Source organism: Protopterus annectens, chromosome 2.part2 (genome assembly GCF_019279795.1).
Source record: "Protopterus annectens isolate FY-2018-M chromosome 2.part2, PAN1.0, whole genome shotgun sequence".
NCBI classification, from domain to species: domain Eukaryota; kingdom Metazoa; phylum Chordata; order Ceratodontiformes; family Protopteridae; genus Protopterus; species Protopterus annectens.
In genome coordinates this window covers 56,249,503-56,321,591 of record NC_056730.1, presented here as the reverse complement: position 1 = coordinate 56,321,591, position 72,089 = coordinate 56,249,503, and positions in this window count along the sequence as shown.

Below are 72,089 nucleotides of genomic sequence, written 5' to 3'. Positions count from 1 at the left end.
CTGGTGTAATTGGGTGTGTATGTGCAATTCCAGCTGGAGGGTATCTTAATTATGGGTTTTACAGCAGGTAGTGCTATTGTGGGGCCTTTGCTGTTCACGTACGCTTGGCTGCCATGATTCATCTATTGCCCTTTACTTCACTTTTCAACCTGATTCCCCTCCCATTGTCAGGCATGCATCCAGCTGCCTGCTTTCTTGTTTTGTACTTTTCCAACCCAGGATTGTGTTCGAAATGTGTTATGTAGCTGATCTACTGCAAGTTTGCTTTGTTCTGCTGTGACAGTTCTCTTTTCTTTGCAGTACGGCACCTCCCCTTTCCTGTTCTGCAGGTAGCTGCTAGCAGCCTTGTTAGCTGTTGTCAATGGCCCACTGTGAGTTTCTAGGTGTTAATTACTCATTTGTACTCCAATTGTCATGCTGCAGCATTTCCTTATTGTCTTCCCATATCCTTCCTGTTTCAGCTATGATGCGCACTACGCACAGCCATTTACTGGGTTTTGAGCACGTTTTCATCCACGTTCACATGCACTTCCGGTTACCTTGTGTGCTCTCAGCTAAGCAAAGCTATGGCTAATTCCACACCTCTATCCTGTGGCTTTGCTTAGCAACAGGTAACTTGGATTAACAATGGTCCAATGTGCTTACAGCTAAGGTGGTGTTTATCTCCAGGCCTCACCTCTGTGTTGTACCGCTACACTGTGTGGTACATCCTAACGTAGGCAGGGATTTTGCGATTCAGTATTACTTTACTCATTTGCATGCCATTGATTACTAATTCCTAGTTACCACACAGAACACTGTCACAGACCCTTAGCAATTCTTGTGCCATGGTTGTGGTGTAGCATGCGTGCCATTGACTATTAAGGGGAACTCATGAATTGCGTTCCATAGCAGTTTTATGACATATAAATATATTTTCATTGTGATCCCTTTTGTGCACCGATGCACTGCAATTCTACTTTGCATTAGTGTGGCCATGACATTAAATGTTATTTTGTATGTGTTGTGCATGTATTTTTATGCCATTGGCTGTATATTTAGCCATTGGCATATATTAACATTATAATACATAAGTTTGGTCCACTTTCATGGCTCCGATTTTATGTTTGAAAAAACGTAAACCATATTTTTTTTTGGTTTACATTTCTGCATGCTTAAGCTATGCCTGTACCAATTCATGAATCTCTATATACCTTTATTTGCATGCTACACTGCTGCACATGGGGGTAATTAGCATACCTGCACTAGGAGCGGCGCAGATCTGGTGTACGCTGGTAGTGCACGTGGAAACAGCTCATACATGAATCGCTCGGCGGCCATATTTGGTGTTAGATCGCTGATGCTACGCCTGCACCTGGCGCAAGCTTCATGAATCCCGGGATGTATTTTTTAATTGTCTCTGGCTTCCCACTCACATGCAACACCCATTACTGCACTGTAAAAGTTGTTTTTTCACCTGTTTCTACTGTCTTCCTGAAAAAAAAATCTTGCTATTTTCCCTCCTTACTAAGCTATAAAAGTCCAATTTCAGATATCTGCTGATACCTGGACTGTGTTTAAGTTTCTGTGTTGGCCATACCTTACTTGGGCAAAAAGGAAGCTTCTTTGCTCATCAGTGAGAGTGGGGAGCTCTGAACAGCCTACCTGTCCTTGGGGGCGTAGTTTCTGCCCAGAAACTGTAGTTGTATTGGCCATTTTGGGCTAATTTCTACCTCTTTAATCTTTCTGATATAAAAACCACATTTGTGCAGTTTTTGCATCCATATAAGCTCAGCAGATCCTGCTCAGGTGTCCTGCAGAGACCTACAATGCCAGAGAGACAAAAGGAAAGACTTTGGAGTGTTTATGTACCATTTATGTTTTTTCTTGATTGCTTATTGCTATTATTGCTATTACTGCCTAAACGCTCATTTTCTGGCATTTATTTCTTCTCAAAACACTCATTTTATACTGAAAATTGCATTTATTTGGGCCTGCACTTTTATTAAGTTGTTTTTGCTGTAAATTGTATTTTTAATTGTCTCTGGCTTCCCACTTGTGCGACAGCCATTACTGCACTGAAAAAAGTTGTTTTTTCACCTCTTTCTACTGTCTTCCTGAAAAAAAAAATCTTGCTATTTTCCCCTCCTTACTAAGCTAGAAAAGTCCAGTTTCAGATACCTGCTGGTACCTGAACTGTGTTTAAGTTCTTGTGTTGGCCATACCTTACTTGGGCAAAAAGGAAGTTTCTTTGTTCATCAGTGAGAGTGAGGAGCTCTGAACAGCCTACCTGTCCTTGGGGGAGTGGTTTTTGCCCAGAAACTGTAATTTTATTGGCTATTTTCAGCTAATTTCTATCTCTTTAATCTTTCTGATATAAAAAAACACATTTGTGCATTTTTTGCATCTGTATAAGCTCAGCAGATCCTGCCCAGGTGTCCTGCAGAGACCTACAATGCCAGAGAGACAAAAAGAGAGACTTTGGAGTGTTTAAGTACCATTTTTGGTTTTTCTTGATTGCTTATTGCTATTTCCACTTAAACACTCATTTTCTGGCATTTATTGCTTCTCAAAATGCTCATATTATACTGAAAATTGCATTTATTTGTGCCTGCACTTTTATTAAGTCGTTTTTGCTGTAAATTGTATTTTTTAATTGTCTCTGGCTTTGCACTCACGTGCAACAGCCATTACTGCACTGTAACAGTTGTTTTTTCACCTGTTTCTACTGTCTTGCTGAAAAAAAAAACTCCCCAAGAAAATCTTGCTATTTTTCCACCTTACTAAGCTAGAAAAGTCCAGTTTCAGATACTTGCTGGTACCTGAACTGTGTTTAAGCTTCTGTGTTGACCATACCTTACTTGGGCATAAAGGAAGTTTTTTTGTTCTCCAGTGAGAGTGGAGAGCTTTAAACAGCCTACCTGTCCTTGGAGGAGTGGTTTCTGCCCAGAAACTATAGTTTGTTGGCCATTTATTGCTAATTTCTCTCTCTTTAATCTTTCTGATATGAAAACTGCATTTGAGCATGTTTTGCATCTGTATAAGCTCAGCAGATCCTGCCCTGGTGTCCTGCAGAGACCTACAATGCCAGAGAGACAAAAGGAGAGACTTTGGAGTGTTTAAGTACCATTTTTGTTTTTTCTTGATTGCTTATTGCTATTATTGCTATTACTGTCTAAACACTCATTTTCTGGCATTTATTTCTTCTCAAAACACTCATTTTATACTGAAAATTGCATTTATTTGTGCCTGCACTTTTATTAAGTTGTTTTTGCTGTAAATTGTATTTTTAATTGTCTCTGGCTTCCCACTCATGTGAAAGCCATTACTGCACTGAAAAAGTTGTTTTTCACCTCTTTCTACTGTCTTCCTGAAAAAAAAAATCTTGCTATTTTCCCCTCCTTACTAAGCTAGAAAAGTCCAGTTTCAGATACCTGCTGATACCTGAACTGTGTTTAAGTTTCTGTGTTGGCCATACCTTACTTGGGCAAAAAGGAAGTTTCTTTGTTCATCAGTGAGAGTGGAGAGCTTTGAACAGCCTACCTGTCCTTGGAGGAGTGGTTTCTGCCCAGAAACTATAGTTTGTTGGCCATTTTGGTTCATTTCTTTCTCTTTAATCTTTCTGATATGAAAACTGCATTTGAGCATTTTTTGTGTCTGTATAAGCTCAGCAGATCCTGTCCTGGTGTCCTGCAGAGACCTACAATGCCAGAGAGACAAAAGGAGAGACTTTGGAGTGTTTAAGTACCATTTTTAGTTTTCCTTGATTGTTTATTGCTATTTCCACCTAAATGCTCATTTTCTGGCATTTATTGTTTCTCAAAACTCTCATTTTATACTGAAAATTGCATTTATTTGTGCCTGCACTTTTAATAAGTCGTTTTTGCTTTAAATTGTATTTTTTAATTGTCTTTGGCTTCCCACTCACATGCAACAGCCATTACTGCACTGTAAACATTTTTTCACCTGTTTCTACTGTCTTCCTGAAAGAAACAAAAAAAAAGCCAAAAAAACTTGCTATTTTCCCACCTTACTAAGCTATAAAAGTTCAGTTTCAGATACCTGCTGAAACCTGGACTGTGTTTAAGCTTCTGTGTTGGCCATACCTTACTTGGGCAAAAAGGAAGTTTCTTTGTTTACTAGTGAGAGTGGGGAGCTCTGAACAGCTTACCTATGCATGGAGGAGTGGTTTCTGCCCAGAAACTGTAGTTTTCTTGGCTATTTTGGGCTAATTTCTATCTCTTTAATCTTTCTGATATAAAAAAACGCATTTGAGTGGTTTTGCACATAGAGCAGTGGCAGTTAGCTAGGGTTAAACTATCCCCGGCACCACTGAGTCTGTCCTTCAATTTTTCCCTTAGTACTAGCCAGTTCTTCCAGATTTAGCACTCATATCAGAGCTTTCAGACTAGCACTTGCCCCAAAAAGAGACAGAAGCACTAACAAACTATAGTACTCGATCCCCCTTGATCCCCAACAGTTGTTTGTAGGGAACAGTCAAATTACTCTCCCCATCTGGTAAATAAGAATAACCCATTCAGGCAGTGTATCTTCCTGTGCACCTGATGAATTTAGGCATCCTGAGGCAATGTAACAACTGCCTCATGTACACGGACAACCCTCTACTCCGACCACAAGACACCACGATCTGTGAGAGATGCACTTACATAGGTAAACTTGAGGCAAAGCTCTCTCCATTCATGACTGGAACTGACAATCAAGAGGAGAAGGTACCAACCTGCAGCACACCACTTTCTACACATAGACCCACCATACATGCAACTGCTAACCCCACACATTGATACAAAAAGACATATTCGGAGGCTCTAAATAAAAATCTGCAGAAACAACAGAGACCTCCATAGCAGACACGCAAACAACCTACATCCACAAACACACCACAATCATCACATAAGCACAAATACCAGTGTGCTGCACAACCACAGCCCCTAAGGCAAAACAACATACCTAACACACTTGTGTCAGGCATACTAATGTCCCTCTCACCAGGCTGGATAAAGAGAAAGTCACTGTTAGTTGCTTATCGGGCACCAGAGTCTGCCACATTACCCACGCACTCAGTTCACTCCACAACAAATACAAATACAACTCTGTCATTGTCCATGTTGGTGTGAAAGACCTGAGATGTACCTCCCTGGACTACATGAAAAGGGACATAGAAGAGCTCTCTGATTATGTAATCAAGGCAGGTATGACCTAGCCCTGAGTAGCATCTTACCCTCACCAAGTATGATATCACAGTACAAGGAAAAAATTATAAATTTCAACAATTGGCTAAGTTTTTGGTGTCATTCAAAGGGGATCCAGTATCTGTCTGCCTGGGATGACATGCTTGACAAGCCTCGATGCTTCACCAGAGATGGCTTGCACCTGTCTCCCCTTGAATTCAGTATACTGGCAAAGGTTCTTGCCACTCCCATAGTGCCTTTTTAGGCAAGGCTCAAAAAACAAATCCACCACCGTAACAAGTACTAACGATACTAAAGTGAGGGTCATGCTGTTAAATGCTAGGAGTTTAAACCTCAAAATGCACTCTCTTGAGGCACTCCTCAACATGGAGGACATCAATATTTGTGCAGTAACTGAGACCTGGTTCAAGGCACAAAACAGCACCCCAGCGATTCCAGGCTATAACTCATACCACACATTTCAGCCGCAAAACCTGGACTGAAATACAAAGGGAGGAGGTGTATGCATATTCATCAAGGATAACCACACCTCCAGACTAGTTGCAAAGTATGATGTCTCGGAGATTATCCAGGTGCAACTGACAATGGGCAAAACTGCAATACAGATTGTAGCTTGCTATAGATCACCTTCCCTGCCCCAGGACACTCACTCCGCTTTCCTGGAGGCATTGGAAAACATGAGAATCCAGCCAAACACCCTTATACTAGGTGATTTCAATTACCCAAACATCAATTGGGAAAACTACAAAAGTACTAATACCTTTGCTCAGTGCTTCCTGGAATACATTAACTCCAATGCTCTGGACCAGCTTGTAAACACTCCCACAAGAGCTAAAAATATACCTGACCTGGTCATCACCAACATGGGGGATAAATGCTACACACCTGCGGTAAATTCCTCATTGGTCAGATCTGACCATAAACTCATCACTCTAGATATCCACATACCACCTCCATCCCAAAAGAAACCATGGTGAAAACTTCTCCAAAGCGAACTTTATACTAATCAAGACAGAGGTGGCAAAATTTGTTACTCCCACGCAGAATGTCAACATGACTGAATCTGCTATATCCTACACAAAAGCACTCTACAAACACCTACATGAGTGCATGGACCATGCTATCCCAAGCAAGACTAAGACCCACTCCTCCAAAAAGAGGAAACCAGTCTGGTGGACCCCAGCCATAAACAAGCTCTATAATAGAAGGAAGAAATTACTGCAAAAAAAAAAAAAGTAAAAACCCAGGAATGGAGGGGCTCCCTGGCCAACCTTAGCAAAATACTAAGAACCCTCATAAAAAACTCTAAGGTGAGCTTTGAAAGAAAAATCGCAACAGACACCAAAGACAATTACAAAGCATTTTTTAGCTATGTCAAAAACCTTAATAGCAACTCTCAGATCTGTTCCGAGCTACAGCATAATGGTTTAAAAATTCACGGAACCAACTGATATTGCTAATATATTGGCAAATAGGTTCAATGCAAACTTCACCCCACCCTTTCCCCCCAAAGGGCTCATATCCATATCAGAAGATTGTGTTGCCCCTAAAATCACAGACACCCAGGTGAAAACAGCACTCTCCAAGGCAAGAAACACAGCATCCATGTGACCAGACAGCATCCCAGGCTGCGTGCTACATGAGATCCAGAATAAATTAACCCCTCACCTTAATACCATGTTTAACCATAGCCTCACCTCAGGCTATGTGCCCACAGAGTGGCATATGGAAACACTCATCCCACTCCATAAAGGAGGTGCAACCACTGGCCCCGGGAATTACCGCCCCATCAGCCTGATGAATCTTGTTTAAAAGGCCATGGAGTGCATCATCATGGAACTCATAAACAATGACATTGGTAGCCTACAAACCCTAGACCCCACCCAGTTTGGGTTCGTAAAGGGAAGGTCATATCTCCTAAATCTGGTTGACTTCTTTGAAATGGTTACTAAAGCAATAGATGAGGGAAAGGTGGTTCAAACAGCATACCTTGATCTTGCAAAGGCCTTCGATACCATTCCCCACTCGGGAATTATAGACAAACTCACCAACCTAAATAGAAGCCCCTACATTACAATATGGGTCTCTAACTGGCTCATGGATAGAACCCATTCAGTGAGAATAGGAAATGCTAGATCAGACTCCAAACCTGTGACTAGTGATGTACCACAGGGGTCAGTCTTGGGACCCCTCCTGTTTGATATCTATTTCTCTGAGGCACAAGCAAACAAGGAGGGACTATGGCTCACAAAGTTCGCAGACGACTGCAAACTGGGTGCCATAATTGAGACTCCTACTGACATAGACATCCTTCAAAAGGATCTTACAGATACAGATATGTGGTGCCAAAACCATGGCCTCAAACTAAATGCCAAAAAGTTCATTGTTATCCCCTTTAGGAAAAACCAAGAACCTATGAACTACAACATAGTTGGCAGCTCACTTATCACAGAGAGTGTGATAAGAGACCTAGGGACTCAGGTAGATAGTAACTGCTCCTTCGACAACCACATTGCCAAAGTGGTTAAAAAATCCTTTTACATGGCCCACCTTATCACAAAGGGGTTTGCATTTAGGAATAAGGAATTTATTGTCCCCCTTTACTCATCACTCTTTAGACCCATTATTGAATATAATGCCCTGTTCATGATGTACCTAACAGGACATCTGCAACAACTTGATGGGCCACAAAAGTACCTCACAAAAAGGATAACGGGCATTAAACAGATGCCCTATGCCATGAGGTTAAAAAAACTCAGACTGTACTCGGTCGTGTACCGGCTACTCAGAGGTGATCTCTGCCTGACATGCAAGGCTATGTCAAACCCCGAATTGCTAGAAATGCTCCACCTACCCAATCCACCAGAGCTACACACTCAGGGGACATAAACCTGACATCATCAATAAACAGGTCATATTGAAGGGACAGATTCGTGTCCAGGAGACTCCCCTTGCTCTGGAATAAGATCCCCATATATGTCAGGCAGAGCTCCTCGTCGGCACTCTTCAAGAGAAATCTTGATGAGTGGATGGGAAACAGGAAATTCACCCCGGGAATCACTTCTGTGGCCCTGCTTGACAGGGGCACAGGTAACTAAACCATTTGGGAGGGAGGCGATAGCACAACATTTTTGGCTAGGCTTAATTATGCCCTAGGGCCAATAGCCTAGTACCTACCTATGGACCCATGAACCTATAATTGCTGGAGTATATAGATTACCAAAGTTATATGCTGATGACCTAAAGGAATTCCTACATTTCTTGCATGAAACACAGGAGGGAAACATAATAGTGGCTATGTACTTATTTAAAAGAAACAGACTAGAACAAAATTATTCAACTACATTAGTAAGGAAATTATTTACAATGTAGGCTCAGGAACAACAATTGCTGCAGGCTGTAAATAAAACTATCAAAATAGAACATAGTGGACATCGTGTTCCTAAGAAAATGACTGTTACGTGATGTCTAGTTTTATTAACTTTGATGTACAGTGATGATGGGGCTATAAAAGTTAAATTACTGTTAGGTAATTCAGTCAAATTCTGCCAAACTAAAATCTAAACCAATGCAATGAAGATTAATAACAGACTACATGGAAGCAAAACATCTATTATATGAAAATAATTGCAGTTGTGCATTCAGTGGAAAACTAAATGTGTTAAATTATAAAAGGGAAATTGAATACAAAAAAATAAATAAATAAAAATGCTTAACATCTAGATATAGGCAAATAACGTCAGGAGGATGTGATTCCATAAGAACAAGACACTTAAGATGAGAGATACGAATATAACAAATGGAAACATATTTGAAAATAGATCAATGAACATGTGTATCATAATGTTCTATAATAATTTAATAACACCTAAAGATGAAAACTTGTGCTGTAGACAACATTAACCTTTGATAGGGTCTTATACAAAACACTGATCAATAAATTAGGACAATAGGTGCTGATGTCATCTTGATAAATGGATAGCTGCATGTCTTACAAATTGAGCTTGACAAGAACATCATACAGTAAATGCACAGGCAACATTCTAGATTATAGTCTGAGTGTCCCACAGTACTCATGTTTAGATTGTATCTTTCAGTTCCATATGTTTTCATCTGTAGTGTTCTACATTCTGAACTTGAGTAAATTGAACATTTAAGCACAGGAGAATAATATTCTGATAAGCTCATCAGAAACTAAACATATGAGATTTTGGAGTTATAGACTGAAGAGGGAATATTTAATACAGCAAGAGTGATTGAAACTGCAAATTCATTCAAGGTTATACAGGTAGATCCATTTTTGAGTTTTTCAAATCATATCAACCAATTGGTTAATAAAGGCTGTATAAAAAGAATTTTTAAGTCTAGGAACTCAAAAATAATAAAATCACTGTTTGTAAATTACATCAGATTACATCCAGCATCCACCCAAATACCATACTCATGGGTGATTTTAACTACCCCTCCATTAATTGGTAGGCATACATAACCCTTCACATACATACTCTCCACCACTCTGTAGCCAATTATCATCAAACAACATGTTGCCACTTCACACTCGAAGGATAAAAATACGGCTTCAGTGAGGCCTGACAATATTCCAGGTTGCCTTGTAAGCAGCTTTAAATAGGACTTATCAGGCCCGTTAGAATCTGTATTCAATCTCAACCTCGGGACTGGTTTTGTCCCGATAAAGTGGAGGACAGCAACAGTCATCCTTCTGCATAAAGTGTGACTATCTACATACCCAGGAAATTACAAATCCATAAGTTTGACCAGTCTTATATGTAAGAACATGGAAAGAATAATCATGGGCCTGATAAATAATGACATAGGAGACCTGCAAACAATGGAGCCAACCCAATTCGACTTTATCAAGGACATGTCATGTCTATTAAATCTGGTGGGATATGTTTGAGAAAGTCACTAAGGCCATGGATGAGGGTAAAGCAGTAAAAAACACCTATCTTTTCCTGTCCAAGACATTTGACATAATTCATTACTAAGCTATTATAAATAAACTCAGAAAACTGGCATAAATCTCTATGTCACCAGATGGATAGCTAATTGGCTCACCGACAAGACATGTGTGGTTAAAGTGGGTGAATCCAGATCCAGCAAGAGGCCAATTACTAGTGGTGTGCTACAGTAGTCAGTACTGGGACCACTGCTGTTTAGAATATACTTCTCTGAAGTCACGGCAAATGTGAAAGGCCTCTGGGTGACACAGTTTGCCAATGACTGCAAGCTGGAGGCAATCACTGAATCCTCTAGTGATGTAGATATTCTTGAGGAAGGTCTAGATCAGACAAATGATTGGTGCCAGAACCATTGCCTAAAATTAAATGTAAAAATGGATTATCATACCCTTTGGAAAGTTAAATACCCCTGCAAATTACAACATTAGTAGCACACCCCTTAGAGGACACTCAGATATGAGAAATCAAGGCACACAGATAGATAGTAGCTTCATCTTTGACTGCGATGTGTTCACTGTGGTAAGGAAATCCTTTTGTGTGTCATCATTTATAAGTAAAGATATGGCATTCAGATCCAAGGAAATTATAATCCTACTGTACTCATCCCTCATTAAACCAATAATTGAGTAAAGTGAACCACTTGTCATGTATTTGACTAGGCACTTACAGGAGCTGGATTGACCTCAGAGTTTCCTCACAAAGAAAATACAGGGTGTAAACAACATGAACTATGTGGATACACTAAAAGCACTATCCCTTTACTTTGTCTCCTACCAACTATTAAGGGGTAACCTGTGTCTGTCCTACAAGGCACTCACAAATTCAGCCTAGATGGAGCTGCTACACATCTGCAAGTCAAACAACACAAGTATAACCTGATCTAGGGATCTAAACTTAGTCAGTGACTCAAATAAAACATGCTGGAGGAGAGACAGACATGTGTCTCAGATATTGTGCCTCCTTTGGAACAAGCTTCCTATTCACATTAAGCAAAGCCCTTCCCTGGTCCTCTTCGAAAGCAGTTTGGATCAATGGATGGGGAATCACAAATTCAGACCTTATGGACAGGGGCAATCTGTAAGATACCCAATGCACAGGCACAAATCCATGCCATCCTCTTGCCCCTGAGGGTCATATATTGGGTAAAACTGGGTTGTATTGGCTAGGCTTGTAAGGGCCCTTAAGCCATTAGGCTAGTAATCTCCTATGAACCTATGAATTGTTGAGCAATATAACATGCTTAAGCAATAACATTACTTACCAGAAAATAATGTGGCCATTAATAAATCTAGAATATTAAAAACAGAACTATACCAATAAGGCATACATTGATGTAAACACATAAGCTATTTTGAAAGGATACAATATCTTAATATGGTGTCTTATATAGATATTTAAGAGGTGATCCTACTCAGAAATATATATTATTTAAAGAAGAAAACTACCTCTGGGAATGTTTGGTGTTATCAAAAAGTGATAGAGATTCATTAGACAACCTATGCAGAGGATTATATAGGAAAACAATGTGTTCTAATTGGTTCTCAGAGGATTATATAGGAAAAAGATGTGTTCTAATTGGTTCTCAGAGATAGTAGCAGATGGATGGAATAGACTACCAAATTATATTAAAACAAGAACTAGTTTAGATATTTTGAAACATAGCTTGGACTCTTAGTATGGGAATGACTGTTTTGGTATATTGGAAGGCTAGAAGGGCATAATTGTCCATGCCTAAAATATCTGTGTAAATTATCCCAATTAACTAAGTTTGCTGATGACTTTGTACTGTCAGCTCACACACTGAAAACAAACAGCTCCAGCTTTGGTTGGAAAATGCACTTATCTACACAGTACTAAAATGATCTCAAGATAAATATAGAAAGCTGCAGCATAATATCCTTTGTCAAAAAAGCTGACCCAACCTCATAAGTTTAAACGATACTCCTCTTCTGACCGATTCTGTCATAAGAGACAAGGGTAGTTATGTGTACGACACTCTCTCAATAAATCATCATGTTTCTGTCAGAGGTAGGAAATCCTTCTGTCAGGCATAGTTAGTTGTTTTCCCAAGAAAATATCTTTAAGATCCAAATAATTCCCCCTCCTACCACCGCACCCTTCGTTTATCAGACCCATAATGTAATATAAAGTCACCTTTGGTATGTAGTCCTGTCACTCAAGGTCCCAAAGATGTCTAACCAAGAAAGTTAAAGTGCTTATAACTATCAAATATTGCTCTACAAAAACATACTTCCCCTTTTACACAGTAGCCTTCTGGCTGCTCCAACGTGATCTGTATCTTGCTTTCAAAGCAAAGAAACTCCAGTACTCTTTGACCTCCTACTCCTTCAGAAAAAAACATTCAGTCTAGAAACATCTGCATTAGGGAATTAAATCTATACCAACAAATAAACTGGAGTGATAGTTCCTAACTCAAAAGTATGAAATAACTGACAAATGCTTATCAAAAAAATACTTCTTCAACTACCTTTAAGTCTAGTCGTGATGGTTTAATGGGTAGACGAAAAGTTATCCCAGAGTTGCAACATACAATACTGTCCAGTTTGGGATGTTAGCACCATTAAGTAGTGCCTGAAAAGGGTTGCACCAATGTTTATGGGTGTTTATTTATAATTGAATTTGGTAAGTAATCTTATGATCCCTGTGGTGTCTTGCCTGTTTTTCACTCCTATCCATCTATGCTGCATATCTGAAAAGGAAATACAAAACAAGGATTAAGGAACAATTGGAAATTGCAGTGTGCATTCATTCAGACTATATTATAAAAATTAAAAGACTTCAAAGATGTGAAGAGAGCTTTCTAAAATAAGTGAAAATGTAAAGGGATCAGGCAACTACAAAAGAAAAAGAGATGACTATTCTAGGATGGGCAAATCTTAATTTAAAACCACTAATAATTGTAATGAACTTGGGGAAAACATTTTCAGAATGTATGACCCAGAAGAAAAAAGAAGGTAATTTGCTGGACTATAAAGGCTCAATTACAGTTATGAAGACAACAAACTCTACTATATATATTAAACAATGCCATTCTAAGTTTACATGTCTTCAGAGCCATCTCTGCATAAAATATTCATTAAGCAAACGGTAATGTAAATGTGAAGTAGGCATGTAGAATGGCCTTATACCTTTAAGAGCAGTAAGCTAATTAAAATGTCAACTTCCAGTCAGTATAATGATATATTTGGGAAATATTTTTAGCTGATGTTATTTTATCAGATACTATTTATAGAGAAACCTTGACTTTTACATGTACTCTTGCAAAATTAGAAAAAACTCCATCTATATGCCAAAACCACTGATCCCATGATATCTAGTTAATGGGACTGAAGCAATACATGGCAGGGATGGTATTGCATCTATATTTTTACAACACATATACTTAGACAAATCCCACATCAACAGTCAGCAGTCAGCAACAAAAACTGAGCTTAACCCCTCCTTTGTCATTCCAGACCACATCATATAGGTCATTATTCTTAGCAGAATCATTTAACTCGGCAGGGGGCCAATTAACTTTTAATGGTTTTACGTAAATTGAAACACTATAAAATTTCTCTCACAGTAAATTAGAATATAAACAATGACCCCTGACAGCTCACATCATCCCTGAATGTCTGAACTACTGAATTGAAAAGAGACAAGTTTCCAAGAGTAAGACTGGTCTTTTTTCTCTTCTACTTCTGATACACCATTCAAATGTATGTGGTGTGAATGAGCAGTCTGGACAATGTGCTGAATATTATATCTGTAATTGCATGCTTGCTAACAGTAGTCAGTGAAGGAAGGTCTGGTAATTGATATGGGACCAGCCTAATTTGCTCAGACTTTGTATCAGAAAACTGGACTGCTTTCTGGGGAATCAAATAATATTTTTTTCAAACTTGAGGGTCCTAATGACTTACCCCATGTTTGTTGCCATCAAGCAGACTAATTCAAGAAAAAAACTTCAGGTTCTTCATATTGAACCATGCCATAACAGCGGAAGGGTGATTGGAATTCTGCCCACAAACCCTATCACAATGAGGACAGTGACCCGGAAATACTTGAGTGAAGTGACTAAAAGAAGCCGAGCACATATGAGGAAACTAAAATGACAAACTCTAGGTAAAAGATCTCAAGTTATGGAACTGTCAGATTAAACCAATGAATTATATTTATGCTAAACAAACTTTTTATTCTGCCTCATTTATGAAATCATTCATTAAGACAGAACACACAAGAAAGAGAAAAAGGAGAAGAAAAGAAAAAAAAGAAATAATCTGTAAAGGAACATTAGAAATTATTGCTCGTCCATATAGTCATAGTATTAGCCAGACACTCATTTAATATTAATGTTTGGATTTATTTTTTATGGTACATGATAAATGGCCTAAATTATTAACAAAACACCTTCCAACCTCATGCAATACAAACAACTTCGCAATCAGGCTAAATGCTTGCTTGTCAAAAACAAAAAAGAATACTTCCAATCTATTCAAGACCAGCATAAACACAGTCCCAAGAAATTCTGGGGAGCAATCAACTCCCTACTCCACCCAGGAACTAATAACACCCAATGCCCAAACCTCGAAAAAACTCCCACAGCGCTAGCCTCACTCTTCAATAATTACTTTATTGACACCATGGCCAAACTTACTAATACCTTCGCAACCATCAGCCCCGACCCACTAGTAACATAATCAGCACCTACCCCATCAAATTATCTACCCACCTTTTCACTATCAGCCATTCCAACATCTCAAATTTCTGTCCTATCATCATTATTTCCCCATCTCTAAAATACCAGAGAAGTGTATTCACACACAGCTCATAAGTCATCTGGTAAAACACCAAATGCTTTCCACCACTCAACATGGCTTTAGGCCCAGACATAGCACTAAAACTGCCCTCAGTTTCTTCTTAGACAGTAAACAGAGCTCTCGATGCTTGTTCCTTAGTCTCTGCACTCTTTCCTGATTTATCAAAGGCATTTGACACCATCTCCTACTCCCTACTGCTTATTAAACTCTCCAACTTTGGCCTATCTCCCCCCACTCTACATTGGTTTACTAACTACCTCAGTAATAGGCAGCAATCTACCATATGGCAGCATTCTTCCTCCCCTTTCATTACTACTAATACAGGTGTTCCCCCAAGGTTCAGTTCTGGGTCCCCTCTTTTTCAGTATATTTGTCAATAACTTTCATAATAGTCTTACCCACAGAAGTGTCATCCAATATGCAGATGACTCAACCCATCATCTGCTCTTATAAATCTGTCACTACATTACATTGTCTTACCCAAGAAGCATTTACCTCTACTGAGCACTAGATGCCATAGAACCACCTCGCCCTTAACCCCAATAAAACAAAGCTCTTACTATTTACACCCACAAAATCCAGCCCCATGGACAAGTCTTTATTTACTGTTTGTTTCCATAACAACACTGTCATTGAAGTTGTTCCTAGTACCAAATTACTAGGTGTCATCATTGATGACAAATTAACTTTTGACTTTCATATCCACAGCAACATAAAAAAAAACATCAAAAGCTAGGTGCCCTTTATAGGCACAACTATTTCCTTTTGCCTCTGTGCTAAAAAGGCCTTAGCCTCTTCCTTCCTGCTTCCAACTCTTCTATATGGTGCCCCCATCCTTACCAACCTACAATCCTCCTTAAAAAATTAACTTAGACTCATTATAATAAAGTCACTAAATTTGTTACAAATGCAAAATTTTATATCCACCACTGTTCCCCTCTACGTCAACTAATCTGGCTAGAATCTCCCCACCATCTTACTATCTACAGTTATTTACAGCCCACAAGATAATCTACCAACCTATAACATGCCCTTCCTTCTCACCCATTTTGACCATGTATCACCCTAATCACAAACCTCAGGTCTGAAAACAAAATGCTGTTGTCTGTCGAGAAACCTAAACTCTGAGCTGGCAAAATGCTGTACTCTCATGCGGTCCCAAGTTATGTAATAATCTTCCTCCTTCACTCAGGAAAATCAGTAATCCTGCTTCCTTTAAAAAATCCCTCAAATCACATCTATCCCCTCACTGGCTATGATCCTGTACCCCTACAAACAACCCCATCACCTGACTTCCCAATCTGGAGTCTCAACCTTTACCAGTCATTTACAAATATTCCCCTCCTCTTCTCTGTACCATTCTGACCTCTCGCTGTCACCTTAACTGAACTCTTTCTCCTTCAGCCTCTCTGTCACCTCCTTTCTACCCTGAGCTCAGCTAAGAACTCTACAGCCATATTTATACCTCCTTTCTACCTTGAGCTCAACGAAGAACTCTACAAACCTGAATGGCCAATGGTACACCTGAATGGCCAATGGTACAGTGGTAAAGGTGTATGCCTTTCAAGCACAAGATGCAGGGTTTGATTCTAGGGTTGGGAGGGTGGCCTAATGGTTGGCCTAATGGTTAAGGTGTTTGCTGTACAAACACGAGGTGCAGGGTTTGAGTCTCACAAGAGATAATTGGCTAGGCTTAAAATGGCTCACAAAGGCAGTTAGCTTAGTACTAACCTATAAACAAATATACTCGTGTTATTCTCGAATACATGGTATCATTACCTGACTGTAAAGCATTTCCTGTTTTTATGAGACACTGCTGCTCAAAATACCTCATTCTATGTATCAACCGGTCTCAATCTTGCATGTAATCAGGGATCACTTGTGGTTAATTGATGAAATGTTAGTACTGCTCAAACTTGTTTCACTCTTGTATGTAATCAAGGATCACTTGTATGTAATTAATTAAATGTAAGTACTGCTAATAATCTCCTATGTATTACATTTTTTCTTTTTTATATAATTAATGTGGAGCTTTTCTACCTGGGCCTCCACTGAAAACGGGCTCTTCCTAGGCCCAGTGGACTTTCCCGGTTAACAAATGCAATAAATAAATAAATAATTGTGCAGCTGTCACCATTTCTTGTATTCTTTTAAAGTGCTGTAGTGTGAATTGGATTCTGTCTGAGATACAAGTTCAGAGGCTATGATAGCAAAGTATTACAGCCCTCTTTTTTGCAATATTAGAACCAGACTGGGTAAAACCTTTAGTCTTGAATGATGTGAATTTAGCACCACTGACTACCAAAAATATCTTGAAGTCAGATGGTCTGAAAACTGTCAGTGTTATATACTTAATAGGATCATCATCATCATCAATCCCCTTCCTCCCATTTTCTACATGGGGACGGGTGTTTTGTCAGATGTTGCCATCTTTCTCCATTCAGTTCCCCTCTCCATATACTTAATAGTATATCTATTATCATTTTGATATTATAGAGTAAAGATGGCAGATGAAAATAATTCTTCTGTTTTTTTTTTTTCAGAAGACTGTGTGGTAGAGAGCATTGTCTTAAATACTGTTTTGTTTTTACAAACATTATTTTTATTTTTCTTCTTCTTCTTCTTAGTAGTAGTGTTGCAGATTTTACATTTAATCTGCTTCTTGATTTCAGGATTCTTCCTTACTGGACTGCCTGTTGGTTGAAATTCCCATAAACAGGAAGAAGTCACATCAGCAGAACTTGTCACACATGAAGTTTTATGTTAATTTGGAAAACAGTGTTATCATTTAACTTGCAAAAATTCTGCTCACTCATTTCATGGTCCTTTGCGAGATGTAATTAACTCCTACAAAGTTATCCTTATTTAGTATGGTAGTGTCCCTTGACTGTCAACTTTGAAAAGGCAGTAAAATGCACAGCAGCCATATCAGCTGGGACTGCAATATCGCATAATGATTCTGGCAGAAGATAACTTCAGAACTTAAAAATTGTAAATTAAATTACCTAAAATTGCAGTGATCCCTTCATTCTAAATGGCAGCTTTCCTTGTGAGAATAAAATAAAACTGATTCTATTCTTGGCCATGCTCATGAAATAAGATGTAACTTGCAAATGAGACATTAGATATTCTACCTAATGGGCAGGGGCAGCCGGTGAATCCTTGATACATATGTCATATCATAACCATAAAATAATTCCTTGTCATATTGACAAATATCAGAAATATTTTGCTAGATTTGGAAGTAAGCTTGGCTAGGCTTAAAATGTCTCTTAATATGATAACCTAGTAGCCACTTAAGAATTTATGTACTTAAGAAAGAAGGGCACTGTGCAATTAACCTTCTAATATCCCCTAAAATTCCAACACAGATAGACAAAAATAGTTTTTTTCATATAATAGCATAGAGAACATCTGGACCTAGAAGCAGTAGGTGCAAACAATATCAATTTATTTTGATAGAAAAGCTATTAAAAATGTTCAAGTCCCACAGCTCTGCAGCATAGAGGAATAAATCTTTGACAATGTCCAAAATAACCTGAGTTACAACAGCAGCTCTAATATTGGAATAGGCATTTAGGAGATCATGGGATGGACTAGCCAATTCTGACTTGCCTATCCTGTTTAATGTTCCATCACAGGAGGAAGAAGATGTAGCTTCTGGAGAGCCCTCATCCCCCCTCAACAGTGGCTTGTGCAGCACCAAGAGAGTGACAGTTACCCTCATCATGTGCATGAAAGCAGACCCATGCTTGTGGTAAGAAAAAGATGTCCCATGGTGACATGATGGTTTCTGTCAGTGAAGTGGAGATAAGGACCTAGGCGAAATGTCCTTACCTCCACCTCACTAACAGGAGTCAGTGCACCACATGACACACTTCTCCTTCATGCATGTGGAAGTAGAAGGATAACCCATGGTGATGTGGTGGCTCCGGTCAGTGAGGCGGAGCTACGGACCTAGGAGAAATGTCCTTACCTCCACCTCACTAAGAGGAGTCAGTGCACCACAACATGACATACTTCTTCTTCATGCATGTGGAAGTAGAAGGATAACCCATGGTGATGTGGTGGCTTCGGTCAGTGAGACGGAGCTAAGGACCTAGGAGAAATGTCCACATTGCAAGGATGTCAATGAGGACACAATCCTCATCCATGGCTACTTGAATGATGTGAGGTTGACTCTCACATCCTCATCCATGGCTACTTGAATGATGTGAGGTTGACTCTCACAGCACTGTTGAGGATACCCAATTCAGAGCAATGAATTGGATCAAGACAAATAGAGTAAAAATTAATAATCAACATGCAGACAGGTAAAAACTACAAAGGAACTGGTATGAGCAGCTTATGCTTAACATTTAAATCCAGCTTCTTTAAGCAAGTTCTGTATAGTCCTGATTCTGACCTTCATTTGGTATCCAGCAAAAACAAACATCTGACATTTTTTCTGGTAGTTTCCATTACATTCATGTTATTTTTTTAAAGAGATCCGTATACCTTTATTTCTTATTCTTTCTGGGAGATGACTTTTATTCTGAAGGTAAGAGAATGTGGTTGACCGATCGAAAAAGGCAATTCTGACAGCAGTCTTTTTTTTTTCTTAAGAAGATCTCCATAAAGTCAAGTTGTGGCTATTGAATTTCTGATGTTTATATTATTTGTCTTGTACATAATTTCAGTATTTGCCTTTTATGGTAAAAAGCTTGGGCTTGCAGAGCCTTAGGTGTGTTCATGGAGTGAGAGGCAGCATCAAAGCCCTCGAATTATGTTTTGATGACATCAGATTTTGCCTTTGTTCAATTTATTTTTCCATACATTTAACAGTTATTCTTCAGCAGGTAAATAAGAATTATCAGTAATTATCCATTTAGATTGCTATTTTGGCAGCTTTTCTCTCGGACAGAGCAGCTGTTATCTAATCTGTTGTTTTAGGTTTGTTTGTTACACTGGAAGATTGCAATAAAAGTGTTTCATTCTTTATAATTTGTGGATTGTACCTGACAGCATTAAACTGCTGCTACATATTTCAGTGGTCCTTGATGGGATGCAGCCATGAATATCACAAAAAACATGGAGTTTTTTTCTGCTGTGTTATGGTTATTTTCTGTACTGAAAGTCATAGAAAGAAAAGCAAATAGAGAGGTCCACTGAAACTCAAGGGGTTCACTATGCACCCAATGTAATCGCTATAGTAATGTTTGACAAAGTAGCTCAGGTACTTATGTTCTCTCTATATCTACTGCTAGGGATCCTTTGCCTCTCAAGCTGTCAGTCAGCTGGATTATAATACAAGTTACACATGAAGCATCATGGAACCCTGAGCTTTCTCTTATAACAAGTATGGTCACATTTCTGAGAGAGGGCGTGTATGGATTCTATGTCAATATATGCAATTGAATAACTACACAAGTCGTCTATGTAAGTCTAGTGTGCATTGCTAAAGTAAAGTCTGGAGCAAGAATAAATTGGTAGAACGTGTGAAAAGACAGGTGTGACCTGATCTATCCCTCACAAAACATGCATTCTATTACAATGGAACAAATACCAAGACAACCCACCTCCTGAGAGGCTCTTTCTTAATTGATATAATTTATATACATATATACTATGGTTTGTATGGTTGTTCCTGTAATTCTAGTGACAATGTTATATAGTTAAGCATTTTAAATAGCAGATACCTCTGGGTGGTTAAGATAATTTAATGCTTTTATTGGTTAATTTTTTTATTTTCACCTGCCTTTCTAATACACTGTCCATAACAAAATAGACTGACCTGGTTTCTCTCCAGAATATGTGGTTTGCTTTGTACTTTAGTAGCATTATTTGACTTGCCTTTCTGTAGGCAGAGGAATTCTTGCTGGTAGTCCATTTTTTACATTGGCTATTGACCTGTGTAATTTTATCATAGTTAGTATCACTGTACCTTGGTCATCTCATATGGAATGACATCATGTTTTACCATGCATCCATAGTCACCTTCTCAGCTGAACCTGCTTTTTTATCTGGTCACTCATCCCACCATAGTTACCCTTATTACTCCACCATTAGTCTTCCTAAAATATTCTAATTAAACCTAATCAAAAAACCTCCCAAACAAGATCTCCTTCTGCATTAACCTATAAAACATCTATCTCCATCCCATCTTAGTCTATATCATATAAACACATCTACCATGCTCTCTGTAAAACTCACCATCTCTCTAACACTTTTGTCAGCTCTACTCACCATCTCTCTAACACTTTTGTCAGCTCTACTTTCCTTTGCCTTGTACTCTTCCTCATACCATACCTACCTTCTCACATATTATCCTTCTCCAACTCTTCCCATTTTACCAAAACATTATCAAAGTAAGACTCCTTTACAGATCTCCCCACATCTATTTGTCCCTTCTCCAACTCTACTTTACTCCTTTAAGTACTTTCACACATACAGTACTGTATCTGTACACATACAGTAGATTACTTTCCAAGCTAAAATTTCTTATCCTGCACTCACGTACCCACATCAGACTACTATCTGATATCCATCCTAACCCAGGACCTACAATCTCTTCTCACTATAACCCAACCCCCCCCACTATCTACAAATAGTAACTTCCAATCTACACCCACACTACCTCTAAAAAATCCAATTCAGACCTTCTTATTATCCATTTCAACCTTAAAAGCCTCCTTAATAAAATCCAGGAATTTCATGCAGCCATTGCCCTCTACTCCGCAAACATAGCCATTATAACCGAAACCTGGCTTAAACCCCATATAAAATCTGAAGAAATACTCCATAAAGGATATAAAATTATCAGAAAAGATAGATTATGTAAACATGGTGGTGGGGGGGGCACTGCTATCATGTTCTAAGATAACCTCAAGGTAGTTCAGCTTAACTCCAACCCTCCCAATCTACCTAATGCAAAAATTATAACTGCTAGACTGGGCATAAACAAACACAAATCTATTATCATTATAGATTTATACCCCCCCCCCCCCGCTAATAACCTCCAAAAATACTGAAAACATCCTTGAATGGACCTCCTCTAACTTCAATCATGAAACAATAATACTTGGTAACTTTAACCTTGACTAGCTCACTTGCTCCTCTCATTCTCCAACAAACTTTATAAACCTATATAACTTTCATCAAAACATACTCCACCTGACACACATTGACAAGCACATATAACTTTCATCAAAACATACTCCACCTGACACACATTGACAAGCACATATAACTTTCATCAAAACATACTCCACCTGACACACATTGACAAGCACATATAACTTTCATCAAAACATACTCCACCTGACACACATTGACAAGCACATATAACTTTCATCAAAACATACTCCACCTGACACACATTGACAAGCACATATAACTTTCATCAAAACATACTCCACCTGACACACATTGACAAGCACATATAACTTTCATCAAAACATACTCCACCTGACACACATTGACAAGCACATATAACTTTCATCAAAACATACTCCACCTGACACACATTGACAAGCACATATAACTTTCATCAAAACATACTCCACCTGACACACATTGACAAGCACATATAACTTTCATCAAAACATACTCCCCTGACACACATTGACAAGCACATATAACTTTCATCAAAACATACTCCACCTGACACACATTGACAAGCACATATAACTTTCATCAAAACATACTCCACCTGACACACATTGACAAGCACATATAACTTTCATCAAAACATACTCCACCTGACACACATTGACAAGCACATATAACTTTCATCAAGACATACTCCACCTGACACACATTGACAAGCACATATAACTTTCATCAAGACATACTCCACCTGACACACATTGACAAGCACATATAACTTTCATCAAGACATACTCCACCTGACACACATTGACAAGCACATATAACTTTCATCAAGACATACTCCACCTGACACACATTGACAAGCAGATATAACTTTCATCAAAACATACTCCACCTGACACACATTGACAAGCACATATAACTTTCATCAAAACATACTCCACCTGACACACATTGACAAGCACATATAACTTTCATCAAAACATACTCCACCTGACACACATTGACAAGCACATATAACTTTCATCAAAACATACTCCACCTGACACACATTGACAAGCACATATAACTTTCATCAAAACATACTCCACCTGACACACATTGACAAGCACATATAACTTTCATCAAAACATACTCCACCTGACACACATTGACAAGCACATATAACTTTCATCAAAACATACTCCACCTGACACACATTGACAAGCACATATAACTTTCATCAAAACAATGCTCCATACCTATGGTCACCCCCTCGTTAGTCAGGTCTGACCATAAGCTAATCACCCTTAACATTCACATCCCACCCCCACCCCCCAGTAAAGAAACCACCATAAAAAACTTCTCCAAAGCCAACTTCATGCTACTCAAGTCAGAAGTGACAAACTTCATGACACCCATGCAGACGGGAACTGAAAGTTCAACTGCTGAATCCTACACTAAGGCACTGTATGAGCACATCCACTCATGCATGAATCGTGCCATCCCAAATAGAACCAAAATGCTCTCATCCAAAAAGGAAGCCAATCTGGTGGTCCCCTGCCATAAACAAACTTTACAACAAAGGAAGAAACTTTTGCAGAAAAGAGGAAAATCCCAGGATGCAAAAAACTCCCTTACTAGCCTCAGTAAGAAACTGAGATGCCTCATAAAATCCTCCAAAGCTAGTTACGAAAATAAAATTGCCAAAGATTCCAAAGACAACCACAAAGCATTCTATAACTATGTCAAGAATCTAAATGGCAATGCTCAGATCTGCTCTGAGCTAAAACAGAATGGCATTAAATATACTGATCCGAAGGATATTGCCAATATCCTGGCAGATCGATTCAGTGCCAACTTCACCCCCCTCTCACCCCCTAAATGGCCCATCTCAATACAGGAAGATTGCCAAATTCCAGTAATAATGGCCACACAGGTACAAAACGCACTCTCTAAAGCCAAGAATACAGCATCCTTGGGACCAGATGACATCCCGGGCTGTGTACTACATGAACTACAATATGTACTGGCACCTCACCTAAGTGTCATGTTTAATCATAGCCTCACCTCAGGTTTCGTGCCCACTGAGTGGCGCAGAGCTGCAGTTATCCCAATCCACAAGGGGGGATCCACCTTGGATCCCGGAAACTACCGTCCCATCAGTCTGACAAGTCTTATCTGCAAGGCCATAGAGCGTATTATCATGGAACTTATAAACAAAGACATTGGCAACCTTCAAACACTGGACCCCACCCAATTTGGGTTTGTGAAGGGCCGATCTTGTCTCCTGAACATGATTGACTTCTTTGAATCAGTCTCCAGAGCCATGGACAAGGGTAAGGTGGTCCACACAGCCTATCTAGACCTTGCCAAGGCCTTTGACACCATCCCCCACTCTGGAATCATAGATAAACTTACTAAGTTGGGCATTAATCCCTATGTCACCCAATGGGTTGCTAAATGGCTTACTGATAGATCCCACACTGTAAAAGTAGCCGACTCCAAATCCAGCTCCAGACAAATGACAAGTGGAGTACCTCAGGGTTCAGTCCTGGGGCCACTCTTGTTTGGCATCTACTTCTCTGAAGTACAGGTCAACACTAAGGGACTCTGGCTAACAAAGTTTGCAGATGACTGCAAACTGGGAGCCATTATTGAATCCCCAAATGGTGTGGATACTCTACAAAAGGGCCTTACAGAAACAGATGCTTGGTGCCAGAGCCATGGGCTCAAGCTCAATGCCAAGAAATGTATTGTTATCCCCTTTGGGAAAAAACATGTATCCATGAATTACCACATAGGTGGCAGTACACTAAACACAGAAAGTGTGATAAGAGACTTAGGGACACAGGTGGACAGTGGTCTCACCTTCGATAACCACATCGCCGCAACAGTCAGGAAATCCTTCTATGTGGCACACCTCATCACGAAGGGCTTTTCATCCAGAAAAAAGGAGGTCATTGTCCCACTGTACTCATCCCTCATTAGACACATTATAGAATACAATGCCCCATTTGGTATGTACCTCTCAAGACATCTGCAACAACTGGAAAGGCCTCAGAAATACCTCACTAAAAGAATCACAGGCCTAAAGAAGATGCCCTACGCTGACCGCCTTAAAAAACTCCAGCTATACTCTGTCGCATATCGTCTACTCAGAGGCGATCTCTGCTTAACATACAAGGCCATGTCAAACCCAGAGCTGTTGGACATGCTACACTTAAAGAAATCCCAATCCCTCAGAACTACACACTCCAGGGATCTAAACCTTGTCATCACAATAAACAAAACATGCTGGAGGGATAGGTTCCTGACCAAGAGACTCCCCAGACTCTGGAATAGATTGGCCATACATGTCAAGCAGAGTGCCTCTTTGGACCTCTTCAAGAGGAACCTTGACGATTGGATGGGAGAAAGGAAATTCACCCCAGGGATCACGTCAGTTGCCCTGCTAGACAGGGGTCCAGGAAAGTAAATAATGTGGGAAGAAATAGCCAGGGAATTGTTATGGCTAGGCTTGTATAGGCCCTAGGGCTGATAGCCTAGTACCAACCTATGAACCTATGAACCTATGAACATACTCCACCTGACACACATTGACAAGCACATATAACTTTCATCAAAACATACTCCACCAGACACACATTGACAAGCACATATAACTTTCATCAAAACATACTCCACCTGACACACATTGACAAGCACATATAACTTTCATCAAAACATACTCCACCTGACACACATTGACAAGCACATATAACTTTCATCAAAACATACTCCACCTGACACACATTGACAAGCACATATAACTTTCATCAAAACATACTCCACCTGACACACATTGACAAGCACATATAACTTTCATCAAAACATACTCCACCTGACACACATTGACAAGCACATATAACTTTCATCAAAACATACTCCACCTGACACACATTGACAAGCAGATATAACTTTCATCAAAACATACTCCACCTGACACACATTGACAAGCACACACATAGACATTCCACCCTTGACCGGTTTCTAACAAATAAATCTAATATTAAATATGAAGCCGGCTGTCTACTTGATACTTTAAGTGATAACTTCCCAGCATATCTAATACGAAACATTTTCAAATAACTGTAGTAATATCAAATTCAGCTATATTTGGAACAAAAAACAATTTTCCCCATCCATCTTTAATATTGTCTTAAAACAACATAACTGGAAACCTCTTAAAACAACATAACTGGAAACCTCTAAAAACCTTACAACTAGACCTTGCAGTGCAACATTTTAACAATATTTACCTACAAACATTGAATGAGCTTGCCCCACTTAGTAAAATTCATACACTAATCAAAATACTCCCCTGCTTAGCAAAAGAACCAGTTCTATTACTCAAGGAAAGAGACACACTATGGCCTTGTTATCATTCTAACAAACATAATGCTAATCTCACAACCTACTGACAACTCCGAAATCAGGCCAAGAAACAAATCAAACTAGATAAAAAAATATTTTCAATCTTGTCAACTAAAATTCCAGACAAACCCGCAAAACTTTCAGCAATCAGTTAACTACCTTCTTAAACTGGGAAAGCCCTCTACCCCACTCCCAAAAACAATTAATACTACTGACTGTATAGCCACTCAATTCAATACCCATTTTATTGCCTCAATAACCTCTCTTCTAAACAATGCTACTAAATCTCCACTTTCTATGCCCACCCCATCTACCCAGCTACCCTTCCATCTCAAATTTGAGCCCATCCAAACAAGTTTCAAACAAGACTTACTTACAAAGGTATAACCATGCACTCTTGCTGCTGATCAACTACCTGGAGACTTTTTAAAACTAACTGCCTTATCCATTGCCTACCCTATATCCATTCTAATCAATCGTTCTTTCTCTGAACAGTATGTACCCCACCTCTGGAAAACATCCTTTATCACCACACTTTATAAAGGAGGATCTTCTAAAGATATTTCCAATTATAGACCAATAGCCATTCTCTCACCCCTAGCTAAGATACTAGAAAATTTTATCCACAAGCAAATATTAAGCCACTTCCTGAAGAATTACCTCTTATCTCATAAACAACATGGCTTTTGGCCCAAGCACAGTACTAATACAGCCCTTATAACTTTTACCAACTCTATTAATCAGCTCAAAAACAATAACCAACTTGTTTCTGCATCCTTACTTGATATGTCAAAAGTCTTTGACACCGTATCTCATCAGATCTTACTAAATAAACTGGCCTCTTACAATTTCTGCCTTGAAGCCCTAAGCTGGTTTTATAGGTATGTCTCAAATCATAAACAGGCTACCTTATAGGATAACAAACTCTCTCATTTAAAAAAAACATAAGCCAGCACTAGAGTCCACTTAGGAGAATTTTAATACAAATATAAATGGGCAAGATTACCCATGTATGAAAATACAAAAAACAAACAGCCTAAAGGGTGATACAGCATATCGGTTTCAGCATAAAGCCTTCATCAGTGCAATACAACAGTTCAATAACAATTGTTTTATATATCTATATATATATATATATATATATATATATATATATATATATATATATATATATATATATACACACCTTACAATTAAATGGTGCACAGACAATTTCAATTATCCAAATACAAATGTTCATTGAGTCCTGGAGAAAAAAGGCCACCCAATGTTATTATCCACATCTTTTCTTTATAATCCAAAAGGGAATGTAGATTTTCAGAAGAAGTGTTTGGTTTATATATGTTATCTATCACTGCAAATCTGAACCAAGCAGAAGGATGTAAAACCTAATCTTTATATAAGGCATTTGTATTTTTATGACATTTAATGTCACTCGTGTTCTGATATTCAAAGTTTAAATGGGTGAGAAGTTTGCCCAAAATAAAAAGAAGGGCAAGTACAATTAACCAAATAAATCACCCAATCACTGCTACAATTTCCAAAAACTTTTATAGCAAAAATTTCAGGCCAATTAAAGGATGTGAATGAACTTTGTTTCGGGACCATATTGCAGACTCTGCAATGTCCACTAGGAAAACTACTCATTGCTGGGCCACCTATTAAGATGATTTGTAAACCTTGATGTGCCATCTTACCCTTTTTATAATGGTTGAACCAGCCCTCCAAATTCTTTCCTCTTCTATATCCAAACCTACACCTAGACAGCAAAAACTGAGATAATCTCTCCTCCATATGTAAAATATCCCAATGTTTATGTATAATCTCCTGTAACTGCCTGGTATTGCCCCCAACTTCCATAATAAATCTAAATACGGGGTCAGATCTTAAAATGTTATCCTTATAAACAAGTGTTTGTTGTCTATTAACTTCATGAACCCTTTTCATGGCTATATCAACATCAAATTTCCTATAACCTTGATCATAAAGTCTATGGGCCATATCATCTGTTTGGACATTATAACTTTCCGTAGTGGAACATATTCTTTTCAGTCTCAAAAATTGAGACTTAGGAATATTCTAAATGAAATGTGTGTGTGTGTGTGGGGGGGGGGGGGCAACTGGATGGAAAACAGCAAATTGTTAAACTGGGGATATTTACGATAAACATTGTTACTTAATGTACCATCTTCTAATACTTTGAACTCTACATCTAAAAAGGTCACCATTTCCCGATGATAATTCAATGTAAAATGGATTCCCCATTTATTTTCATTGAGATATTCAACAAACTCACTTAAATAATGCTCATCTGACCTCCATATTAGCCAACAATCTTCCAAATAATGATGCCAGATATCTATATCCCCCCACAAAATCTTGTGAGTCATGTCATAAATTAAGTGATGTTTAACATAGCTCATAAATAGGTCTGCACAGATGGGAGCGAAAGACACTCCCTCTCAGTACCCTTATGTTGTAAATAGCAGACATTGTCAAACTAGAAAATATTTTTGTTGAGCACATGCTCCATTAGGCACATAACAAACTCTCTCTCCAGCTTCCTGTATCAGTAGGAGCCCTCATGGCTCGATACTTGGGCCTCTGGTCTTTACTATTTTTATTAATGACCTTTATTCAGCTGCTAGCCCAGCCAGTATCATACAATACGCATATAATGCCACCCTTATCTGCTCTGCTCCCAATATTAACTTGCTTCAAGAGAAAACTTAGACTGCCGTTCGCAACATAGAACATTACCTTGCAGCCCATCAACTTATACTAAATCCCAATAAAACTAAGCTTATAGTATTCTCAAGGGTTTCCGTTCTTAACAATCAACCTCTTCTTACTATCCTTTCTTCCAATGGTAGTAAAATAGAACCTGCTGAACACACAAAACTACTTGGGGTCATTATTGACAATGCATTGAAGTTCAACAAACACAGCACTGACAATTAAACAAGCACATATAAAACTCAGTACTCTATACAGAGCCAGACCCTGTCTTACCAACCATGTCAGACTGGCTATAGCTAGAACCCACCTTCTTCCCTCACTACTATGCTGTTCACAAATATTTATCAACTTTCGCAAAACAGAAATCAATAACCTTGAATCATGCTACAATAAGATAGCCAGGTTTGCATCTAACCACCCTCAAAAAACACATCACTGTATTGCCCTTCATCAGCTGAAATGAGTAGAACTTCCAAATGTACTTATACTAAATCAGCTATTAATCACCCACTCAGTTATATATAAACCAGATAACTGTCCAGCTCTAAGGGAGCTTGTCCAACCATATACAAACCTCAAATCCTTCAGGTCAGCAGACAAGGTACTACACAAAGAAACAAATCTCATAACTGGTATGGTGACTCCTTATACAGTTGCAAAAAATCTCTAAATATGTGAACTTTCTTCCTGAACATTTACTAGCCATCAATAACACACGTAATTTCAAGCATGCCCTAAAACAATATTTTTTATCCCACTGGACATGCTCCTGTTCTCCTTCAGGCTAACCATTTTTTTTTTCTCCTCTATCCTCCTTTTCTGTTTTTTAACATGTTTTCATATCCCCATTGATGGGGATACCACCTTATCATCTGATCCTTCTTAAAAAAAAAATTGTGTGCATTCAACGATCAAAAATGCTTTTCTATCTGATTTTTACTGTGTAATGATGTATCCAACTTATAGTTGGATGTAACTGTATAAAATTGTATTGTATAAAAATGTAACCATATTTTTAATCATGTTTCTTTGTACTTGTATAACTATGTTGTATGTAATGGAGCTTTTCTTCCCGGGTCTCCGCTGAAAATGGGCTATTTTTGCCCAGTTGGACGTTTACCCAGTAAACAAATGTAAATAAGTAAACAGATAAATAAATAAATAAACGTAACACATTCTATGTTGTTTTCATTTCCATTTGACACCTTTTCATAGGGTGTTATGTCCTGACGGGAGTTTGTCAAGACTATATTATCTGATGCCTGAGTTTTCTTTGCATTCCTGTATAGCAGAGAAATTCAGCAGGTGTTGGTATCCATTCAACACCATTATGTATAAATTAATGTGCTTCATTGACACAAAAGTTTCTGAATCTCATTAAATCTAGGTAATGGTTCCAAACTATATGGGGCAACAATCTCAGATAATGCTGAAGGTGGGTGATAAGCTAGTAAAACTCCTCCATACTTCCTATTCCATCTGAGGGGTGTGGCACAATAGGTGTTTTGGGGGCAGAGATTACCACTCAGAGCATCCTTAATTACACTGCTCCACATATCTTGAAATCCAGCCAAGTGAATTTCTAAGCCCACAAGCTATTTTGCTGTATTCGTGGAATTGAACCCTGGGCCTGACAAAACTGGGTGGAGAATAAAAGTGAATTCATCAAGGCGAGATGATCTGACCTATGCTAGTGGTCTGACAAAAGTCACCATGGCACACAAAGCATTTGCAGGCTTTACTAGTACAGCCTATGAGAAATAGTCTAGGTGAAGGTTTCTGTTAAGTATATTGTTCTCATGTTTCCTTTGCTGATAATACATTTTCACATGGCTTAGACATGTGGTTAATAATTTAATTAATTAATTAATTAATTAATTAATTAGCTATTTTAGTTAGTTATTGGAATCTATTTACATGGGTAAACATGGGTCTCCATGGACCAGTTTATTTATTTATTCATTTATTGGCATTTGTTTACCAGGAAAGTCCACTGGGCCAAAGTGAGCTCATATTCAGTGGAGGCCGGGGAGAAAAGCTCCAAGGTAACAATAAGAATTATACAAAATTTCAAAAAAATTGCAAAAAAAAAAAAAAAAAAGATTTAACAAAGAAAAATGTACATAAAATTATACAGAATAGATAAAGGTGACATAAATAATATAGTAACAGCAAAGTTAAGTATGGTCATAGCACAGGCAAAGAAGCATTACATAATACAAAGCAAAACACGACATAATATCAGGCAAAACAACTAGTTCATTATTATACAGATATAAGCACCAAGGAATGATGTAATTAAAGGCATCACTTGGAATGAAGACTAGAATATAAGTATAACAGAGAGAGATAGGCATGAGAGGTGTACATTGTTAATGCATGGGAAAGAAGGACAGTGGACAGAGGTAACCTGTAAATGGTTCATCTCCCAGGCCCCTGCTTACACTTATCAAGGGTATCAGTACTTGTCAGAGATTTGGGATGCATGGCTAGGCTTAAGAAGGCCCTTGTGGTCATTAGCCTAGTGAACACCTAGGAACCTTGGAACCTGTGAGAGGTAGGAGAGGGAATAATAAAAGGGATGGACGGTAATGAAAGAAAGGAAGCAAGAGAGAAGGAAGAAGAATGAGGGAGAAGGAAAATGGAAGGAGGGCAAAGGGGCAATGGAGTTAAAGACAAAGTGAGAGCAGGATATTAAGTAGTTAATAGTTTGTTATAAAAAGATATTAGAGTAGAAGGTGAGTATAAACAGTTTTAGGATCATTTGGTAGATTAGGTAATGGCAGAGGGCAGAGAGACTTTCCATTTCATTTTGGTTGAATAAAGTGATGACAGCAAAAAATGCCATATAATACATTAAAATATAAATACAAGAAGTAGCAGCATTACATATTTTCATACGTAAGCATGGACAGTTTAGTACTATGGTTCCGACTGTATTTACGTAAATACATAATATGCAATATCTTCAGCATTTCTGAGATCTGGCTTGGAGCTTTATTCCTAATGGACCATACCAGATCCACCTCTCATACAAGGAGTGGTATCATTATGTGCCAAGTCATCTCAACTGATTCCTCTCAGCCTGAAGGAGCAATGAATCTACTCAACAATCAAAAATGATTGACCAGCTGCTCACTTTATTATACTGGGAAAGCTCAAGAAACCTGCAAAGAACTTACATTGCCTGTTTCCATGATATCATCCTTTCCGTTTCATGTTCTTGACCATAACAGAAGACATGGATACTATCAGCTGGTACTACCACCGCTACATCCCATTAATTTGACCCACCCTACTGTAATTCACAAAGAAAAATGCAAGATATTTCTGCTTTTTTTCTTGATGTATCTGATGTGCAAAGAATAATTTATTTTTTCTAGTAAAGGCTTATGACATACAATGTAGAGGTAAATATTTTTGTTTCAACCTCTTCATGGGCAGTACAAAGCAACTCATTTGCCAACCATAAACCACAGTTACTGAAGACCTAGAGTGCATCACCATTTGCAGATTACAAATTCATAGACCTCATACCCTGAAACTAGATAATCTATGAACACTTACTGTGCATTGATGCCCTGTAATTGGAAAACTTAGAGGTGATAGAGAAAGGTGTACCCATTGCAGATTCTTCTGTCACTTGGAACATATTTGACTTAACCTGTAGAATGTAGATGCAAGCCTTACTTTCTGCAAACTCAAGAATTTACTGGGATGTAGCAGCAGCAACAGAGCACCAATACTGCTGAACGTTGCACAAGAATTTCTGTAGTATACTACCATATTCTTTCTCAAGGTCCAGAAAACACACAGAGGCAGTAACTCCCATGAACCTTCCGGTATCCTTTCAAAAACAAAAAACTTGATTCATTCTTACACAGCCAATTATAAATCATTACTTCATTATAAAAATGAGATGTTATGTGATCCTATCTCGCCTACATTCTGAATGATGGGTTCGGAGCCGATCCCTCGGCTCCGACTCGGCACGCTTATGCCAAAGAGCGAAGTCTCTTATTGGCTGAGCTTACTATATCCCAGGATGCACCACCACCAGTCCCCCAGATCTCGTTTGCCGCTTAACTGCAAAGACGTGGTCTCGAGCTGGCTGGGCTGAGTAGCTTTTATTAACTACTTTTTCTGTCAGTTTTTTGTGCTTGTATATCACAAAAGCCGTTTTAACGGCTATTGCTGCCTTTGAGTACGTTTGAGTAGTGGAATTTCTTGTGTGTGATTGGGTAGAGTTTGTTTCGGCCCCCCTTTCAATCCAGGGCCTTTTCGGTCAAACTGTATAACTGAACTTTTTAGTGTTTAAAGTTCCCGGTTATTACACCTAAGGTTGTGTTTTACACTGTTTCTGTAAGCCTTCGGTTTTTTGTCATAAGCGAATCTACAGTTGTTAAATTTCCTGTCAGAAATTGTTTAACATCATGTCTCAAACCCCTAGGCCTTCGGGCTTTAAAAAATGTACTAAATGTGCTTTTAAGATGTCTGTTACCGATGACCATCTACTTTGTGTTTATTGTTTAGGGGCAAAGCACTTGCAGGAGTCATGCAGCGTATGTCACGCTTTTTCCTCTAGGGTCCTCCAGGAGAGGAAAAATAAATTAATTCTTAAAGGGTTGATTAAGCCCTCTTTTTGAAGAAGCCTTGTCTTCGCTCCGACTCCTGCCAAAAGAAAGGGCTTGGCTCCGACCAGTCCGTCGGATCCGACTGCCAAGAGACCTAGGCAGGCCTCTCCCTCGGCTCCAAAGACTTGGGCCGAGGTCGAACGTCTGCCTCGATGCCTCCAGTATCGACTCCTCGGCTTCGGAGCCGATGGCTGGGGCATCGAGAGGCGGGTCACCTTCGCCGGCTCCACTGCTCGGAGCCGACAAGGGTCACCCGCTCAGACACTTCCTCCTCGGCGAAGTCTACCTCGGCACCGATGGAATCTGGTGTGTGCGTTTCCTCGGCGCCGATTCTCATCGAGTCGCCTCGGAGCCGGTCCCCTAGTCCCTTGGGGCCGAGGGAGAGGTCTTCTCGAACCCGTTCTGTTTCCTCTCGGTCTTCGAGAATGTCGGATTCTGATATAGACAGGGTGCTCCAAAGACTTTTCCAGTCCCCAGTCTTCCAAAAATTTGTTTCGGCTCCGACCCAGTTGGCCTCGGAGCCGATGACCATGACCCACCCCATTGCCATTCCTCCTCCGACTGCTTCGGCTCCGTCGGAGCAGGTGCTCTTGGAGCCGGTGGAGATCTCAGGGTCAGCTCCGACCCTTACTCCAACCCGGGCCCTCGGGTCCGAGTTTGGTACGCGGACTTCTTCGGCTGGACCCGAGGGTGATGTTTCGGGACCGATGCTTTCGGTTCCGAGCCTCCCTCTCGGTGCTTCGGCTGCGGGACTTCCGTCTACTATCATGGCCCCGGAGACTGGACGCTCCCAGGATTCTGGAGGTCCAGCTTTCAGAGCCATGAGGAGTGCCTTGGCCAAATCCTCTTCGGCCATCTCTCCGGTTTTACCAGCACCTTCCCTAGGCGTGGAGACTGGGTCTTTGGCAGTTCCCTGTCCGTAGCCAGCGGAGCCCCGAGGCCTGAGGTTACCCCAGTGGGGTTCCCTCCTCCTGAGGGTTCTTCGGAGTTGTCTTCAGAGGAACCCCCAAGGAAGAGATCGTGCAAGAGGAAGCACGTGGACTCCCGAGTCTATTACATCGGAGACGGATATGGATGATGCAGAGGGGTCCCCTAAGTCGTCCTCGGGTGATGCCTCCTTTGCAGACATGTTAGAGATCCTCGAACAACGAGGCGGCTGGATGCCCAAACCCCCTCTGCGGACGAATCAGTGCTCCTCAAGGCCTTTGGGGCTCAGCCCTCCGCCTCCTGGGTATCTCCGCCTTCGACGAGCTTCTGGATTTAGTTTGTCGAGGGCGTGAACACCGGATACAGTGGAACCAGTCCCTCGTGGTCTGAAGAAATTCTTAACTGCTCCCCCCGAGAAGGAGTTCCGTACTAAAGGCGTGGCTGTAGATGCCATGCTGGTGGCATCTGCTACACATCAGGACGTGGCAGAGGCTTCGCGTCCATCCATCCTACTAATAACGAGTCTAGGAGTATGGATAGGCATGGGAAGCGCACCCTGTCTTCAGCCGCCTTTACCTTAATCTCTCTTAATTATTTGGCACATTTTACCAGGCTTCAGAGGGATCTGGTCAAGGAGTTGTCAGACTCCTCTCGGGTAACCTACCTGCGCAGCAAGCCCAGTCCGTTAGCTCTCAGTTGGCTATCCTTACGTCAATTGCTAACTCGTCCATGAGGCTCATTTCCTATGCGGCCGAAGGGCGGGTAGAGCGGCAGGCACAGGCGTGGCTCTCGTGAGACAAGCCTGGCTCCGCTTGTGTCAGTTCATGGAGGCCTTCAAGTCTTCCTTCGCCGACGCTCCCTTTGATGGGTCCTCATTGTTTGGACCCAAGGTAAAGACACCCTTACCGCTGTGAGCAAGAGGGAAAACGTTATCTGCCGTGAGGGCCCGTTATTCCACTCCCTTTCGGCCTTACCCCAAGGCCAAAGGAGGGAAAATGTGGTTCGAAAATCTCGCAAGTTTTTCTCCCAACAGCAGGAAGATTCCCGTCCAGAGGCAGAGGGCGGGAAATTTTTCAGGGAGACGCCGTCCCAGAGGCGGCAGAGGGCCCGCAATTCTGGAGACCGCGAGTCCTTTCGTGGCTCTTCAGCCTCTCACACGACATGAGGGATTGCCCGGCTGTGCTGCTCGAGCCAGTCGGGTGTCGTTTGCCAAGCACCTAAAAGCCTGGGAGTCAATCACTCAGGACAGATGGGTGCTTCGGATAATTGCCGGAGGTTACACCATCCCATTCAAATACTCACCCCTCCGTCCAAGAGAATCCCGGACCCACCACCCAGTCAAAGGGAAATAGCAGCCGCAGAAGCTTCAAAGCTGCTACAAAAGGAGTCATCCAACCGGTCCCCACAGACCAAATCGGATCAGGAAATTACTCCAGGTTCTTTTAGTGCCAAAAGACAGGGGACCTGAGACCAATATTGGATCTCAGCAGACTGAACCTATCCGTCACGAAATCCAAATTCGAATGGTCACGTTGCAATCCATTCTCCCGTTGTTGGAGAAGGATGTTTGGATGTGCTCCATAGACCTCAAGGACGCCTATTATCACATACCGATACATCAGGCGTCCAGAAGGTATCTGCGCTTCAGCCTGGGAGCCAGTCATTACCAATTTTGTGCTCTGCCCTTTGGTCTCACCACAGCCCCCAGGGTGTTCACCAAGTGTTTGGCAGTAGTGACGGCTCACCTGAGGAGCCTTGGATTCCAAGTGTTTCCCTATCTCGACGACTGGCTCCTGACTGCCACCACCAGGCATCTACTTATGGACAACCTCAAAGCCACCATCTCCCTGGGTGTTTCCCTAGGGATTACATTCAATTGGTCAAACTCTGTCTTGCTGCCCTCTCAGCGCATAAAGTTTATAGGAGCAGAGATAGACTCAAGATTGATGCGTGTCTTTCTTCCTGCCGAAAGGATCCGAACCTTACAGGGCCAAGTTCAAGCTCTGATCTCGAGATCCAAAGCCCCAGCCAAGATGGTCCTACAGGTTCTAGGCTCAATGTCTGCCACGGTACTTTTAGTTCCTCTAGCAAGGTTACACATGAGGATTCTTCAGTGGCTCTTATCAACTCAATGGTCCTTTCAAGATCTTCCCTCAATCATCACATCATGATTACGGAAATATGCAAAGGGACCTGCGCTGGTGGCTTCAGACATCCAACTTGGATCAGGGAAAACCCTTTGTTCTCCCCCCTCCAGTGGTTACCCTGACGACAGATGCCTCCCAGATAGGGTGGTGGCATTGTCTGGGCAGGCTAGTTCAGGGCTCCTGGCTTCCGGACGAAGCTCTTCTCCACATCAACGTGTTGGAGATGAGGGCTGTACTTCTATCCCTACAGGCCTTACACAAGTTCCTTCCTCAGGGCATCATCACCATCCACACAGACAACATGTCGGTGGTTTGGTATCTGAACAAACAAGGAGGGACCAGATCGTATCCCCTTTGCAGAGAGGCCATGAGAGTGTGGGAATGGGCTGTAGCTACCAACCGCTTCTTGGTAGCGACCCACATCCCGGAAAGTCAAATGTATTGGCGGACAAATTAAGCAGGACAATTCTCTCTCCTCACGAATGGTCTCTAAACCGCACAGTAGCAGCCCAGGTTTTCAAGAGATGGGGACGCCGTGCTGCGACCTATTTGCGACTCCACAAAACACCAAGTGCCAAAGGTTCTTCTCCTTGATTCCACATCAGGAAGTACCAGCCATGGATGCTCTAGCACAACCTTGGCCAACAGGGTTGCTTTATGCTTTTCCTCCAATTCCACTCCTTCCCAAAGTCATTCAAAAAGCTTCTCAGCTAGGGTCTTCAATGATTCTGATTGCCCCATACTGGCCTCGTCAGATATGGTTTCCTTACCTGAAAAAGCATGCAGTGGACGATCCGTGGACCTTAGACCTGATCCCGGATTTGCTAATTCATCAGTCGGGTCATTGGCATCAGTCCCTTCAATCTCTGAAATTGACAGCTTGGCTCCTCCACTTCCAACCTTAGTTAGAAGTCACACACTAGACCCGGAAGTTGTTCACATTTTATCTTCGGCCCACAAACCCACCACTAACAAATTGTACCTCAGTAAGTGGAAGAGGTTTGCTATCTGGGCTCAACTCAAGGGCTTAGACCCTATCACTGCTCCTGTCCCAGAGGTTTTGAAATTCTTAACATCCCTATTTAATCAGGGATCTTCTGTCTCAACTATTAAAGTTCAACTAGCTGCTATCTCTAAATTCCATGAATCCACGGATCCTCCTTTGATGAGCAGCAGACTATGCAAAACATTCATTAAAGGTGCGAGCCTGTTAAGACCACCAGTTTTTCATCCTGCACCTCCGTGGGATCTTGATTTGGTGCTGCGCGCATTAACATCTCCCAACTTTGAACCGGCTGCTACATGCGAGTTAAAATATCTGTCTTGGAAAACGGCATTCTTAGTGGCTATTACTTCGGCAAGAAGAGTCTCAGAGCTTCAAGCCCTGTCTATTAAACCACCGTATTTGATTTTCCACAAAGATAGAGTATCACTTAGGCCTAACCCATCCTTTGTCCCAAAGGTCTGCTCTAGTTTCTGTCTTCAACAATCTCTAGAACTACCAGTTTTCTTTCCAAAATTCTCTAATGAAGCAGAATACACTCTCCATAAATTGGATGTTCACAGGCAATTACGCTTCTATTTAGACAGGACTCAGCAACTTCGTAAGTCAGACCAGTTGTTTGTGTCCTTCTCAGATAATAAATTGGGCCAAACCATCACAAAAGCTACAGTCTCAAAATGGATCAGAGATTGCATAACTCAGGCCTATTCTTCTTCGAATAAGCAACTTTCATCATCTATCAAAGCTCATTCTACCAGAGCTATGGCTACTTCTATAGCTTTTCATTCCAAGCTCGCTATTTCGGAAATTTGTGCTGCGGCTACTTGGTCCAACCCGCACACTTTCATTTCCCACTACAAATTGGATGTGGCATCTAAAGGACGAGCTTCATTTGGTTCCACGGTACTCAGGAGTGTTTTCCAGTGAGCCACCCAGGATTCAGGTGCTAGGGACGCTGTCCCATCATTCAGAATGTAGGCGAGATAGGATCACATAACATCTTTTAGTTATGTACTCACCATAACTTCAGATGTTTGGGATCCATCTCGCCTACATTCCTGATACCCACCCTCCTTCCCCCTGCCTTGCAGATCAGAAGAGATTGAACGGTTTTGAGCTTCACTGTTTTTATCTTGTTTCATCTGACGATGTTATATAAGCAGGGTGTGCATGTGTGCATGTATGCGGACAAACTAGATCTGGGGGACTGGTGGTGGTGCATCCTGGGATATAGTAAGCTCAGCCAATAAGAGACTTCGCTCTTTGGCATAAGCGTGCCGAGTCGGAGCCGAGGGATCGGCTCCGAACCCATCATTCAGAATGTAGGCGAGATGGATCCCAAACATCTGAAGTTATGGTGAGTACATAACTAAAAGATTTGCATTCTGGTGGAGAACACTTTTATTCTGCCACCTATATCACATGGCTTGCTGGTCAGAAATGATAAACTATCTGTGTTTTGTTTGAGGCAAAGCTAGTTGACTCAACAATGGCAGACAGACAAAGTGCACATGGTCATTGAAGGGGTAACCAAGAGCTTCTTTGGTTCATCTGTCTTTGAAACAGTACTACAAGCATTCATTTGGTGGAACAGAAGTTTTTTTTTCTATGCCATGGTTGATTGCAAGGAGAATTTTGAGTTGTTCTCAACCACAATACTATAACAATGCTACACTATAAAAGACTATAAAAGTTTAAATAACATGGATAACATGGTAAAGATAACAGGACCAATAAATAATTTATTATGAAAACTTTTGTGCCTTGACAATATGTCTTTTTAATGAGTTAGAAAAGTAAATTGTTATACAAGATATAGACAAGAATAAACAATGAACCAATCACAAGCAAGAGTAAAAGTTTTCCAGCATTAGCATTCTTTCAAACCACATCTTCATTTAAACCCTTAGGTTCAAAGATATTGAATTTCAAAATATACGATGCTTCTTTAATAATAAACCAAGTAGCCTACAATACCCACAATCCAGAAATATTTACTCATGGCAAATGCTTTTAACAAAGAAATATGTAGTTGTTAGGCAGGATTAGGATTAGATGTTTGGAGGAAGCCTGGTTAGAGAAGCTATACTACCTATGAACTGAGAGTTGAATTATATTGCAGTTTCGAGTGGTGAGTTATTGGGACAGGAGTTTGGGTTGAATTTTTGGCTGGAATGCAATATTTTTTTAATGACTTTCCAGATTTTTTTTATGGTTGTGTGTGCTATTATTCTGAACGTTACTATAGTATATTTTTGTCTTCAGTTATTTGCATTTTAGTATGACTGTGAAGCATTCTGATGTTTTCAAAATATTGTGATGGTTTATATTTTTGGGTGGCTGTGGTGGTGCAGTGGTTAGCATTGCCACGTTACAAGAGACAGCAAGAGGTTCTCTGGTTTGATTCTTGGCTGAGGTGCTCTCTGTGCAGAGTCTGCATGTCCTCCCTGTGGTCACATGGGTTTCCTCTGGGTGCTCCGGTTTCCTCCCACATTCCAAAGACATGCTGCAGGTGGATCGGACACTCTAAACTGGCCCGAGGTGTGTACCTTCAGTGGCAGCTTGGCTGCTGGGCTGGCAACTCAGCATCATAAAATCTCCACTGCCAATTGTTCTGTAGACCATTGTTCCACTGTGGCAACCCGTAACAGGAGAAGAAGTGGTATTTTATATTTTTCCCATTTTTTCCACGCTTTTTCTCTATTCTGCATTAGCATTCTAGTCTTTTTGGAAAGACAAATTGCATTATTTGTTTTTAGTCCCTTCCTTCTAGTATGTGTAAGCCTATTTAGGATATTTAAAAAAATTGTATTGAATTTGTTTACAGCTTCATCTAAGGGGAAGATTTTTAGGAAGTTCTAATTAATAAATGATACGGTAGTAATGAACATTTCTGGGTTAAACTTCAAAAGGTTGTGTGTGGTAAGGAGAAATGTGGTAGTTGTTGGGGAAATATTACATCAATACCATCACCTTTCCTCTTTATATGGTCATTGCTGATGATATTATAGCTGGGATGTATAATTTCTAAGGCTTATCCTTAGACTTAAGTACTTCTTCAAAGGAAACAATGTGATAAGTAATTCTACCATTTAGATGTAACAAACACATCACCAAATACTGTGCTTAATTTAAATAGCATTAATGCTGCCCTTAACAGTTGGCTTTAGTATAATACTAGGAATGACCTAAAAGTCCTTTAATGTCATCCATTCTTACTTGTTAAATAATACCCAATAGCTCCTAATAGCATTAGCAATTAAACTGTCTAAAATGATCTTCACACTATAGTTTAACAAAGGTGAAAAATTAACTTTATTTTGAAACTGTGGAATAAATGAGTTTTTAGTATGTATAATAAAAACATTAAGAGCAGTGCAATCAAAATTCAGACTGAAAACAGATTAACGTGAAAAGATGTATATACAAGTATTGCTAGTAGCATCCTTTTAGAAGTCTCCAGAACAATTGTGTTGTTTTTAGGCTTGTCAATAACATTTTGGGCATTAGTTATGTATTAATTTTAATCACTCAATTTGAATTTGATATAACTGAGGCAATTTAAATGGTACTAATGTCATTCCATGCAAAAGTAAAGAAAAAGTAGAATCAAAACATAAATGTTAGGAAAAAGAACAGAAATGTTGACATTGGCAGTGCCATTTCCACTGGACTGGTCTGTCCAGATGTAAAGGGGGCATGAGGAGTAAATTCTGTGGCATTCAAGGCACATGCCCAAAGGGCAATAGGTGAATGAGTGAGTGATATGCACATTTTTTTTCAAATTGCCTTGTTATTCTTACATTAAGGTTGACTATCCCATTGCAGTCTGGATTTTCCTTGTGCATATCATGCTCCAATCTGCAGGTTAAGCCACATTAACAGGATAATGCCTTGTCTGGTATCACTATAGCTGGCCAGAGGTTCTTTAGAGAATGAGTGTCAGGCAACCACTTGAATTAATTGGTGAGTTTGGCTGCTTACTTTGTGTAGCCCATCTGCCCTTTTGTGCTGACTTTACTTGAACTCTGCATCTTCCGTGAACAATGGTCCATATAAATTCTGTCCTCCCCGATCCAGGAGTAGGAACATCCACAGATATGCTTGCATTCCCAACTACCTGACACTCTGAGCACTGGTTTCAACAAGGGCTACAGTAGTGACCCCACCTTAGCTAGCATGCAGTACCGACTGACTCCTCTAAGGAGAGGTGATCAGGCATAGCCTCTATTCCCCTCCCCTTCCCCTGCCAGCAATAGCATTCTCCTGTAGCAATAATAAAACACCGGTCACTTGGGCCTTATTAATGGCTTTCTGTCACTATCCACTATGCCATGAAGCTAGCTGAATGTTCTATGAACATTGTTCATATCAGAGAGTTTTCTGTGACAAATCATGATCTTATGGCTTCTCCATCCTCAAAATAATGTAGCTGTGCAGATTCAGAATGAATGCTGCAATGTATAATAGCATGATATGAATTTCTATTACATATTATTTACTGTGGGAAGGAGTAAATTAAACAGTGTGATATGACTAAAATGTGTACACTGTCACATATATTTGGCACATACAGCACCGATCGAAGCCAATTATGTGCTTTAATGAAATAATACCTTTTCATGATGCATGTCATCAAAGCTTTCTGTGCAACTGAAATCATTATTTATTTATTATTTATTTTTTTATTTATTTTACATTTGTTGACTGGGCTAGTCTAGCTGGATACATGTCCATTTTCAGTAGAGGCCCAGGGAGAAAAGCTCCAGTATTTATTACAAGGTTTATAAAGAAGTAGCAAAACAAATATTATTGTAAGGTTTTTTTTTTTTATATAATATATAGTATAATTTTGTAATGCTGCTTTGTTGATGAAAACAGTTTCTTACCTGGACTATATCTAAAAGAAAGCAGACACAAAAGAATCAGCAAGGAAAACAAACCATAACATAGCTAAATAAATAAATAAACATTAAAACTAACTTCAAGCAAATAGGCCCAGGTCAAGGAACACGCTACAGAGTGAATTCACTGCATTCTAGCAAGAAAAACAAACAAGCACATTTTATATTCTTGTTAACAAGAAACACTTAGGAAATAAGCATAAAGGAAATGAAAGGCTTAAAAATGGAATAGAAAAATCAAAATGTAATACACTGTGAAAAATAAAGTGTAGCAAACTATCTGCCCGTGATTATGTTTCTTAAGAATTGTAGTAATAATTACAGTCCCTTGAGCATATCATAATCAGTGCTATTTACCTCTTGATTAATTTCTTCAGGCATGTTTATATTAATCATTATCCTCAGCATAAGAGACTACATATTGATATATATCTGCATGGAGAGTCTGATATCATTGCGCAGTGTGTGTGTGTGTGTGTGTGTGTGTGTGTGTGTGTGTGTGTGTGTGTGTGTGTGTGTGTGTGCGTGTGTGTCTGTGTGCATTTGTGTGTGCTCGTGTGTCCGTGTTGTGTTTTTGTGTTTGTGACTGTGTGTGCATGTGCATGTGTGCATGCATGTGTGTGTGTGTGTGTGTGTGTGTGTGTGTGTGTGTGTGTGTGTGTGTGTGTGTGTGTGTGTATGCCCATGCGTGCATGCTTGTGTGTGTCTGTGTATGTGTGCGTGTGTGTGTACGTGTGCGTGTGTGTGTTTATCTGTATGTGCATGTGCATGTGAGCATGCATGCATATGTGTGTGTGTGTGTGTGTGTGTGTGTGTGTGTGTGTGTGTGTGTGTGTGTGTGTGTGTGTGTGTGTGTGTGTGTGTATGTGTGTGTGTGTGTGTGTGTGTGTGTGTGTGTGTGTGTGTGTGTGTGTGTGTGTGTGTGTGTGTGTGTGTGTGTGTGTGTGTGCGCGTGCACGAGTGTGATTAAGGGTGTATGCTTTACTGCATGTATTCATACACACGTGCATGTATGTGTAGGAGACTCATGTACCTTATGGCAAGTAAAACTTTTCTGAAAAATTGTATCATCTTTTGTATTTTTTCCCCTGTTTTATAGCAGTAGGATAAAACATACAAGTAAAGCGAACCTTTTCATACTTCTTGCCAAGTGCTACAGACTGCCTCACCTTCTAAACCGGTCACATATGTTTCACTTTTACCCACCAGTTAATAACTCCAGCAGCTTGGCTCGTATAACAGTTCAGTATTATTGTTCCCTCAATGGCTGGACAAGACAAAGTTATACTGATGAGAACAGAACTGCAAATGAGCTTTCAATTTTACATCAGATATATGAAGTTACCTACAGAAAACCAATCTTATGTTTTAAAAAGTCTCTGATAATCACATTGTCTCTACAAATATAAATATAATAATATAGCTGGTCCTTCATATAGCTTGTATTGGTTTCTTGACTGAGATTACAGATCCACCATTTAAATTTCCCTGCATGTTATATCATCATCAGACATTCTGCTTCAGTGTGGCCTTGCAGTTAGGTTGAACTTCAGTCTGAGAATCAAGCCTTTTGGCTCATAGAGAACTTTAAAGAAAATTATGCCATGAGATATTGTCTGGAATGCACGCATTCTATAAATACCACTTGATGCTAACAGTATGCCATGATAATAGGTAATTGTACATTATCATGAGTCACCCATCATGCACTTATTTAATATATTTTTGTTCCTTGCTCACTACGGCAGACAATCAGCTGCAGTATACTCCTATTTATTCTGTTGGCCTGCTAGTGCGGTGAAGTCCCCTGGAGTAGGTGTTGCTACCTTCTCATATATTGGATGAAGTCATGAATGGGAGATGAAAAAGCATGGAGTCAGAGACAACTGAAGCCACCTGCATCAATATATTTGCTGCTATGCAAACAGTATTTTTCTTTTCAAACTATCTTTTTTCTTGCACGCTGGAGTCTTGTGTGTGGACAGGTACATGGAAATTTTGGGGGGAGCATATTACCATCTCCATCATAAGATGTGGCATCAACAGCTTGTCTATCCTTTAGTCCACAGCAAGGTATATAAACAAACATGGTCAACATATACAATGCCCACCCCATGACAGATGTGAACAGATGTAACCCTTGTTGTTCCTATCCTAATGCTCATTGACTTGTCTAGTAATTTAGGTCATTGTCTGGGAACTGTCACTCTACATCATGGAGCTGTGACATATGCAAACAGAAGAGTAAACAAGCACAGCATTGTAAGCAAGAGGTGAGGACACTCTGCGCATGTACACATGGATGAATGCATATTTGAGGATGATCCATGATTTATAGTTATTTACAAGTTATATTTATGCCCTAAAGGCAAAATCAACAACAACCCATCCAAACACACACAACACACACACACACTCACACACACACACACACACACACACACACACACACACACACACACACACACACACAGGCCCAGTTGCTAGATGGTGTGTGTGTATGTGTGTGTGTGTGTGTGTGTGTGTGTGTGTGTGTGTGTGTGTGTGTGTGTGTGTGTGTGTGTTTGGATGGGTTGTTGTTGATTTTGCCTTTCATGTCTGCATGTGTAATCATTATTCACACTGTCAACTTCCACTACCCTTTGCCATTCCTATTTTTCCCTTCCACCCCTGTGATAAATAGGGATTAATAACACAACAGAAAGAAAAATATCAAATTGATGTTCTGTGTGGGCTAACATCCAGTCATGGAGAGGGTCCTGCAACTCATTTCAGACAACCTGCATCTGAGTAAGAGCATTTTGTACCACTGGAATGCCCATCATACTGAAGGTGATAATGACGGCATATTTCCCTTGACTAATAAATGCTCATTCTCTGAGCATAACTCTATTCATGAATCACATGTACACATGTATGACAACCATACTCCAAGTTGCCACTCATGCCCACTGAATATTTCTTATGCTGTTTAATTTAAATATACCATTTGCTATAGGATGTTTTGCAGTAATTTAAACTGTTTTTGTATATATGCCAGCTGAGTACTTTAATTTGTTTTGTTACACACTTTTTTGCTTCCTAACCAAGACCTTGGTTTATTGCTCTTGAAGACCCACTTTTCCATATCAAAGTGACCCATTGAAGCCTTTAATGCATACACTATACTCTTACCTGAAATGTACTTTTTGTATATATTGTAAATAAGGGTACTACTCCTGAGTATCTTATTGTTCTACATAATTGTGTTTTGTACTTCATTGTTTCTCTTATCTTGCATGCCAGTTTTATTGTTATTTAAAGCATGTATGTACACTGTTATTTCTTTGGAGCTTTTCTTCCCAGGACTCCACTGAAAAAGGGCACATGATGTCCAGTTGGACTTATCCTGGTAAAATAAATGTTAAATAATAATAACAATTGCTCAACTTCCATCACCTAACTGGTCCATTCTTTATTGAAGTCCGGAGGTTGATGAGATATGGGCATTCCTGGGCTAGGCTTATTAGTCCTCAGTTCCCTGGTGAGAGACACATGGTAGTAAGCAAGACAGTTTTTCTGGTCTTGAAGGGGAGCATAGACTCTCCTGATAGGAACAATTCCTCCCCCATTAGCAGTTCCTCTAAGGTCCATATTGTTGTCTCCCAAGGGTAAGCTTGCCTGTCCATACTGAATTTTCTTCAGCTATCAGTTTGAGTGGCTATAGGAACATGAAGGCTCAAATATACTGGGAAAAAAATAATGTTCTCAGTAGGTGTCACCTTTGTGGTGAACCAGATCCACATTCTTCCTACAGAATAGGTAAGATGGTATAGTCACTAATCATGCCCGTCCTCCCTAGTCAGCTCCTACATGTGTGTGAGCTGCTATTCAGACTCAGGCCACCTGTTGCATAGGTGAGATTTTACCCTGTATAGCACAAAGCTGGCAAATGTTTGATATAACTAAACCAAAAACGACAAAATAACAAAAATGGAGAGTCCTAGGTTCATAGGTTCATAGGTAGGTACTAGGCTATTGGCCCTAGGGTCTATACAAGCCTAGCCAAACAGGTACCCTGGCTTTTGCCACCCAAAAAAATTATTTTTATGTGCCACTGTCGAGCAGAGCCACAGAGGTGATCCTGGGGGTGAATTTCCTATTTCCCATCAAATCATCAAGATTTTTCTTGAAGAGTGCTAAAGAGGAGCTTTGTTTTATATAGATAGGTAGTTTATTCCAGAGTATGGGAAGTCTCTGGGACATGAATCTATCCCTCTGGCATGTTCTGTTTATTGTGGTGACAAGGTTTAGGTCCCTAGAGCATGTAGCTCAGAGGGATTGATATTTCTTTAAGTGGAGCATGTCCAACAGCTCTGGGTTTGACATAGTTTTGTATGTTAGGCAGAGATCACCTCTGAGTAGGCGATATGTGACAGAATAAAGCTGGAGTTTTTTGAGACGGTCTAAGTAGGGCATCTGTTTGAGGCTGGTAATCCTCTTTGTGAGGTATTTTTGCAGCCTTTCCAGTTGTTGTAGATGTCTTGTGAGGTACATACCGAAAGGGGCATTGTACTCTATAATGGGTCTAATGAGTGATGAGTAGAGGGGAACAATGACCTTTTTTTCTGGATGAGTAACCTTTTGTGATGAGGTGTGCCACGTAGATGGATTTCCTGACTACTGTGGTGATTATCAAAGGAGAGACTACTGTCCACCTGTGTCCCAAGGTCTGTTATCACACTTTCGGTGTTAAGTATACTACTGCCTATGTTATAGTTCATGGGTACAGAGTTTTTACCAAAAGGGATGACAATGCACTTTTTGGCATTGAGCTTGAGGGCATGACTTTGACACTAGGCATCTGTCTCAGTGAGGCCCTTTTGTAGGATATCCACATCGTTAGGAGTTTCGATTATGGCTACTAGTTTGCAGTCATCTGCAAACTTCATAAGCCAAAGACCTTCTGTGTTAGCCTGTACTTCAGAGAAGTAGATATGAAACAGGAGAGGACCCAGGACTGAACCCTGTGGTACTCCACTTGTCACAGGTCTGACGTCCAATTTGGAGTCTGCTACTTTCACAGTGTGAGTTCTGTCAGTGAGCCAGTTGGCAACCCATCTTGTGACATAGGGATTTATACCTAGTTTAGTGAGTTTATCTATAATTCCAGAGTGGCGGATGGTGTTGAAATCCTTGGCAAGATCTAGATAGGCTGTGTGAACCACCTTATCCTTGTCTACGTCTTTGGTGACTGCTTCAAAGAAGTCTATCAGGTTTAGGAGACATGATCTGCCTTTTACAAACCCGAACTGGGTGGGGTCCAGAGTTTGGAGATTACCAATGTCTTTGTTTATAAGTTCCATGATGATACATTCCATGGCCTTGCAGACCAGGCTTGTCAAGCTAATGGGGTGGTAGTTCCCAGGGTCCGGGGTGGCTCCCCCCTTGTGGAGTGGGATAACCATCGCTGTGCGCCATTTAGCAGGCACAAAGCCTGAGGTGAGACTATGATTGAACATGGTACTTAGGTGGGGTGCCAGTTTGTTCTGTAGTTTGTGTAGAACACAGCCTGGGATGTTGTCTGGTCCCATGGATGCTGTGTTCTTGGCTTTGGAGAGTGTGTTTTTTACCTGTGCAGCTGTGATTACAGGAACTTTACATTCTTCCGGTGTAGAGATGGGCTCTTTAGGGGGTGAGAGGGGAGTAAAGTTAGCACTGAACCTATCTGCCAGGATGTTGGCAATATCAGTTGGGTCTGTATATTTAGTGCCATTGTACTGTAACTCAGAGCAGAGCTGAGTGTTGCCATTGAGATTCTTGACATAGCTATAGAATGCTTTGTGGTTGTCTTTAGAATCAGTGGCAATTTTATTTTCATAACTAAATTTGGAGGTTTTTATCAGGATCGCAGCTTCTTACTGAGGCTGACCAGGGAGCTCCTCCACTCATGTAATTTTACTCTCTTTTGCAACAGTTTCTTCCTTCTGTTGTACAGTTTGTTTATGGCAGGGGACCACCAGATTGGCTTCCTTTTTTTGGAGGATAGCATCTTGGTTCTGTTTGGGATAGCACGATCCATGCACTCATGTAAGTGCTTATAAAGTGCAATTGTGTAGGATTCAGTAGTCGTAACTGTATTGTCCATCTGCATGGGTGTCATGAAGTTCACCACTTCTGTCTTAAGAAGCATGAAGTTGGCTTTGGAGAAATTTTTTACCATGGTTCCCTTAATGTGGGTGGGGGTAGGATGTGGATATCTAGGGTAATTAGCTTATGGTCAGATCGGTCCAATGAGGCATTGACTTCAGGTGTGGATCACTGGTCACTCATGTTGGTAATGACTAGATCTAGGATTTTGTTGTCCCTGGTGGGGGTGTGGATAAGTTGATCCAGGGCATTGGAGTTTATGAATTCCAAAAAGCGTTGAGTGAAGGAGTTGGTACATGAGTAGTTTTCCCAGTTAATGGTGGGGCAGTTGAAATCGCCCATTATTAGGATGTTTGGTTGAACCCTAATATTTTACAGTACATCAAGAAAAGAGGAGTGGGAATCTTGGGGCATGGTGGGTGATCTGTAGCAAGCTGCAATTTAGATTGTAGTTTTGCCCAGAGTTAGTTGCACTTGGATAACCTCAGCTGCATTATGCTGAGCAACTAGCCTGGAGGTGTGGATATCCTTAATGAATATTGACACACCTCCGCCTTTGGTGTTCCGGTCCAGGTTACATGGCCTAAAAGTGTGATATGAGTTATAGCCTGGTAGTGCAGGGGTGCTCTCTGGAGTCTTGAACCAGGTCTCATTCACTGCACAGATATCGATGTTCTCCATTTTAAGGAGTGCCTTGAGTGAATGCATTTTGAGATTTAGACTTCTAGCATTGAGTAGCATCACCCTCAGTTTTTGCTTGCCAGTTCCTGTTATGGTGGTGAATTTGTCATTTGAACCTTGCCTAGAAAAGGCACTATAGGGGTGGCAAGAACCTTAGCTAGTATCAGGAATCCCAGGGGTGACAGGTGCAGGCCATCTCTGGCAAAGCATAGTGGTCCATCGGCCATGTCATCCCAGGCAGACAAATACTGGATCCCTTTAGAATGACACCAGAAGCTTAGCCAATTGTTTAAGTCAATCATTTTGTCCTTGTACTGCGGCATCATTCTGGGTGATGGCAGAAGTCCTGATGACAATATCCACATTTAATGAATAAAACCACCACGAGTAAAAAACAGGGGTATATATTATAATCTTGAAGTTACGGAACATCGAATACAATATGGTCGACACTATATTATATTATGCACCCCCCACACCCCCCGCTACTTAAATATGCCAACTCCGGGATTGCACTTTAACATAGTATGGTGCGGAAAGAGAAGATTTCCCTTTCCTACACTGTAGTGCAATCTCAGAGTTGGTATATTTAAGTGGCGGGGGGTGTGGGGGGCAACCCCCCCTGCCTACACTCGTTAGTTTTTTTTTTTTTTTGTACAAATATTTTTATTGCGTTTTGATTGTTTAATAGTTCGATGCATAAAGTGTGATGTTTATGCATTCGAACTATTAAACATTCGAGATTATAATATAGACCCGAAAACACTATGTATTGAGCGCTTTTGTCCTGGACCACAATAGGGACTTCATCAGAATACTCTCTGTTTTTGTTATTTTGCCTTATTTTTGGTTTGATATAACTCACTAAATAAAAATAAATATAAGCATGAACTAAAGCTACATGTAAACAATCTAAGAATCCATGTACTCAATGCCTTCTTATAAATAACAGAACACATTACTGAGCTGCTCATAGTTAAATAGTTACTTGTTAAAAGCTGCTCCATTGGCATAGAAGGATAAATTCCTGGCTCTAGCCCAGCACATCTTGGTTCAATGAACAGCTTAAGCAACTGACAGAGTGACATGAAGGGATAGGTGTACCCATCCACAGTGCGAGAAGCATTGCATAGGCCTAAACATCAGCAGTCTGTAGTGTAGGGTGGAGATGGTGACTTTGAGGGAATTGTCCAAAAATAGGAATAGGGTGGGGACATGGATGAGGTGCTGCAGTGATGGGGCATAATTCTGCATTTCACCATTACACAACCGCTGCATGGGTGCAATCATGCAATCCTTAGAGGGGAGCTGGGATACAGGTAAGTCAGAAGTGAGAAACTCCCAAGTGGAGTGTGACAGCAAGACTCCCTGGATGCCCTTAGGCTCCTCTGTGGGCTATAGCTTAATCAGGGTAGACTGAAGACGTTAGGAGACGCTGGCAGACCTGGAGATGGATAGAGGCTCAGGGTAATCATGCTGTAGAGTGATGCAGAGGAATGAAAAAGAGCTAAAAATAGTTCCTTGCAAAAGTGGAAATAACTGACTATATGTATTAACTTTTTCTCCTTCTATAAAATCTGTTTCTGATAAAAATGTGTCCCTTCCATATACTGACTGAATCATAAATTGAACTGCAGAAACAAAAGAAGGTTCTCCATCACAAACATGACCGAAAGTATGTCTTAAAACTTAAAAAATGTTTTCCTCATTATCTTACTCTTCTTATGCAAGCACTCTCATTATTAAAAATGGGCATTGTTTATACTTTTTATTAGAACTGTCTCTTAGTGGTGGGAAAGCCTCTCTCTAATTTCATCTTCTATATCAACACAGTTCTCCTTGTTTCCGTAGTAGTTACATAACTGAATCCAGGGCTGTAACACAGACTTTTGTTACTTAATGATTTATTCATTAAGTTATTTATTTATTTATACATGTCCTAACCTGGTAAACAAACATACGTAGATACATGAATGCATGAATGTGTAAATACAAGCAGTGATTAATAAGAACAGGTTTCAGATCTAACCAGGGGTTGTTCATAGATTAGTACTAGGCTAACTGACCTTGTGGGCCATTTTAAGTGAAGACAGTTACCACATTTGGGAATCAAACCCTGCACTGTGTGTTTGCAAGCTAAACACCATGGCCATTATGCCAACCCTCAATACTTATTCCAACCCCCATCCTGATCCCTCTGCCTCTTGTATGTGAAGAAGCAGTTAGTGATATAACCATACAAAATATACAAAGTGTTGTAAACAAAGACTGAAGTAAAATGCACATAAATCTGACTACAGATGGTAAGCAATGTTATGATATATTTGCATGCATATGTATTTGACAAAAATGCCGAAGAGTGAGGAATGTAGTATGAAAGTAAATGAGAAGGTAATAGGGCATAGAAAAGTCAGTGTGGGATATATTTACATATATACAAAATTGATGGCTATTGCAGGAAAATATATAATAGCAACATTATCCATAACTGCATTCCTTGGAAAACATTCTATGAACTATCAGTATCTCATCCCTTCAAAGAGTGAGAGTATAAAAAAATTACTGAAAATCTGCAATAATTCTTTATAATAAAGTTAGTCAAATGCAGTATAACACAGTTCCCCACAGAGAAATACATAAAGTATGCTGATGAATCTCAGATGTTTATAAAACCATGTATATCATAACCCTGGGTGGGTGTTTGTGAGCACTGGAAAGGCATCTTAGAAAATTTTAACTTTTGAACATACTCCAATTAAGAAATAATTCTTACAATCTAAATGCTAAGCAACCTTTAATTGTGTTTGTTCTATCTTAAAAGCACTTTTCTTTCCTTGAGGATAAGTTTGACCTTACACCTCTAAGATGAATTTTTTCTGAAAGTTTGCTACTTAATTAACACCGAGAAAGATGAACTTAAGATGAACTTAAAAACTTGCAGTAATTTATAATAAAAATAGAGAAATGTGAAGAAATAGTGTTACACAGAGGGACGTAGCCCTTGAACTTTTTAGATGAACAAAAGATGTTTATAAAAATGTATATTTTATCTTTAAGTAGGAGATTATCTGAAGTTTGTTACCACTAGGAAAGAGACTTAACCTCCACAAAGATAAACTTGCAGCATCCTCCCTCCAATTAAACTGGCATCAATGGGCAACCATAATACATCAAACTGCAGCTGCAGTGTCGGTTGAGATAATTCTATGTTAAGCAATCTTAAAAAAAATCATTTATTAAAAAAAAAAAAAAAAAACTGTGGTGATTGTTATTGGCATGCCACTTTCCTTAAATGCATATACCCTTTGTGTAATATCAGACTAGGTTAAATTTCATATAGCCAGGCAATGGACAAAAAGAGATGAGATGTGGTATTTCAAACTTAAGCAGGCAGTCTCATTATGGAGGATTCACAAATATATCCTCAGATGACATTCAGTTTTCTTGATTTATGAATAATCTAAACAAAAATGTACAAAATGTTGAATCTTTTTAATACTGCTTGTTGCTGTTGCCATGTGACAAGGCTGTGTTCATTCATCTCCAATTTGTGATTCAGAGACTGACTGACTGCATCTGAAATAAGTATTGCAGGAACCATTGGCCTACAAAGTCACTTGATAGTTTATATTTTATGACTTCACTATAGCTGTGTTTATCTGCTTCTCAGTTATGGCATTACTGTTTTTTCTCCCTCACAAGTTTATTTAGCTGTTGGCTTTGACTGTGTTTTATATGTGTTGCAGCTTGTTAAAAATAGAAATAATTATTAAAAAAGACACTCTAGAATCTTCAAGCTTTTAAAATAATTTCATTAATAAGCAGTTGTCATGATGAACTGAAATGCAATCAGACCTTAGTATATTTTTTAAGTATGATTTTACTATTTTTACTGCAGAAAAGCATTTTCCCCTTTAGACAGAATATGACTTTAAACCCAAAAGTTACGTTTTCTGAAAATTTAGTGCAGGATAAATGTCATTTTCCAAGGATGTGAGCCTACATTTAACTGTACTTATTTTTCTATGCAACTTTGCCCTAATGCTTGTTGCAAATCACACTTCCCTCCAACTGGGCCCAGTCCATTCATTTGTTATACATCAGGACTGTCTCTAATGCTGGGGCAAAAGCTATCTTCAGGAGCTATTATTCAGGTAGACATGAGGATGTTCTTTTGTGCCCTTGTCATCATTATGGCAATTGTGGCCGCTGCTGCTGGTTTTGCACCATCCAGAGGTGGAGAGGCTGTGCAATCCTCATCATTGTTGTGGCCTGAACTTCATTTCTCAGATGAGGTTACCATGCATAAGCAGCTTAGCGTGCTTAACACCTACTCGCAAGTCACGTATTTTCATCCCACTCCATTTTCTGATCACTGCAATACTTGACCAGCTCACCCCCCACATTCCCACTGAAGATGGGCACATTGTACTTCACCTACACTATCAGTCACCCAGACCACTAACCATTCCTTGATCACCTGTGCCATTGTCAGAGTTTTACAAGTCCATATTACTGAAGCTATTTTAGTATACATTTTATTAGCATAAGACATAGATGGCACCAGTGCCTTTATACTGGAACAACATAAGGCCATTTGCTAAGAACATTTTCTAATTATGCAACTTCACCAGTGTTACACAGTATATAACAGGCAACTGAGGGAATCAAACTCTGGAATACAAGCTAAAATGTATTAGTGTCTCATAGTCATAAACTATTTGTTGTATTTCTAGTCTTTAAAGAAATCTGACAAGCATTTCTTTGTAACTTTACTATTTTCTAAAGTTAAAGGGATACATTTTCAACATATCGGTTTTGAACTCCACCCTATCAACTGTTGCAAAATCATTTTACCAGGCAATCAAGAAAGCTGCTTTGACTCATCACTATTGAAAATTTTAAACAATGGAGTAGGGCAATTAAAATACCATAATTTAAAATGTAAATTGTAAAAGTAAGTGTAAAATGACCATAACAAATATTTTTGGAAGAAATATTTACATACTTGTAGCTGTCATAGCTAAACACATATATTTAAGTTCATGATTATATCAGTCATATGTTTAGTTATTCTAATACTTTGATGTATTTTTATCAGAATACCTATTTTACACAACATCAAGAAAGCAACAGTGGTCTTTTCTATAATCTAAACAGAATGTGTATTTACTGTCTCAAAAATATGTGTAACCTTTAAATGGAAGGACTACTTTATTTTAAAATACAATAAAAATATATGACCCTGTTATCTTATCTCTGCAGATTAGACAGTCATGTAGTACTAAAGGCAGAAACCTACTTGATAAGCATAGTGATTCACTCTGAGGAATATGCTCTACAGACATTATCGAACTCCCTGGAAATTGCAAGATATACCGGAATTAAGCTCACACGTCATAACACCCCTAGAAGTATGGTGCGATGTGTACAGCCCATACTCCTCATGAATCATTTATTTGAGAATAAAAATATTCTGCTCATTAGCATTTATTCAGCTAAGACAGTATCCCTGAGGTATTCTGTACACTTTACTTCCCTCTCAGAAATAATTTCCATATCTATTTAAAATGTTTTAGAAGCCTGACTTTGTTTTGTTTTCAGTTACCAAATGAAGTTCTAGATTTTGCAAAGATATGAGAAATTGTACCTGTTTCTCACTCACCTGCAGTGACAATACAGGTCAATCTAATAAATCCTCCATTTCTCACATATTACAGCAGGAATCACACGATGAGAAATGACCATGCCTTTAATTACATGTCTATGCTCCAGGTACAGATCAAGTTGACAAATAACATTGTAAAAGGCTTGGACAAGTGAAAACCCAAATACTATGTCACATTTTTGAGTAATAGCTAGACCATCAGCTTTTGTCAATAGCACAGGTGCAGTTTACTGAGACTATCAGTATTTTGCATTCACTTTATATAAATCATTGCTCACAGAACCGCCAATGCACTCGGCATGTAGTCTTTAGTGGATAAAATGATATCTCAATGCAAGTCTTTGTTTAAAAATGCCATGTAAAACATAACAGCATCGATATGCAAAATAATATTATACTAAATTTATACTATGCTATACTATACTATAATATAATATATAATATAATATATTTACTGCCTCCTCAAAAGAGATTTATAATGTATTTTCCATAAACCATAGAAAAGGATTAAAACAAACATACAAAAATGAATTAACAGTTGAAAAGGCATTAATTATCATTGCTACTGGCTGTGACGACAGAATGGAACTAGACATGCACTTGAACAAAGTGTTATTGCACACAAAAAGGTAAAATAAATAAATATATAAATACATACAAACATACATAAATACATAAAACACTTGAATATCTCTTCAGTGCTACAGGTTTCTGAATTCTTGGATTTGAGATACAGGTCAATGTTCAGTGAAAGGAGGAAACAAAGATGCTGAGAATTCTTATAATTCCATAATGCATTTCTTCATCTTCTTTTTACAGAAATAATTTAGATATATGTAAAGTATAGAATTTTTAAGCTCAGGTTTGTATGTTCTCATCTTTGAAATTGTATTTTGTTAATGACAACCTTAAAAATGAGTTTAGTTATTTTAGAGGGACTGGACATTTTTTTCTATCCTTTTTTGACTAGGATAGTGGTCTTTTTTCAAGGGGATCCAAGGTGGTATTTATATACTTGTACATTTCATAGGTTCATAGGTTCATACTAGGCTATCTGCCCTAGGGCATTTATAAGCCTAGCCAGAGTGTGTTTGGCTTTCGCCACCCATTTTAAATAAATTTTGCTATGCCCTTTTTCGAGGTTAGTAAACTGTGCCTCTGTCTAACAGTGACACAGAAGTGATACCCTTGGTAAACCTATGATCTCCCATCCACTCATCAAGATTCCTCTTGAAGAGAGTCAATGAGGGACTCTGCCTAACCTGGACTGGGATTTTATTCCAGAGTGAAGGGAGCCTCTGGGTTATGAATCTGTCCCTCCAGCATGTCCTATTTATTTCAGTGCTGAGGTTCAAGTTTCTTGAGCGTTTAGCTCAATGGGATTTGGATTTTCTGAGGTGCAGCATGTCCATTTGAAATAAATATTATATATTTTGTAAAATATTTACAGTGTATCTTATTTTGTTTATATTAAACAAAATTTGCTAATCAGTTAGAAGACAACTATAAATAGTTTAGTGATACTTCTTATCTCAAGCAACTCAGCTGTTATTATTTTATTATCTTCTTTTATTTTGACATTTGACTGGCAATAAAGCTATGATATTTTAAATTTAGTTTTGTTAGCTCTGTTATTAATTTACATATATGCCAGTTTTTTTTTCCTCAGATCTGCAAATGATTTACTATTGGCAATGTTAAAACTGTTCCGTGAAAGCATTAAAATAAATGCTGATTTCTTGGTTTGATTCATATTTCTCAACTTTCTAACACGAGAAATCTCGACAGACCCTGGGATTCAATAAGTATTTTTCTCCATGCAGGAATAGTGTAGCAGCTCCTGCATGGAATATGGTCACCAAGTGATCCAGTAAACAAGGCTTGGGGCGTGCACGAGCCTGCTAGCAGTATTCTTGCGCAGACACCACTGCATGATGCTAACTACCTCATTTGCTGGTGAAAACCATGCAAATGAGGTGAATTAGCAATTCATAAGCAGGCAGGCATCTGTGCAAGAACAATGCGAGGTGTAGAAATGTATTCGGCTACTAGCCGAATACATTTCTGCAAAAATCAAAACGGAGGCATGACAGCTCAAAGTAAAGCATGTATTATAATCTTTAGGCATGCCAATGGCCAAATATATGGCCACTGGCATGGAAAAGTGTTGTAAATATATGAAAATAAAAGTTTTTTTTGGCCGATTTTTACCGTTTAAGCATAGGGCAGTGGCTCACGAAAGGGATCATGCCAAAAATTAAAAAAAAAAATGTGAAAAGGCAATTTTAAGTGAAATTTGCATTTTGCCATTATAGTCTATGGCATGCAGAGTCAAAACAATAAAAGGCAACACTGGTTGCTAAGGAGGAAGGCTGTAGTGTAGTGGTGTAATCAGGGACTAAGGCAGTAGGGTATGCAAATGAACACATTTTACTGAATCACTAAATGGGAAACCAGTCTTTGGCTGCACCTAACCATGTAGGCGCTATAAGGCAGTGGTGTAAGCAGGAGGAGCAGCTGACATGAAAAGGGGGTGTGTCATGCTTGGTGTAAACTAATGGGAGCTCCACAGCTCCCAGTTGAGCTTAGCTAAGCATAGCTAAGCAAAGGGGTGTGTCCAAGGCTGTATTGACTTATTCCATGAACTGAAGAGTGTGTTCATGATCGGGGGAGGGCCATTTATAATGCAAAGTGTTTACATTAGCTAAACAGGTTTGCGAGGTGCACACCGGGTCTAAAAAAAATGGAAATAGCAGCACTGTTTACATTTGGGCATCAGGTTTTTCACGGTGCACCTCAGGGCTTAAAAGGGGGAGAAATGGGAAGGGAAAAAAAAGGGAAATAGCAGAATAAAAGCAATCAAGCACAAATAAAATAGCAAGCAGGTGAAATGTATTACATCCAGCCAACCATACAGGCAGCATCTGCAGCACAACAGTATAAACTGTGCAAACACATTTCAGTCTGTTTTTTTCCACAAACTCTGCACCATTGGTGTACACATGTGGGGGAATTTTAACCAAAAAAAATGTTCGGGGCTGCCATTGCTAAGCTACATCAGTATGTGCTAGAGGCTGAGTGTGGTGAGGAGGATAATGCTGACAACCGCCCCAGACCCAGGATGAGGGGAAAATTGTTCAGACCCAGGTTAACCTACTGGGGGCTACATGATCTGGAGATAGTAGAGTGCTACAGTGTGGTCAGAGACCAACTTCAGCAAATCATCGAGCTGTGCTGGCCTCAACTCAGACCCAGAGCCAACAGAGGGGAACACATCCTAGTGGATACCAAGGTATGTGTATCCTTAAAAATACTAGCTACAGGTACTTTCCAAAAACCTACTGAGGACATCATGGAGGTCTCACAGGCATCTGCATCTAGGGTACTCCACCAGTTCCTGGATGTCATTCTACCACATGTCAGTGAGCACATTTACTTCCCCAACACCCATGAAGAGAGGAACAGCAACATGCATCTCTTCCACCATGTAGCAGACTACTCTGAGGTACTGGGTGTGATAGACTGCATCCATATCCACATCAAAGCACTACCTGGTGAGGTGAACAGGGTATGGTCTACATAAACCACATGGGCTTCCCCTTCATCAATGGCCAGGTCATGTGCAATGCCTAGGGCATTATCATGAAAGGTTGTGCTGGCAGCCCTGGAAGCTATCATGACTCCCATGTCTGGCATTCTTCACAGCTGTACCAGGGATTTACCAGTGGGGACATCTCATATGGCCATTTGGTGGGGGATGCTGGCTATGTACTGGAGCCATGGATGATAATAACCATCAGAAATGCACACATACCCATTCAAGATTGCCATAATGAGGAACACGCACAAACCAGGATCATTATAGAGCATGTATTTGGAATGCTCAAGTCACGTTTCCACTGCCTTGACATATCTGGTGGAGCCTTGCAGTACTGTCCAGTAACATGTGCACACGTGTTCATAGTATGTACCATGCTACACAATATGATCCTGTGGAAACAACTGCAGCAGGAACAGCATGGGGAAGGGGCACACAGCCCCCCACTATTGCCAAGGTCCCCACAGGCACAGAGGGACTCAGAGGAGGAACCCCCTGATCAGCTCCTGTAGGCAGACAGAGGTGTGCCCAATATGCCTTGGCCTTGGCAAAGAGGAAACGCATAGCACACACACTAACAGTGTAGGCACCCAGGGACTGACACCTCTCTCTGACTCCCACACACAGTAAAATGGATGACACACACATCACACTACCTGTAACTTACCATGTACAGGCAGTGTACTGTGTGTATCTGACATAGGCAGCCTTCAAGCACCATCCTCACAACTGCTGCAGGCACAAGGCAAGTCAGTCTTCTTAACAATAAATGAATGAATTAGTATGTTCTGGTAGCGTATCTATGGTATTCCTGCATGCATGCAAGGGAATAGGGTGGCCTACTGGGATAGAAGCAGACAACTGACAGCTATGTGGGACACCAGGAAATGTCTTCCCAATACTGACTTACCCAGAGAACGCAGTAGTTCCTTAGGTGACAATTATTACTGCAGCATATGTGGAGGCTAACAAAATGGGGGGGGGGGGTTCATAGGTCACATGCATGGATGTCAGTGTGTGCATCCATACTCACCTTTCAGCTTCACCCAGCAAATCAGCCATAGAAAGCCATAAAGAAATATCTGCAATGGCCCACAAATGGGAACAATGTTGAAATACCCCCTACAGACTTGCACAGTGATAGTATAGCAGGTCTTGCAGTTGCAGTAAGGCTTTGAAGCATAAGAAGTCTGAAACTCAAATGTATGCCATTACAATCTGACCTGTGAACTGTAGTGATATGCCTCAAGTCTCCAAGACAGGGCACAATACTATGCTAAATGGAACCAAAATGTAAAGCAAATATCAGCACAGTCTGTGCAAATGTGTACAGTTGACAGATGTGCCCCCCTCACATATTCCCACCAAAATGCCATAACATGTATGTTTGCAGGGAAATAGCAGCAGAGCACACATTGCCAGGCCTGTCCCAATACACCTGAAAACATGCTGAATGTCCACAATATGCAGGAGTCAATAAGCTATATGTATGTGTGGGTAATACTGTCAGGATCTGCCCAGCACTTAATCCTGGCTTTTGTTTTGTAGTGGCCTAGGTACAGTTCTGTCTTTGACAGAGGCCATGTGCAGATAACTGCAGTGCCAACTATTATGCATGTTGGCTATGCCTACTGCTCTGCCACTGTCATACCTGGAAGTCACAGTGCTATGTGGAATATATTACACATATAATGGACATGTCTGCACAGTAGAATGCAGTCTGTACCCACACCTATACCTCCCAACCTCTGATAGCAAGACATCTGGACAAGGTCAGAAATAAAAGTGGGACAAAGCCACAATGATAGGCATGTGTTGTAAATATTGCCCTTACATACTGAGAATGTTGGCAGGATGAGAGGTTTGTATTAGCGTGAATTGTCTGAAGCTTATGTAGTCTGAAACAGTAAATGTCATGATTTCCTAACATCAGTCTTCAATTATATGCAACTAACTTGCTGTAGAAACACAGGTTTATGTTGACTGGATGAAACATCTAGGCAAATGCTGGGACAATCTGCCAAAAAAAACGTACAGTTAAGAGGTATGGCTGCACCAGGATATGACATCTCAGGTAAGAAAGATACCACACAAGCAGGAGATCCCCAGCCAGTATATCACCAAGTTGCTGGTCTGTTTACACAGTATCATCAGTCAACTGGCTGTAGCCACAACTCTCAACTGGCCTTGTTGGGCAAGAATGTACATAGCTGGGCTCATAATATTGGTCTGTGTATCATACATCTTGTATTCCTCTGGTAAAGCACTGTGATGATCTGAGGATGTCTGTCACTAGGTAATGACACAATACATTGCAGTGTCAGACTACAGATATGTCAGAAAATGTCAGCTAAACAAACCCAGTACCCCTAGGAAAGTCCTGTTTACTCCTGACAGGTATGGCTGTAGCACACAAATCCCCAGACCGGAGTACACCTATCTCTGGAATGGAGTCCCACTCTCACTATGGAAGGTCACACTGGGCATGCTCCTATACTTAGAGAATCACAGGCCATGTTGGAACCCACATCGGACTATATGACTGTATTTTGTATATATATCTGTGCATGCAGACAGCTATGTGCACCTTAACTGTCCCTACACACACCCATCAGACAGGATTACCCTCAGCTAGCTGTAGGTGACCCAGATGTGATATATCTGTATCGGTTGCATGTGATACACAGACATATAAATGGGCAACAGATATATGTCAAGCTTACACACACATAGATGTGGGGAAGTGAGAGACAGACATATATATGGGCAACAGATAACTATATGTCAAGCTTACACACACATAGATGTGGGGAAGTGAGAGACAGACAGTGATAGAGAGAGACACAGGGGGACACACACAGAGTGAGTCACACACACGGATACCCTGAATGACATTGAGTGATGTCCTGCTGTGGGCAGTTGCATACTGGTTGTAACCAGTCGCATGTGCCAGCATAAAAGGTGAGCCCCATTGTGTAACAGTACTGAGGTGGGGGTTATAATAGCACATCACTTGCCTGTGTGTGTGTGTGTGTGTGTGTGTGTGTGTGTGTGTGTGTGTGTGTGTGTGTGTGTGTGTGTGTGTGTGTGTGTGTGTGTGTGTGTGTGTGTGTGTGTGTGTGTCTGTCTGTAGATCTAAGTATTAGGAGACTGTTCCCACTCAGTACACTTCCCATTGCCCTACTTCACAAGATCTGCTTCTGTCATTCACCTTAGATGTACCATTGGACACCTATCAGTCCTATAAACTCTGTAGCACATGCATAACTGCGTAAGACTATAGTACAAATAACTAGATAGGTCTGGGTTCTAATCTCAGTCCCGGCAAATGTAAGTATGTGTGTGAGAGTAAGGGAGTATGTGTTTGTAGGAGTTTTAGGCCATTTCCACACACAACACTTCCCAGTGCCCCACTTTAGCAGTCCTGCTGATATCATTCTCCTTAGAAGTACCTTAAAACAGTAAGTGAGAAGGTCACTGAAAAACCAATCAGTAAAAACAAAATGAAAACTCCAGCAAAGCTAGAACTTCCACTGAGTAACCTCCCAAACCACTTGTATCAGATGCACATGCGATATATGCAAATGACCCTTAACTACACCAGGTGTTTCAGCTAATTGGCGATTTTGAATGCCCACGACTTGTTTTGTCATTTTAATGGGCAATTTAAGGCCAATAAAGCCAAACCCCACTAGCTGTGGATATTTCGGCCCTGTTATGACCTCATCAGCATAGCACACACAGAGTGTTTGACTAAGCATATGAAACACAGGGCTGTTATACCCAGCTGATAACCATTATCATTAGGGTCACTGCAAAAAAAATTCAATTATTGTTTTTTCAGTGACCTTCTCACCTATTGTTTTAGTTTGTTGTTTGGGATATTTTTGCAGTAACCCTAATGATAATGGACATCAGCTGGGTATAAAAGCCCTGTGTTTCTTATGCTTAGTCAAACACTCTGCTTGTGCTGTGCTGACGAGGTCATAACATGGCCAAAATATGCATATCCACAGCTAGTGGGGTTTGGCTTTATTGTCCTGAAATTGCACATTAAAATGATGAAACAAGTCCTGTTCATTCAGAATCACCAATTAGCTGAAATGCCTGATTTTCATAAGGGTCATTTGCATATATCCCATGTGCCTCTTATGCAAGAGGTTTGGGAGGTCACTCAGTGGAAGTTCTAGCTTTGCTGGTGTTTTCATTTTGTTTTTACTGATGGGTTTTTCAGTGACCTTCTCACTTATTCTTTTAGTTTGTTGTTTGGGATATTTTTGCAGTGACTCTAATGATAATGGACATCAGCTGGGTATAACAGCCCTGTGTTTCTTATGCATAGTTAAACACTCTGGCTGGACACTCTCTGTTCTCTAACATAGTGGGTAAAACCTGGAACTCCCTCCCTACTGATCTAATCTCCCTACCTTCAACAACCCTATTTAAATACAAACTCAGACTATACTTTAAATCGTACTGGCTATGCCCCTGTGCAAACCCAGACTAACTACCGCCACTGTCTCCAAACACCTAATCTTCTTACTCACACAAACTATTTATTTTTACTAACATTATTGTTTGTATAACCTTTTTAAAGTTCAAATAGTGCTCGATTTCACATACCTTATATTTTGTTATATGTATATCCATACGTGTTATGTAGCTTAGAATATTTTTTCCTTACTCTTAAGCTAAAATGTAATTTACTAGTAAAATTTGCTAAATCTTAGTAATGAACTTATGTTATTGTGATTCTATTCTGAAGTGTGGAGCTTTTCTGCCCAGGCCTCCACTGAAAATGGACATATATCCAGTTGGACTAGCCTGGTCAACAAATGTAAAATAAAATAAAAAATAAAATAAAATAAATAATCTCTACAGATGTACATGGGATATCTACATGTTTGCAACCTATATGTGGACTGTGTCTCTGACAATGAGCATTCCTGTGATATCATTGCCAGACATGTCACAGTTACTGTACTGACACACATGCCAGCATCAGACATTGTACCTGACTGACACATCATGCTGATACAAAGTCTGTCACACTATCACATGTGCATGTATGTAGGAGCAGTAGACAAGACCAGTCGCTATGTCTGGTGGGTAATCCCATCATGCATGAAGGCATTTGGAAGATTACCTGTTGTAAGAGGATGTGTGTTATGTCCCAGGCATATAATACATGTGGAGCATGGCATATGTATGCAGCACTATAGTACATACAAGTGGATAAGTAGGTGCACTAATACGTCTATTGGCAACTGTGTATGTGTTTTTGTATGCACAGCCACTGTGGCTGTCTTCAGAGTGTGTGTGTGTGTGTGTGTGTGTGTGTGTGTGTGTGTGTGTGTGTGTGTGTGTGTGTCTGTGTGTGTGATGGCTATACAATGCTGTGTGCCTCTTCTACCATGTGAACTCCCCATTGGCAAACTGATGTTGGCCCATACAAATGTCACCCACTGTACAAGTACAGCTACACAGTTTCTAATAACAAGCCACTGTGGTATAAAGGTCATATCACTGTGTATTGTACATTAATGGATGGGTAGAATATCCACTCTGATAAGTGTCAATTTCATGTGCATGTGTGTCAAAATGGATGTCCCCATGCAGCAGTGTGTGTGTGTGTGTGTGTGTGTGTGTGTGTGTGTGTGTGTGTGTGTGTGTGTGTGTGTGTGTGTGTGTGTGTGTGTGTGTGTGTTTGTGTGTGTGCATCTGTGCACGTGTGTGTATGCGTGTGTGTTGTGTGTGTGTGTGTGTGTATGTGTGATGGCTCTAACCTGTTAAGGGTCTCTGAACCAAGCATTGCCAATCCTAACAGTCCCTGCAACTGTCACCCACTTCAATAGTAGTGGCAGACACTGTAACACTGTAGTACAGCTGTGCTATCTGTGTTATGTATCTAGTGCTATCATTTGTAAGACTGTGCAGGTAGGAGCTGTACCCAGCCCTTTGTCAGCTGCCTCATGTACAGGGCTATGACTATGTGTGCACTACCAGCATGAAAAGCCAGACATGCATATGAGATAGCAGACACACATACTGGTCATTGTCAGGTTAGACTGACACAAGCTGACCTGTGCCAGGAATACATACCCCAAACCTGTCATACACAGTACCAGGCAAACCCTCATCAACTGTATGACAGTAAAGTGGATGTGACAGAAATGGCAGGGGCAACAAGTGCTGATAGCTGAATCTGTTGCAGTGAATGTAATGGCTACGCTTTTGAGGGACCTGGCGCCAGTACTCAGCAAACCTCCTCTGTATGTGTGGGCCTGTGGGCTAGGTGGTTGTGTCAAGGGTATGTATGCAAAGTCACACTGTCTGCCACAATTGCCCCTCACACACTGTTGCATGTAAACACACCTGGTAAACATGTACATGTACAGCTGTACCTTGGATATGATAAGGTGACTGTGTTACCACTCCACCTTACCCAGCATTGCTACTGCCAGCAGGCTCATAGTCTGCAGACACACAGACATCTGGAATACAACCAGAATACAGTATGTGACACCACAGTCTCTCAGCAGTACTAACAGCAATAGTGCATCATGGCTAGCAAGGTACATACACCTCAAAGTGTACCCATAACTACTGCCAGCAGACAGCACCTTACACAGCATGACATTGCTACACTGTACCATAGTCACCCTGTGCATCAGAACCATATAAGCATGTCTGTGCAACGATGGTATGGATAACAGGGTTATAGCACATGCATTATCTCATGAATAGGGTGTGGTTTTGGATAGCCAGAGATCTATGCTGGGCCATATGGCTGACATTGTGTGTGTGTGTGTGTGTGTGTGTGTGTGTGTGTGTGTGTGTGTGTGTGTGTGTGTGTGTGTGTGTGTGTGTGTGTGTGTGTCTGAAGGGGTGATTTTCACCTGGGCTGTGCAGAAGAGATGTGCATGTCTGGTGGTGACTGTCCTGGGATAGGGATGTGTGAGTGTTTGTCTGCACACCTGCAAGCAATGTGAAAGTCTGACACAGGTCTATGTTGGACAGCTGTGGACTGTACATAGCAGGATGTATGGTTCATCATCTCCTGGCATGGATGCGGTAACGGGTTTTGCCAGGAGTATCACTGGCATCGCCAGGCCCATGGACAGATGCAGTACTACTCCCTGATGGTGACGATTGTCTGCTGGTCTTGCATCTCTGATGTGACTGGCCAGGGCAACATGCATATGGCCTGCTCTGGTGTGGTGTGGTGTAGACAGCATCCTCCCTTCTGTAGTGCAGTTGGTACTGCCACTATGGGAATGTCAATGTGCATGGCCATGTAGGCTCATAGCTGATCATGTCGCTGACCTACATCCACCTGGCCAATGCCCTAATTTCAACACATGCTCAATCAGAGAAAGTGCACGCTTGAGGAGTGACAATGTCTCACTCCACTGCCTAGCCACAACAATGGCAGAATGACGTATGGCATCACAACTGCTGTGGAGGTCGCCATGCATGGCAGGGAGTGCTGCATGCATGACCCTGAGCATCTGTCTGGTGTTGCATTCAGTATGCACCTTTGCCCCCTTGATGTATCCTAACATGCATCTGGTGACACCTGCCATGGCACCTGTGACATCCATCTGGCTGTGTATGACCTTGCCTGCCCTCTGCCTATGGCTGGTGTCTACACTCACACTTGCCATACTCAACACACTAGCCTTTCCATGCCACTACCCTTACCCTGTCCACTATCTGTGGCTGCTGGGTACTGGGCATGTGTGAGCATGCTAACTGTATGTGGGGACATGGTGGGTGAGAGTGGGATGCAAAACAATGGCACATGTCCAGGCACCGATGACCCCACTTGTGCCTCACTATGACCACCATTGACATGGGAGTCTGCTAAGACACTGACATCAGGCTGTGAGGGGGAAGGACACAAATCCCTGTGTTCACCTATGAAGGGAACACAACACATGTAAAGTACTACTCTGCAGTATTATGTTTGCTGAGATACCCCCCCCACACACACACACACACACACACACACACACACACACACACACACACACACACACACACAAACTCCTGGCACAGTCTGGCACAGCTGTGACACCTATGGGCCCTTCAGGGCAGACAAATTGGTAGTTCTGCCTACCACAAACCATCTCTATCACTGCTACTATCCAGTCAACAACAAAGGGTGACAAATCCTACAGTGTGACGGGTCTAGTAGTAGAATGGTAATTGTGGCCAAGACCAAAGCTATTGGAGTGAGCTATACAGTGTTACCAAGTGCATATGCAGGTACTGTAAGAGTTGACTTACTGCTATACAAACCACACACACTGACAAGGTGTAACGATATGTGATGATAACTGGTGAGGGGACAGGACTACACACTATCACTGCGGTACATATACAGTTCAGACTCACAGGGATTCATTTCACACAACATTGCAACACAGTCTGCATTACATACAGGACACATGTAAAGTACTAGGTGCAAAGCCTCATAAGATGATACCAGGCTATTGGCCCTGATGCCCTCATAATCCTGGCCCAAACTTTCACCCATGTCCTTTTCAAGGCAGCACCTGTTTCCCCTGTCCATCTGGGACACAAACAGGATCCCAGGGGTGTCTCATCCATTTCTCATGCTGTCACCTAGCTTCCTCTTCCAGTGGGCTATACACATAATCTACTAGACGTAGGGAGGGAGTGTATTTTACAGACAGGGCATTGTGTGGGACACCACACTATCCCGCCAAGTACTATGCATGTCACAGACCAGGTGAGGGCCTTGCTTGCATGATGCATGAATGCAATTTGTCTTACAGATTTGCAGAAATGCCATCAAGGCTGGTTTGGACATGGCATTGTATGCCAGACACAGGTCACCTATGATCCGTCTGTATGAGAGTGAGTACAGGGACAGTGCTTTCAGTCTACCTGCATTGGGTAAGTGTTGCAGACCCTGGAATTGCCTGGTCACGAACCTCTGTTGTCTCTGTAACTGCTGCATTTGCTTGGCAAGGTACATGCCAAAGGAACCATTGTACTTGGTAATGCATCTGGTAAGGGTGGAGTACAGGGATGTTGTGGCCTCCCGGTTTCTGAATGACATACCCATATTTGTGAGATGGGCCATGTCGACAGCCTTCTGTACAGTGGTGCCCACATGGTGGGAAACTGTCAGGTTGATACCAACCTTGGTGCACAAGTCACCTCACACCTGATTGTATGCTCAGTACATTATTACTGTCATACTTAGTGTGGATGACATCTGCCACAGCAGAGAGATTGATGTCTCTCCTGGCATTCAGTTTGTGGTAATGCTTCTTGCACCAGTCATTATCTGGGTGAATGCCTATTGGGGGATGCTCACATCAGTTGGGGAATGTAAGACAGTGGCCAGCTTGCAAGCATCTGTACACCTGGTCAACAACAGGCTACTGCTTTTGTCCTGTACCTCAGATGTGTATATCTCAAAACAATAGAGACCCCCAGACTGATCCTTGACGTACACCACTTTGGAAGAATCTACTACTAGAGGTGGGTTCCACTACCTTGACCGATTAGGTACTATCATTGGGCCAGTTAGCTACCTATCTGTAACCTACAAGTTGGTGTCTAGCTGTGTAGGCATATGTATCCTGGCTGCCTGAGGATTATTGTGAGAGAATTGGGCTAAGTGAAGACAGGCATTGTTTACCATCTTCCCCTTGTCCTTGTGTTTGTTGACCACTTCAGAGAGGTTGACCAGGTTTAACGGGTCTGATCTCCCTTTGACAATACCATGCAGTGTGGGCTCAGGCATTTTGACGTTGCTGATGCCCCTGTTCATAATGTCCTTGATATTACCTTCCATGCCCTTGCAGAGCAGGCTTGTTAGGCTGAGGTGCATATGATTGGCTGGGTCGGTGGTTTGCTCCACCTTTGTGTATAGGGATGACAATGGCTGACCTCTGTGCAGATTGGATGGCACTGGTGCTCAGGCTGTAGTTGACTACAGTGTGGAATGGATCTGAAAGCCCATGCCTGTGTTCATGTAGGATGCATCCATGGATGGTATCAGGCCTATGGAGACCTCTGTGTGTTGCCTTTGAGAGAGCATTATGGACCTGCTTCCTGATGAGGAGGGGAGGGGGCAGGTGCTGTGCATGCACATGTGTACCAATGGTGAGACAGGGAGGTGATGTTTACACTTCACCTGTCTGCAGCTGGTTGCCTACATCTATGCATTATGTGTATGTGGTGTTACTGACCACCACTACAGAGCAGATTTCTATGTTGCCTCTGGAATGGCAGACGCATGTGTGGAAGGCCACGTGATTTGCCTTGATGGATGTGTCCAATTTGCACTCAAAGACAGCCTTAGAGTAAATCACCTGTGACCATATTTTCTTCTGCAGTCCAAGGTGGCATTGCTTTCAATGAGGCACCTATTCCTTCTTGGCTCATTCTTCAATTATTTCCACCTATTATGGCATTTGTGTATTGCTGCTGTCCACCACGGGTGTTTACTCTACTTTGAGGGAGATGATGTTGTCCTGTCAGGCATTTCTGAGTCCATACAGTTATGTAGGTGCCTACATAGTATTGTGGTGTGGGCCTGGACACTGCTACTAGTTCCAACAAATGGGATATTGGCTGTATAGCTACTTCTACCTGCTCTAAGGGGATTCATAGTCATTTGTTGACAGTTGATTCTGTTTGACACTGTAAAGGGGGGAGTGCGCAGGGGAGATTGTGACCATGTGGTCAGATATTACCAAGGAGGATGGTACTATAGGGATGATACATTGGCTATTCATGTTGGTTAGGACCAGGTACAGGATATTTCCACCTGTCATAGGAGTATTGACTGGCTGATCCACAGTATTGCTATTGACAAAGCTGAGGAATCTATGTGCATTCATGTTCGGGTGGCATAGGTCATGCACACTATGGTTGTGTATATGAAGTCACCCAGGAGCAGGGTAGATGATTGATTCCTGACAGATTCCAGCAGGTCTCAATAGGTGTTTTGGGTGTCCATTGTCATGGTTGGAGGCCTATAGCTAGCTACGATGTGAGTAGGTGTTTTATCAACTGTTAACTGCACACAGGATGTCTCCTGTGTGTCATACTGTTTGGCCAGCATGGAGGTGTGTATGTGCTTGCTAAGTTTCATCACTCTACCTCCTGTGGCTTTGCAGGCTTCCATTTGGGGTCTAAACATATGATGGGATGAGTGACCTGGAAGGATTGGTGTGCTCTCCCCAGCTAGAAGGCAGGTGTCGGTGAATGCACAAATGTTGGCATCCTACACGACAAAGTACACTTGCATTGATATATGATTCAGGGTAAGACACCTAGCTTCTGTTAGAGTAAGACATCTGCACAAAGGCACACATCAGTGGAGGGAAAAGGCCAGTAAATAGTGTCACTTATGAATCTAGCTGAAACACACTTAGTTGCCAGTAAAGGCAGTGTCACATTCACAGTTCTATTCTGCATAATATGACATTTGGCAATCAAATGTATGCTAATATGTTATGACTTTAGTCTTTAATGGGTTGCCAGTGATGTGCCAGACAAGAAGCATTGACTACAAATATAAGGCAGACATGTGGTCAGTCTGCAAAACTGTGGACAGTTGTCAGGTATGGGCTCAGTATATCACATACAGTTCAACACACACACCTGCACCTGTTGTGTACTATGCACATACCCTATATAAGTCTCTTACATTTGTAAGACAAGCATATGTATCAGAGTAGCATTCACAGGTAACATATGAATAATTACAACATCCCAGGTAGCTGGCCTAGCAGTGACACACTTAGTATTGGACAACGGAAACACCAGTATTAGTCATACATGAGCTGACCTTTGCTGGGGTGACCCAGGGTCCACAGATATGTTCTATGTCAATGCAGACAGGGCAAGTGGAAATGGCCATAGGTGCCAGACAGCAGCATGTGGGCACAGCAGGTCTTGTTGTGGCCTAGTGTTTAATGTCCCATTTGACATCATTGCATCCACCTTCTGCATTCCATTATAAGCTTACATGATTGACATTCCTGTTACAGTGCTGAAGATATTCCTCACAACAATGCAAATGGTTAGGTTTGTGTAGTCACAGTCTGTCTTTGTGTAGATGGGTTGAGAGCTGTGTTGCATAGGCAGCAGCATGCCTTTTGTGGGTACTGCTCATGAGCAGGTTATGGCCTGTGCACCAATCAGTGTCTCCCACTTCCTACTTGCATCCAGAGCAGCTGTGTTGTCTGTCCATTAGACAATACCATAGTAATACAGTGTTATAATTTTATCCTTCATGTGGGCCTTGCTCCTTTTCCTTTCCTGTGTGGAGGATATTATGGAGGTGTGTGGACTACAGCTTCACAGATAGTAGGTGTGAATACCTCTCAGGGCTGGACACATGGAGACAGCACAACAACATGGGGGACAAAGCTTCCGAATTGGGTACAGATTGTAAGTAAGTAGTGCTGTTATACACATAGAAGGTTGCTAGATTAACAGGGTTTGTCTGGACATGCATTTAATGTGTGATTTGACGGCTGACAGTGTTATGTTTCTGACATACCTCTCGACTGTCCTGATGTCCACAGACTGCCCAGAGGTTTGCCTGTTATGTTTGGTCTGTTCCTCAGACAGCGTCTGTTTTTGTGGAATCAGTAGGATAATCTGAGGATTGTAGTCAGCAACTGTTGATATCCATTGGTGTTTCAGACATCATATCCTTCAGGGATGTTATGTTACAATGAAGCCTGTGACACCAGCAACTGTTTCAGTTTGTAACACCATTATGTGAGATATGTCTCTCTTTCCGGCCTCCTGTCCCCCAAGTATGTCATGCTTTGTCCAGATGTCTTGCAGTAAGAGGTTCAGAGATATGGTATGTCATTATTTAGTGACTACACTCCAGGTATTATCCCAGTGACTTAGCAGACTCCTGAAAGTGGTATGTGGCAATGGTCATGACTATGGTCCCACACCCTGGACATTCCGAAGAAATCTGTACATATGAGAGTTATGTATGTCTGGCCATTGTTAACAGACTGCCAAGATTGTGTAGCAGTGTTGTGTGTAAATATTTGTTGGGCTGAGTAGGGAGAGTAGCAGATGTGAGTGCTGTAGATCCTTTTTCTATCTGACTGTGCATGCTGCTATGGTTGCTGATGGTTGATCAGGTGTATATGTTTGTAGGGGCA